This window comes from Papaver somniferum, chromosome 11 (genome assembly GCF_003573695.1).
Source record: "Papaver somniferum cultivar HN1 chromosome 11, ASM357369v1, whole genome shotgun sequence".
Lineage (NCBI taxonomy): Eukaryota > Viridiplantae > Streptophyta > Magnoliopsida > Ranunculales > Papaveraceae > Papaver > Papaver somniferum.
In genome coordinates, this window is record NC_039368.1 from 89,134,540 (window position 1) to 89,206,628 (window position 72,089).

At 37.2% G+C, this 72,089-nt stretch overlaps 1 protein-coding gene across 1 annotated transcript; it reads right to left on the minus strand.

The window, feature by feature from the left end:
• Nucleotides 1–22,746: 22,746 nt before the first annotated feature.
• Nucleotides 22,747–34,507, minus strand: LOC113322804 (U-box domain-containing protein 33-like). The gene is made up of 7 exons (XM_026570957.1): nt 34,013–34,507; nt 26,119–26,237; nt 25,853–25,962; nt 24,963–25,434; nt 24,278–24,826; nt 23,438–24,160; nt 22,747–23,319 (listed from the first exon to the last, which is right to left on the minus strand). The coding sequence occupies exons 1-7, from the start codon at nt 34,332–34,334 to the stop codon at nt 23,137–23,139; spliced, it is 2,478 nt and encodes an 825-aa protein (XP_026426742.1). The 5' UTR covers nt 34,335–34,507; the 3' UTR covers nt 22,747–23,136.
• Between the last annotated feature and the right edge of the window lie 37,582 nt (nt 34,508–72,089).

Here is a 72,089-nt window from a genome sequence, read left to right on the forward strand (position 1 = left end):
AACTAAAATAATAAACAATAATCCTAAGATATTTTTTGAAATTGACCTGCACTTCATGATAAATTTTTTTATGGACTTTCCAAATTTTATTTGGAATAAGTGGACCTTTGCAAAAATAGAAAAGACCCTCGTTTCATAGGCGAATGCTCGTTTGGGCAAAATAAGTTTTTTTTTAACTCACGTAAAAAATTTATTAACTCACGTAAAAAAATATTAAAAAAACATATGTGAGTTTTTTGAACAATTTTGATAAAAAATCAAATAATTTTTCTTTGTAGTAATTATTAGAGATAAGCAATCGTATTTTATGATTTTATAATGTGTATTTGTGGCATAAAATCATGGAACGTTCACATGAAGAGTTTATGTGAATTGTTCATAGTTTCATGAAAAGTCAGTGTCGAATCTTGAATAATAGATTTTGCTCGTCTTCGCAGGTTTGAAGGAGTGACCAAGTTTTTCGAAAGTTTTACGTTATTATCATTTAGTTCGTGACATCCTAAATAGGTAAGAGTTAAGGATTACCATTTTTGCAAACGCTGATGTGAGCATCATAATTATTCTATTGCTTTTAATTCCATTGTTGATAAGATTCATGTATGGATGTCATAACAACATTCACAAAGATGATTGATTCCTGTGGTACCGCTTCTGAAGATGATGTTTCCAGAGAGGATGTTTCTACAGACGCGTCTCTAGAGATGATGATTCTTCCAGAAATGATGGTTCTGGGACTTCTAAGGAGAAAGAGGAATCTTCTAAAACCAAGAACATCCCCAATGTTGATGACGAATTCTTCGTGTTTCTATATAGACCCGAAAAGCGTCCCTCAGGTTCCTCATTTTGGTTGCTCATAAATCCCAGGAGTATTGTTCAGAACAAATTAGTATCTCCTCAAGCGATAATTAGGTTCTGTTTGAGTGGGAAACACTATTTGGGTTCACACGTGGAACTTAAGCTTTCTCGAAAGCCCCTGGCACATTTCTCTGGATGGGCAAGGCATATGTTGGGTCATAATCATGTAAGGATCATGTTGGATCGTGCACAGGTGACACGGGCTATTCAGGCTGCTGGGGATTTGATTATTCATCACGACATACCAGGTATGGTGGCTTTGCTTGCTCGTTGGTGCTTTCCTACTCATACTTTCATATGCATATGGGGAAAATTCACCATCACTTTAGAAGACGTAGTCGCTTTGTTGCATCTCCCAATTACTGGAAATTTCCTAAAGAGCTCTCAGCAGAGGAGAATGTGATATCTGACGTGTTGGAAACTAATATGCGTGAATTCAACAAGTCACCCCAAAACTTGTTATGCTCAATGGTTGAAGCACTGGTGGCCGAGGCATTAGGTTCCTGAAGAACCCGTCGATAGTCCCCTGACCATAGCTGCTTTCTTGTGCTTGTGGCCCTCCAGAGATGTTCTTGAGGATATCGGACATTTTTTGAAGCTATTTGTGATTCCTTTCGCCATAAAGATGGACAAAGGTGAAAAACTTCCTATTGGCAGTCTGTTTTTGGGTTCACTGTTTTCCAATTTAGACTCCTTAGTCATAGACTCCAGTATCTCCAACGGTTTCATGAAAATTGAAACATATGATAATACTATGTTCCTCCAAGCTTTGATGTGGGAGCACTTTGAGAAGTTTGCACCGATTCCTCATAGCATCTTGCAAGGGCCAAATGTCGACACTCGCAATGCTTTCCTTGAGAAAAATAATGCCAGGATCATGCGTTGGTCTACAAAGCAACCACAACCGAAGATACATCTCACCAATTTTTCGGACATCGAGTCTGAGTTTGATTTTCGCCCTTGGGTGTTGGTTCCTCCGCTCTTCTCACAATTGATTACTTTCAATACTGCTGAAGAAAATACCATATTGAAAACTGGCACCGGTTTGAGTGATGGAGAGAAGTCTTTTATATTGAGTTGGACTCCTGGTTACTTAGTGTCAGTAATGCATGGAGAATTTCAAGTGGAAGAATATAACATTGATAGAGCAGCTCGACAAATGGGTCTTGATCAGTGCACTCCAGGTTATCGAATGAATAAGCCATCAATTGAGCATTTGAAGGCTCGCCTGGATTGCACACACGTGGGAGGAAATGATTATTTTTTTCCTTGTTCTGACCGGGCTAATTATGCGACTCCGGGTTATGTAGACTCCTGGCATCAGCAACTTGAGAGCTTGCACAAGTTTTCAATGGATGTTAAGTCTCTGGTACGAGAGGCTCCTCCTGCTGATGTGATTTCTGATCGACGAAGGTTGAAGCATCTCTCCAGTGGCAATAAAAGAAAAACGCCTCCAGAATGTTCTCAGGTTAGTTTTCTCCTTATGATTTTTGCGAATGCATGATAAATACACCTTAATTACTTTATTGTCTTTGCAGTATGATGGCCGTATTGTGAGGTCTCGAACTCATGTAGACTTTTCAAATTTCAAGAAAGTCCCCAGGATGGAGAAAGCAGGAGCAAAACATTTTATAGGATGATACCGAATAATGTGAAGTCTCCAGCCATTTCTTTGTCACTTCCCTTATTATCGCGACTTTCCTTTGTCCGTGTAATTAGGATCCCAAAAGAATATTGTTAATTTGTTTCAGAATTTTGCTCCATCGGTCATTGACGGTCTTCATCTTACCTCTATACGAAGAATCCAGGAATCAAGCATTGATGAAGAGGTTGATGTAAGTATCTCCTTTTGTGCAAGCGATTATGGTATTTCCTTGAAAGAAGTAATGACAATTGTTGTTAACGCATCCAGGAGGAGATATTTGTGGAAAGCCAACACGGTCAGGCCGTTCGTTCATCTTCAAATAGTGGTGAGAAAGAGAACCTTCAAGAATTGGGACTGAATGGAGGTAATGGTACTCCCATTGATGCCGACCATATTAATCATTCGAATGACTTGGAAACCCCTCAAGTAAGTACCCATATCATATTATCTTCATAAAAGTATAATATTTCTGATTTGTGAATGAATGAGAATCCGCATGAATGAATGAAGAAATTTTTAATGAATACGCCACCAGAAAATTCAAAACTCAGCCTTTTAGCAAAAACACCATAAAATCTTCATCCGATGTCGGATTTTCGCGATCTACACATGTATCCTTATGCCCAGGAAATTTCCAAGATTTTTGAAAGAAACTTTTCAAGTTTGGAGAACGTTTAGGGTTCGAATCCAGCGAAACAGTAAACTTCTCGAAGACCTTCAGAAAGTTTTCAGCTGGCATGTAGTCCAATGTTTTGGCCACAACTCTACACTTGTTTATCCAATTGCTGTGAAATTTTAATATGTTGTAGAACACATCCATACAAAAAGAATAGTATATGACTCAACCTTAGATTCCTTACCAATTTATCCCAGTTCGGGGCAGTATAAAATCTCTTCAGACGAGCTTGTTAAAAAAAATGTGTTCTATGACTTCCACACTATTTGCTCATGCATTGGATGTATAATAAAAAACTTAGATGGTGTTAGTTCACTTACATGCTGGATTTTATGATTTCCTTTGGTTTCCATGCTGGAATTTCTCTAATCTCATGTAATCTTCGTATTAGGTACCAAATACCGAAGTTGAGAATAATGGAGCAAATGATGATTCGAACCGTATGGTGAATCAAGTTGATGATGTTACGATTTCTGCACCTGAACTCCATGAGAATATTACCGTTGAAGTCATCGAGGAGAAATAAATTCAAACTACCATCACTACAGAGATAGAAGAAACCGGACCCAGGATGGAAGAAACTGCCCAAGAAACTGCTCCCACAATTGCTGAAGCCGCTCCAATAATTGAGAACCGCATAATAGTGATGAATACCCTACCGCAGGAATCATTTGTGATCCTCCATTTGGTGGTTCGCTCCCATATCACACATCAGTTGGCGGGTTTAGCTTTCCCATAGGGTATGCTGACATGTATGAGAAATTGTGGAAAATGTTTGGTCACATCGTTGTCACCAAGGATCCAAAACGCAGTTACTTCTTGGTAATGCAACTAGGAACTATCTTGCATGTCATAGATGATATAAGGACCAGGGAAAAAAGCAATGTTACTCCAGATGTACTCTTTGATTGGGAGTACAATTTGAGGAAATCTGAAGAGCTTGGATTTAACTTGAAGTGGCTTCGTCAGAGGATCAACTTCATCAGGGATGCAGTAGAAAACAATATACCCTTCACCAGTGACGCTCTGCTGGAGAAAAGGGATAATATTGCTGAATTAACTGAAAAGCTGGAGTTGGAGAAAACGGCTTTGCAAGTCTTGGAGGATGCAGAGAAGCAGAAATCTTACTTTGCCGGCTTCCTTTAGTTTTCTTTCCATAATCTCTTGAACCTTGAACTTTTGAGAGATGTGAGGTTTTATTTTGGTTTTGAATTTTTTTGATTGGTTTTGAATTGGTGAGTAATGAGGATTTTCTTTTTGGAATTGATAAAGATTTTTCTTAAAATAAAGAACTTTGATAAATTGCTGAATTCAAATACTGAATGCAAGAATTGCAAACTCCTGGAGAAATTGAAAATACATGTGAAAGAAAATCCTAAAATGAAAACATTAGGTGTTTTGAGAATTCATTCCTTGAACACAAAACGTCTTGGAATGCTGAATGTTTCATGCGTCAAAAGCCTTTAGCCAATTTTCATGAATTACTGGCACACTTGTCTTGCCCTTCATATCAGCCAATTTGTAATATCCTCCAATTACTGACTTGGAAATCATAAAAGGTCCTTCCCAGTTGGAACTTCTTGTGGAATGGAGATTATGCTTAGTTTCCTTGAGAACTAAATCCCCTTCATGAAATTTGTTAGGTTTGGTTGCTCGTGCCCTGAATATCTTATGTTGATTCGGAATTCCTCGTACAGTGGGATTCCATGTTGATGGAGCTTTCCAATCCTGCGACCCATGTGGACACTCACGCAAGGGAGAGTACCTAGGATATTGATTATCATACTCAGTCATTATTCTAGCAATGACCGTGTTAGTAAGACGCTGAATTTGGAGAGGCTCTGCGTCCAACCACTTGGTGAAATATTGCTGAGGAGAGACTAACCACTCATAACGTTTAGTGATAGCTTGGTTATGAGTAAAATTGAGAATCCGGACAAAGGTAGCATATTTGAAAGTTGATAATATGGACGCGTGAGGGGGAATAAGACTGTCCTGAGTGCAGAATCTTCTGATGAATTCATGTGCGCTCTCTATAGGTTTTTGCATAAGTCCTATCAAGGCTTTGACTTTCTTTAGATGCTTGAGTGGTGAAGCGTCCTCTATTTTTTCTGAGTCAGAGCTTTCCTCTAAGTCGGAGTTTTTTTCAACGGAGAAATGTGCAATTGAAGATGTTGGAGTTACCTTTTCAGCATGAATCCATGTCCGTCCGAGGATCATGTCATATCCTGGATCTTCTTTGATTATGTGAAACTTGGTTTCTGACCATGTTGAATCGGTTTTCATCTTGAGAATGATGTAACCATATGCGTCTCTAGGGATTCCTTCATGATCTATGACTGAGACAGGAGCATGAGTGGCTTCTTGCCGGATAATCCCCGCGGCTCTGAGAGTCTTCAAAGGAATAATATTAACAGTAGTGCCAACATCGACCAACGCCCGCTTGAATTCATTTCCCTTGAGATGGAATGTGGTGAGAAGTCCCCAGTCGTACATCTCTTTGTCTGTTGCTGGAGGTTCGGGGAGTACCTCTTGAATTGCTAATCATTTCCCTGACACGATGTGATTCGAAGCAACAAACATATCATTTTTTTGAGCCTTCGACAAGTATAACAACTCACAGACATTCTCAATTAAGGATTGAACTGCTTCTTGACTAGATGCTCAGAGAGTGTAAATGTTCTGATTGGGAGAGGATTTTTGTGCACTCCTTCAGTCCTCAGTTCTCCTGAATCAGCCTTTTCTTTGAATATGCACTTCAAAATTATGCAATCACTTGTTGGATGGCTGACATATCTATGGAAATGGTAGTAGCGTGGATTTTCCATTTGTTCCTCAGTTGGTTCCATTTTGACAGGAGGTAGTTTGATCGCACCATCTTGAATACAGACTTCCAATAACTCAATCACTGCGTCCATGAGAAAAGGGAAGTTAGGATCTTCCTGATCATTCTGTTGCTGCTGAATCGGTGGTTGTGCATTTCTAGCCTGATTGTCCTTCCTTAGCGCTTTTGGAGGATGAGACGTTGGAGGAGCATTTTTATGTTGATGTGCTTCAGCTTTTCTCTTGCTCCCTTCAGCAACATTCATGGAAGCCTAGACATTGTACGGATTGTTGATTAAACGTCTGGTGTTGTTGTTTCTTGGCTCCTCGACTTTGACGGTTTTCGTTCTTTCTAGCAAAGCCGGAGCAGTAGTTGCTGATCGCTTGGATGCTTCATGAAGCTCTGAGAAAGTCTGAAACCAGAGATTTTCCAGCAAGGCTTTGTAGACTGGGATCATCCCATTGATGCACAAGTCCACCAGTTGTTGTTCAGTAACATTAGGATCATGACAATCCAAAGCTTGAATTCTGAACCTCTTCGGGTAGTCGTTCAGATTTTCAGTATTCTTCTGAGCCATCCTTCCTAAGTCGGAAAGAATAATCTGCTCAGAAACAAAGAAGTATTTCCTGTAAAAAGCATTAATCATATCTCTCCAATTAGCTATGCTTCCTGGTGCAATGTTTTTGTACCAAGTATATGCTCGACCTGTCGAAGATTTCGAGAACTCCTTCAAACGGACAACATGGTTGTGTTAATGCTCTCCTAATGCTTCCAAGAATCGAGAAACGTGTTCTCGGGCATTCCCCGTTCCAATGTAGAGTGTGAATGTTGGAGAAGTATAGCCTTTTGGGAAATGGATTCTTTGCATAGCAGCAGGGTATGGAGGTTGATGACGGTGCACGGATGATGCAATGCCCTTCCCTCGATTCTCCGTAAAACGTTCCAGGTCTTCACGAGTAATTAAACCAGCAGGTTCTGCAGTTTTGCGGACTTCATCATCGTCGTGGACTGGAATAACTTCAGGATCAGTGGTTAGAGATGTTTCCTTGTCTTTTCCCTTATCTTGAGTTTTCTCCATTTTGTCAGTAAGGGTTTTGAGGTAATTGCATAATTCCTTCTGAGTAGCATCCATAGCAGTTTGATTTTTGGCGAGAAATTCCTGGAATTTCATGAGATCAGCTATGGTGGGCATATTTTCTCTAACTTTCTCAGGATGCCGTCCGAAGAGAGAATTATTTTCAACATTGGTTTGAGGAGGAGTAATATTACCACCATTGTTGGAAGCAGGAATGGTTTCTGGAATACCATCATTGTTATTGTTGCTAGTGCTAGATTTGTTTGCATTTGTAACTAACCCAGACATAAGACCAGCCATTTTGTGAAGTGTGAGTTTGCAACCGAGAGATTAATCTCCCACTGTGGTCTCCAATCTGTAGATGGGGAAAAACGATTTGCTGCTTTTTAGGGAAGTGAAGAGTCGAGCGTGCGGACTAGACTCCTCAACCGAGCAAACTGCTGAACCTCACATAGATGCACTGCAAAGGGAGTGCTTAGATTCGAGAAATCAATCTGTAAGACTCTGGCCTAAACCAAGTCAATGGTCGTTCCAGAGTCAATTCAGTCACAAAGAGGGAGATGGGTTGATCTGTAGGAGGGAAGCTGAGAATGGGTCAATGATGATCAAAGATTGTGGATGTGTTGAAGGTTTCTGCAAAATTGATGAACTGTTGAATGTTGAGTATGAATGTTGATGTCTTTTGTCCTCAATCTTTGACTTATTTATATTTCCAGAATGATAAACACACTGATCCCTGTAAGGGTGATGGTTTCTTGAGTGAAAGAGTGGGAAAGTGGAAGATCGTGGTGAAACCAGTTCCAGGTCATGCGGAGACTTGGTTAACCGTCCACCCACTACTTTGATAACTCCTTCAATCGATTGCACGACTTACTCACATTTCTCATCGTGGATGAATCCACGTGTCGTAGGCCGCCAGACCAAAACCCTAATTGATATCCCCCCATATGACGTGATTGATGTCTCGTGAATCGTGGAGTCTGCATGACAAACGTGTATTTTATTAGTCAGCTGTTGACTGATTAGACAATGAGTCTAAGTTTTGTTGAGTTGAGCATGATTGATGAATGCTCAGTGATTCATGGATCGAACATGTCTTTCGAGACGTATAGTTCTTTGAATGATGTTGACATTGCGCGTATTAGCAAAGATTGTAAATTCGACGACTGAGCATCGATTCGATGAATTACTGAACATTGATAGTTGGATCAATACTCAAGCAACTGAGCAAGTATTGCTCAATTCGACAAATCACTGAATATTGATAGTTGGACCAATATTCGAGCAACTGAGCAAGTATTGCTCAATTCGGAGAATTACTGATAAATTACTGAATATTGATAATTGGATCAATATTCGGGCAACTGACCAAGTATGGCTCAATTCGACGAATTATTTATTGGTGACGTGACCCAAAAATATTAATTAAAATATTGGTAGACTACCATATATTATATAATTAATTCAGATACTGATTGCTGGATCAACATAAATTTATTAGTGTTTGAACTTGCTCAGAATGATGATTTGTGGAGCGTTTGTTCAAAACCCTAATTTTTGGTCAATTGTTCATCAATTGATGAATTGCTGAAAATAGGTCATGAGTGAGGGAGGGACCGACCATATGGGATAATGGACGACCATGTGATGCCCAATTGCTAGAGTGAGCGTGCACTAGGGTTCTGAGTTGACCAGTTGGTGAAAGAATGATGATTAAATGCCGGTTTCATCATTTTTTAGAAATAGTGCTCGATTGAGCATTAGGTGATAAAACCTAATTATGGAAAACCGAGGGACCGACCAAGAGGGCATGTTAGAGCATTGCTCGGTTGAACTCGCATGCGTTGCTATCTCAAGCATGTTTGTCAATATTAGTGATCAAAACTATATGTCTTGATTTCTAGTTTACTTATGACTAAGTCTCGGTCTAGGATAGTCAAGTGTAGTTGAAGCTCCAGACTCCATGGAGATCATCTTACAAAGACGAAGCTCGAGGAACCGGTGGAACTTTATCCGACTAAAGGTATGTGGAAACTTGAACTTATCTATCACTTAAAAGTATATTCTATCTTCTACTCTTGAGACAAAGTCGTATAAGTATGATAGTTTTCATACATACAAATTTGCTATTTCGAGCAGAGTTACTCGCCTATCTCTTTCTCGAAATATGTGTTGGTAAGCTTTCGCTTTAACCATTTTCATCTTTACCCGTGACGAAAGTCATGATGACGTTTCAATCTTGAAAATATCTTTGATGACGATAGTAGTGAATAACGATTGTTATAACATTATATAAGAATGTTTCAATGATTGAAATGTAGAGTTGAGATTACCATCTATCGATATAAGCATATATAGTGTGTTCGCTCATTAGTGTATAAATCCATGTGCCGGAAGCAAAGTGCGTGCATATGTGTGCATGCGGTATTGGTGAAGGAGACGGTTGAGTACGCATACCCACGGAAGTTTTCATACGGAAAATTTCTGCTGGAGTTTGTAAGTTTGCAAACTAGTAAACCAGTCACCTTAGGTACGCGTACTCACGGAAGTTTTCGAATCGAATTTTTTTGCTGAGTTTGTAAACTCAAATCTGGTAGCTAAGGTACGCATACCCATACGGGTACTCAAGATGGTGATAACTCAAATCGGTAGTTCATGAACTTAAAACAATAAATTATAAGGAATGCAATCTTTGCAAACCGTGGATATATTGTTCATAAATTGATTCAAGTGGATCAAACTGATTTTGTTTCAATTGTGACTATGAATAAAGACCTAAGCAATTGAACAACTCTTCAACTAGTTCTTATGATTCATTTGAACTAGTTATGAGAAAGATGAATACGGTTAATATGAAAGTGCTCAACTAAGTGTACACGTTTAGGTACGGTTACTCAAACCTAAATGAATACATTTCATTTATGTGTGTGACAAGCTAAGTTTCGATCTAACGGTTCAAATATATTAGCTTGGTTAAATCAGGTTTTTCATCTAACGGTGAATATTGAATGCTTTGTTACCAAGGTAACTTAGATTGCAAACCTTGATTTGAAAACTATATAAAGGAGACATCTAGCATCTAGAAAAACTAATCCCCACACCTCCTGTGTGATACTAGTTGGTTTGCTAGAGTCGATTCTCCTTTAACCGTAGGTTTCTTCTCGAGACCCTGTCGTTTAACGGCTGAAAGACTTCATTGGGATTGTGAAGCCAGACGAAAATACTTTTCTTGTAGTTGAGCGATCTGATCTTGCCATTTTCTATCGTATGAGTTAAATTGAATAATTGGATTGAGATTCTCCGATAGGGCAAGATAAAAAGAAATCACAAACATCTTCGTCTCATCGTTTGTGATTCCACAATATCTAGTTTCGCTACCATACGATTTAGATTATTGTGAGGTGATTGATAATACTAGGTTGTTCTTCGGGAATATAAGTCCGGTTTATCAATTAGTTCCTGTTCACCTTGATTTATCAAAAGGCGGAACAAAAACTCTTGGGTTTTTCTGTGGGAGACAGATTTATTCAATTCTATAGACTTTTCTGTCTGAGACAGATTTGTTTATCAAGTCTTCGAATTTTGGTCGTAGCAACTCTTAGTTGTGGATGAGATCATCTAAGGGAATTAAGTGCGTAGTATCCTGCTGGGATCAGAGACGTAAGGAGCGCAACTGTACCTTGAATCAGTGTGAGATTGATTAGGGTTCAACTACAGTCCAGACCGAAGTTAGTTTGTAGTAGGCTAGTGTCTGTAGCGGTTTAATACATTATGGTGTTCAATTTGGACTAGGTCCCGGGGTTTTTCTGCATTTGCGGTTTCCTCGTTAACAAAACTTCTGGTGTCTGTGTTATTTATATTCCGCATTATATTTTGTTACATAATTGAAATATCACAGGTTGTGCGTTGTATCGACCAATTTTGAAATCCAACCTTTGGTTGTTGATTGGAAATTGATTGATCTTTGGATATCGGTCTTTGGTACCATCCAAGTTTTTATCCTTGTATTTGATAAAGACTCGCAGATTTCTATTTGCTTGAGTAAAGATCAAATCAAGAGATTGAGATATTAACTCCTCGATATACTTTTTTCTAGATTGAGTCTGACTGTCTTGTTGATTCTCTAGAAAGTATATTGGAGTTAGTCCATACAGATTGCTAATCGAAATATTGGGTGAGGTTGTTGTACCCCCGCATTTTCAATTGGTGTCATATCAGGCAAACACGTTCAAGACCTCAAAATTATGTGTTTGTAGTGATCTGACTCTATGGACAGAGGTTTTATCTCTATTAACGTACCACCAGTCTTCGATGGCTCTAATTAGTTATGGTGGAAAATCGCTATGCGAGCTTTTCTTCAAGCGCGTGATTTTCAATCATGGGTATATGTTGTTAATGGCTATGATGCTCCCGTTGTCGTAGTAGTTAACGTTAATGTTCCAAGAAATATTGGAGAATACGATGCTGCTGAGATACTTGCTGCAAAGAAAAACTCCGAAGATTTGAATGCCATCATACATGCCATTATCCCAAATCTTCAGCACCATGTGTCAAACTGCACTAGGTCTAAAGATGCGTGGGATATCTTAGAAACCGTATTCGAAGGTAATACCAGTGAAAAGGAAGCTAGGCTTCAAAACCTTAATTCCGATTGGGAAAACCTTTGTATGGCAGATGAAGATTCATTTGATGAGTTTAATCACAAAGTGTCTGAAATTGTATGCATCTTTTGCATTTGGTAAGACTATTCCTGAAAAGGACATTGTGATGAAAATTCTCAGATCGCTGCCATCTAGATACGACTCTAAGAAGCATGCCATCGTTGAGGGAAATAACCTGTATAATCTCTCCAGAAATACGTTGGCTGGGAAGCTTAAGATCTTTGATCACGAACATTCATCCAAATCTAAGGATGTTGCGTCCAAAGCACTAAAAGACACAAAATTACTTGATAAAAGTAAAAATGTGTATATCTCTGGAGAAGATCATTCCGAGACAGATTCATCACATGAAGATCTTGACAAATCGGTCTCGATGATCACAAGACAGTTTAGGGATCTTCTGTTGAAGAGAAGTAAACGGTTCTCCAGAGATAAGGCAAAATCATCAGTCAAACCTCATAATCGTATTCCTCCTAAAAACAGGGACACAGATGAAACTGATGACGAGGATATGCCTCAGTGCTTTAAGTGTAAAGGTTTTGGTCATTTTGCTAACGAGTGCCCAAACCGTAGAAAATACACTGGGAACAAAGGTCTTGCTTCGACACTTGATGAGATGTCTAAAAATTATGATTATGATGAAGACAAAAAATCAAGTGTTGCTCTTCTATGTAAAAATAATGATTTTGATAACTGTAGCAATACATACATCAATCTTGATAATCTTTTAGAAGAGAACCCAAACAAGATGGAAGAATCAATTGACTCTTCGTTTGGAAACTCTATGATTAATGCTTCAGGATCTACTTTGTGCCTAGCATCTTGCACTTCACAAGCGCCTGAATCATCTTATGCGTTGACATCCTCCTATTGTTCTCTTAAGGGTCATGAATTTTCAAAGTGTTTCAAGTATAAACACAAGATGAGATATGTCAACAAGATTCAACGAAGAGCAGATCGTCTTTCCACCAAGCTTAAACTCGCAGAGAAAACAGCTGAGGCATGTAAGATCTTATCTTCATCGAAGAAATTAGTTTCCAAGAACAAAACAAGACCATTAGAGAAGAAAGTATGGTCAAATCGTTTTTATAGACAGAGGTCTGTGGATTCTTCCCTCGAGGAACATGGTGGATAAATTGTTGTTCACGCAACACGACTTGATTGTGTTGATTTGTAAATGTTGTCTCATGTGCCTGATCAAAAGAGACAAGATTTTGTACCTCTCAGGATTTAGGAATTTTATCTTTTTTCTTTTCTTAGTTTTTAGGAATTCCCTGTCTGTCATTAAAAGAGGGTTATTGTCGACAATTCTACTCTTTATAGGGTTGTGAGTTGGACGTATACGAACCTGTTTAAAGGTTTCAAAACCCTACATTCATTTTTCCTTCTCTGATATTCTTTATATCTTAAGACTGCTTGTTGAGGTTTGATTGTGAAATCCTCTCACAAAAACGTGCTTTCATGGATACTCCAAGCACCTTGTCTTCTGATGGGAAAGATATCAATATGATTGTTAAGCCATCAATCATTAAGGAAAAAGAGAAGTCTCTATTGTCTCCAACTTTAAAAAGAAAAAGAAGGAATGTGAGGAGGCCAAGAGTTGTTCCTTCAAACTCTCAGAAGTTTTCTGATGTTCTTGAAGTGTTGAAGCTGGCAAGAAAAGATATTCAGGAAATAAAGGCTTGTGTTTTAAGATCATTGGAAATTCTGAAGGCCCTGGTTCGACATCATCATCCAAGAAGGTTAATTGATATTAAATCCTATCTTCATGAACCATATGTACCAATGGTTGTTGACGACAAGGAGTTCGGGGACGATAAAGAATTCTTCAAAGGTATTAATATCTAGTAAATCTTCTTATGAGAATTTTATTCTTGTTTTGTTTAGAAGAATAACTAGAGTTTGGAATAGCCATTATTTTGAGTACACATAGTTATGTCCAACGATTTCATCTTCATGTTTTTAGGTTTATTTGTTTAACTTCTAAAAAATTGTTTTGGAAGATGATGATTGCAGTATTAATCTTTATGGTTTTATATATTGCAATATGCTATGGGATATTTGTGTGTTGCATCCGTGAACTATTATTGTCCCATACGATGTCAAAAGTTATCTCGTTTATATGTCGATATGCATGTCTTGATACAAGAATGAATGAACTTTTGACAAACAAAAGTTAAGCCTATTATGTCAGTTCTTTGATGGAAGATAGGTTAAAATCTTTTGTTTACAAGGATTATGTCTATTATATGTCGTCATGCAAATAGTGATGGGAAATAGAATGAATCCTTGTATATTCCGCAGTATTGATCTTCCCTGATCCATATTTTATGTATATACTGTGTGTATCCATAAGTATTCTTGTGTGAGCATTTCCAACTAAACTAATCATAGATCCGTTTGTGATTATTTTGGTTGTGTATTACGATTAGATTAATCATGGGTTCTCTTGTGGTTAATTTGATTAAGAATTTTTGGATAACAAAATCGTTTTTTGGTTGTTGGTGTTCAAAGAAATCCTTCTTTTCTTGAAAAAGTAAGGTGGCTCTTGTTATTCTTTCGGGAATGACATCAAATGAGGGAGAGTTCTTTTGAACTTGCGCTTAATTTCCATATCTTTGTGGGGAGTGCAGCTGTGGAATATTTGAGGAGTTATCTTATATCTTTATAAACTCCGTGATGAATGCATTTAGCTTCGGCTTTATGATTGCATCAAAACAAAGTTGATATGTACTTTTCTTTGGTCTTGAAGTGTCTCCATGAGAATTTCATTAGGATCCCGTTTTCGTACCTTTGCCAATTTTATTGACAAAAAGGGGGAGAATTAATATGTGGTTCACACTACAAATACATATGGTTTTCGGATCATTATGTAAGGAGGAGTGCTTTTAGTGTTAAGACGAAGTATTGACTAAGGGGGAGCTATACATATCACCATAGTATTGTTGTCGAAGTTGTGATATGAGAACTTTGATGTTGTATAATAATACTATGACACTGTATAACAATGATCGAGAGCTTTTGTTTTCTCATTGTTATGGCTACGGAACTTCAACAACGATGATGATAAACATACAACCTTTGGAATCATTGGAGTACTTGGAAGTGACGAAGATTTCGAGTAATTATGAAGCACCAAGGAAATCAAGCATGTGGACGAGAAGCTACAAAGTTTTATCTTTTTTGTAATCCATATGTATTGATAGTTTTTCCACTAAAATTGACAAAGGGGGAGATTGTTAGAGCATTGCTCGGTCGAACTCGCATGCGTTGCTATCTCAAGCATGTTTTTCAATATTAGTGATCAAAACTATATGTCTTGATTTCTAGTTTACTTATGACTAAGTCTCGGTCTAGGATAGTCAAGTGTAGTTAAAGCTCCAGACTCCGTGGCGATCATCTTACGAAGACGAAGAACTACTCGAGGAACCAGTGGAACTTCATCCGACTAAAAGGTATGTGGAGACTTGAACTTATCTATCATTCAAAAGTCTATTTTATCTTCTACTCTTGAGACAAAGTCGTATAAGTATGATAGTTTTCATACATACACATTTGCTATTTCGAGCCGAGTTAACTCGCCTATCTTTTTCTCGACTTATGTGTTGGTAAGCTTTCGCTTTAACCATTTTCATCTTTACCAGTGACGAAAGTCATGATGACGTTTCAATCTTGAAAATAGCTTTGATGACGATAGTCGTGAATAACGATTTTTATAACATTATAGAAGAATGTTTCAATGAATGAAATGTAGAGTTGAGATCACCATCTATGGATATAAGCATATACAGTGTGTTCCCACAATAGTGTATAAATCCATGTGACGGAATCCAAGTGCATGCATATGTGTACATGCGGTATTGGTGAAGGAGACAGGTTGAGTACGCGTACCCACGGAAGTTTCCATACCGAAAATTTCTGCTGGAGTTTGTAAGTTTGCAAACTAGTAAACCAGTCACCTTAGGTACGCGTACTTGTATACGTACTCACGGAATTTTTCGAAACGAAAATTTCTGCTGAGTTTGTAAACTCAAATCCGATAGCTAAGGTACGCATACCCGTACGTGTACTCAAGCTGGTTATATCTCAAATCAGTAGTTCATGAACTTAAAACAATAAACTATAAGGAATGCAATCTTTGCAAACCATGGCTATATTGTTCATGAATTGATTCAAGTGGATCAAACCGATTTTGTTTCAGTTTTGTCTATGAATAAAGACCTAAGCAATTGAAAAACTCTTCAACTAGTTCTTATGAGTCATTTGAAGTAGTTATGAGAAAGATGAATACGGTTAATATGAAAGTGCTCATATGGATAACCATTGATTAACTATTTGTGAACCAACTAAGTGTACACGTTTAAGTACGGTTATTGAAACCTAAATGAATACATTTCATTTGTGTGTGTGACAAGCTAAGTTTCAATCTAACGGTTGAAAGATATTAGCTTGGTTGAATCAAGTTTTTCATCTAACGGTGAATATTGAATGCTTTATTACCAAGGTAACTTAGATTGCAAACCCTGATTTGAAAATTATATAACGGAGACATCTAGCATCTAGAAAAACTAATCCCTACACCTCCTGTATGATACTAGTTGGTTTGCTAGAGTCGATTCTCCTTTAACCGTAGGTTTCTTCTCGAGACCCTGTCAGTTAACGACTGAAAGACTTCATTGGGATTGTGAAGCCAGACAAAACTACTTTTCTTGTAGTTGAGCGATCTGATCTTTCCATTTTCTATCGTACGAGTTCAATTGAATAATTGGCTTGAGAATATATCTCCGATAGGGCAAGATAAAAAGAAATCACAAACATCTTCGTCTCATCGTTTGTGATTCCACAATATCTAGTTTCGCTACCATACGATTTAGATTATTGTGAGGTGATTGATAATACTAGGTTGTTCTTCGGTAATATAAGTCCGGTTTATCAATTAGTTCATGTTCACCTTGATTTATCAAAAGACGGAACAAAAACTCTTGGGTATGTCTGTGGGAGACAGATTTATTCAATTTTATAGACTTTTCTGTGTGAGACAGTTTTGTTTATCAAGTCTTCGACTTTGGGTCGTAGCAACTCTTAGTTGTGGGTGAGATCAGCTAAGGAAATCAAGTGCGTAGTATCCTGCTGGAATCAGAGATGTAAGGAGCGCAACTGTACCTTGAATCAGTGTGAGATTGATTAGGGTTCAACTACAGTCCATACCGAAGTTAGTTTGTAGTAGGCTAGTGTCTGTAGCGGTTTAATACAGTGTGGTGTTCAATCTGGACTAGGTCCCGGGGTTTTTCTGTATTCGTGGTGTCCTCGTTAACAAAACTTCTGGTGTCTGTGTTATTTCTATTCCGCATTATATTTTGTTATATAATTGAAATATCACAGGTTGTGCGTTGTATCGACCAATTGTGAAATCCAACCTTTGGTTGTTGATTGGAAATTGATTGATCTTTGGATATTGGTCTTTAGTACCATCCAAGTTTTTATCCTTGTATTTGATAAAGACTCGCAGATTTCCATTTGCTTGAGTAAAGATCAAATCAAGAGATTGAGATATTAACTCCTTAGTATACTTTTTTTTAGATTGAGTCTAACTGTCTAGTTGATTCTCTAGAAAGTATATTGGAGTTAGTCCATACAAATTGCTAATCGAAATATTGGGTGAGGTTGTTGTACCCCCGTATTTTCAGAGCATGAAACCGGCCCTTGGTGATCGTGGGACCAGCGGATGGTCGTTTTAGAAAATTCCAAGTTGGTTGGAAAGAGTTTGGACCCAATATGAGCAATTGAGCAAATTATGTCAAAATTATAAGAATGTGTGGGACCGGCTCCTTGCAAGCCTTGGGGCCGGACTTGGTCGGTCAAGGAAGCATGCCCGTGTCACCATTATGTATGCGTCTCAATCCTGAGAGTTTCAGTATTTTCTGATGCGCGCTTGAGCAATATTTCGGATTTTCAGAAGAGTTCGATCTTTGACTGAAATTCTTGATTTCTCTCGGATGAGCATGTAGGACTTTGCTCGTTTGATCAAAACTTGGAAAATATTAAAATAATAATATTTTAATATTTGGCATGAGTAGCCTAGTCGGTCATGTGACCATTTGACTTTTTGGCTTTTTCATGGTTTAAGCAATATTTGAGAAAATATGAGGAAACCATGATTTTTTTCTCAAACTGGGGAGTTTCATGGGATGGGAGAAATAATAATTATGAAAGATTAGGGATTGTAAGGTGTGGAACCGGCCACGGCTAGGGCATGGCCGGCCTGCTAGGTTGCCTGGTCCCGCAACACCTTTCCCTATTTTTATTATTTTCATGAACCCAGGAAAATATGGAGAAACTATGAGTTTTGCTCAAACAAGGAAAATTGCTAGAATGAAGGAGTTTTCATGAGTTCATGAAAATAATAAAATAATTTAAATAAAGAAAAAAGGCATGGGGACCGGCCGGTCGGTGGGCCCGGTCTCCTATGCGCCACTTTTATTATTTTAATATTTTTTTATCTCTCCTATTTTGTGTAGGATTCCTCGTTTGTCCATATTTTCGAATGCTCGTTCGTGCATCATTGTGGAATACAGTTGCATCATTTTATGGGGCTTACTCAGTGATAGTCCAGATGCCCGATTGTTGAGTATTTATTACTAATTCATGAAATTTAGTAGAGAATGATTCGTGAAACTGAGTAATAAAGGTGAGTTATTTATTATCAATCCATAAGATCAGCCGTGGATTCGATTATGGATTCGGAATAATAAAATGACCATTACCATCCCATAGGATCGTGGATTCGACTACAGAATCGAAGTAATAAAATCGTTTATTACCATTCCATGAGATCAGCCGTGGATTCGACCATGAAATCAGAGTAATGAGATTATCTATTACCATTCCATGGATTATCTATAGATTATCTTCTAGGAATTCAGTGGATTCGATCATGAAATTGGAGTAATGAGATAAAATAGATTATCTTCTAGGAATTCAGTGGATTATCTATTACCATTCCGTGGATTCTATCATGAAATTGGAGTAATGAGATAAAATAGATTATCTTCTAGGAATTCAGTGGTGAATGTCACGGTAGAATTAATCTATTGCAGAAGGAATATTAGCCAGTTAAAGCGTCATACCCGTTCCGAAAGGTGCATAGTCAGGAAACAGCGAGTGTTGCCGATGTCCTGAAGGTGTTTTGCCCTCTCAACAATCATGTATGGAGAACCGCCTGAATCTATACACGGTCTCTCTACATAGTCAGGGAACAATGAGTGTCACTGACATCCTGAAGGCGTTAATGCTCTCAATCTTACGGAGAACCGCCCAATCGTTCTTCTATGCAGAGGGGGGTCTCTCTATGTAGTCAGGGAACAGTGAGTATCACCGACGTCCTGAAGGGGTTAAATTCTCAACCATAAGGAGAACCTCCCAATTATGTTATTCTACATAGAGGGCATGATGAAATGCGAGGCATCGAACGCTCAGCTAGTGGAGGCCTTTCGAGAAACATATTCATCATGGCTCGTAAAATATGAATTGTCACATGCCTGAAGTCGTGTCAGAAACATGCAGTATCATGCTTTTACAATTTTGACCTTTGTTGAAAATCCACCATCTACAACCTTGATAGGAAAACCCAAAGGGAAAAACCTAGGAGAAGGAAAAAGAGTACACAACAATGATGTCTCGTTAAAACCTTGACAAGGAAAACCCGGTGGGACAAAACCTTGACGTAGAAAAACGATCACAACACGATAGTCCAATAAAATAGTTCTTACTATGATCTTCCCCCTGATAAGTACTTCGGTTAATTCTTGGCTTGCAAATATTTGAGACGAAACATCCCAATTTCGATGAACAAATTTCTTGAGTGCAAAAGATTGTTTGTTCTTCCGTGAAGAAATTGCTAGTTGATGAAGTTTTCTTTTGTGCTAGTCTTCTAATAGTAGTGCTCTCGAGTTTTGATGCTTCTTTAAATGCATTGAGGACTCGTGTTTTGGATTGCTAGCTTCTTAGAGATGATTTGTAGAAGTAGTTGATGCAGTTTCCTCAACAAAGTGCAAAGATATGAATACATTTCAATACGTGAACAAAAAAGTATTTGTGACTAAATCTTATGTGATTCAGAAGGACATCCAAGTGTCTAGGAGATGTATGCAGATTTGGTCTAACATATTGATCTCGTTAAGGGTGGGAATCCAACAAATAACCAAAAGTGATACAACTCCCCCTTGGATGACCACCATGTTGAAATAAATTTCTTCACTAAAACCTTGTCATTAAAATACCAACGGGAAAAAAAAATATATAGACGAAGGAAAAAGAGTACAATATCAAAATTTTACATAAAAAATTTAACATCACAAAAATGTCGTCTCGTTAAAACCTTGTTAGGAAAAACCACATAAGATAATTAGGAAAAACACGTAAGATAAGACTTGAGACGAAGGAAAAAAAGTACGTCTTTTGACGATTTATGGATGCGAACTCAACTATACGAGTGTTATAGAAAACAAGCATCAAAATCATAACTTTAATCTATATCACAGAAAAGTTTTATGCAACCATAATATTAAACTGCATATTTAAGAAGAATAAAATATTTATGGTCCTCTGGATCTTATTCACTCAGATGTGTGGTGCTCACCAGTACTGTCTGTTATTGGGTTCAAATACTATATAAATATATAAGAATTTATTCTTATTTCGGTTAAAAATTCGAGAAAAAAAAAAGAAAAAAAATAGTAGTTGGTTATGGTATTTTCATATCCCCATAATTTCATAGAAGATCTAAGAACATTAGCATTAATCAGCCATCATAGATTATAAATTAGAAATTATCCTCTCATGGTCGAAGGAAAAAAAAAACGAACAAAAAGATTTTTAAGGTAAGAAAGCTGGTTTTATCGTGGGAAAGCGAAAAGTTTTTTCTTCCCCCTAAATTCAACTTAATTAAAGTTAAACATTAGCCGGATACCATCTCAAAAGGGCATGAAAAATTCAAGTGGCTATTAATCAAAGTGAAATTTTAGATTTTTCCTGCAACCTCGTAGAGCTTTAAGTTATGTTGCTCACCTTTTTCCTAGTAGCTTCAAGAACCCTTAACTTAATTCCAACTTTTGAAAACTGTATATCCAAAAGTTTGGCGGCAATAAGCCTCATGGAGCGTTTGACAAACACATGGTTCGGTAATTCTTTTTTTTTTGTTACTTGAATTACGAAATCGATACCTAACTTATGTAACCTTCGGGTTTCCAAGCTTTCTTATTAAATAAAAAAAAAAACAGGTCAGTCGCATACTATCTCAAATTCCAGTTGTTATTGAAACTACTGTTTAGGAGACATCAATATGAGGCAGCGAACCACATGTTATTCCACTACCCAATAACGCTACCACATCGTATCCATCTAACCAACACAGACATTTGCCCAAAATGAAACTCTAATCAAGAATCAGTGAACCACATGCTACTCCACTGCCCCATAATGACTGCAGCCTGGAACTCCTTACACACTCAGCATTCCAACACACCTAACTCTAACCGTAATCCCACAATCGCCATAACTCCTCAAACAACCATTCACCAACTCCTACAACAATTTGCTTCAAAACCTTGCATATCCTCACTCTTTTTTCTATTATGGACCTTATGGCTAGCAAGGAATGAGCTGGTATACCGGCAAAAATAAACAACAACAGATGAAATTATATCTTGGGTCATAAAACAACAACATGAATACTGCGAGGCTTTAAAATTATTGCCTCCTGTACTACCTGGTGATTCTCCGGTACCTAATCATTCTGGAAACACCAAATGGATATCAACTATCTCCGTAGGATGGTTCAACCCGGACCTGAACTGGATAAAGATCAACACGGATGGGGCGGCCAGGGGCCATCCAGGTTTTGCAGGTGCATGCTTCATCTGCAGAGACTCGGAAGCACAAACTGTAATATCGCTGGCTCAACCGCTAGGAATTACGATTGCCTTAATAGCGGAAACTTGGGCTTTGCTCCTAGCAACCAAAATGGCGACAAAAAGGAAATGGCAAAAGGTTTTATTTGAGACGGATTCGGAAAACCTTCTCCAATTCATCACATCCCCTACTGCTCCACCGATGAAATAAAAAATAGGATGCAACAAATTTCGCAATCAGCTATCCGGCACAACTATCGAGAAGAAAACCAGGAAACAGATGGCACGACCAATCATGCGGCAGATGGAAGTCAAATGAGAGATCTCTCAACTAAAATTTGGAACTAGGCAATCCCAATTTTTATTAGTCAAATTATATTCAATGACTCAGTGGACACCAGATACCGGCGCCAAATTGTAACCTAATCCTTCTTATATATAATTGCATGCTTAAAAAAAAAATATGAGGCTGCGCCGCAGCAGGCAAAGATTATTTGACGGATATGAAACTCGTCTAAGGTTAATGACTTGGAAATTTACGTGAAACTCGCCTCGCCCGTCGACTTTAAATTTACCTGATCAATGATTCAGGTGTACTGTAGTTCAGGGAAAGGTCGATATCTTTAAAGAATACATTCCTCCAGCTAGATTACATAGAGTTGAAAAGAAAACCTTTTGATCATCATGATGGTTAAAAAAACAAAAACAATTGCAGACTCGATGGTCACAAGCAAACCAAGAAAGACCCACAATAGATAGATAATCAACAGCAGCAGATAATCAACAGCAGCAGCTCCTGGGCGAATCTTTACTAAATTTAAGTTGTCAGAGTAACCAAAACAGCTACAACGATTTCGTCTCTGGTTCAGGCAGAAGTATTTACTAGTCGTGCGAGTTTACACTCTAATGAGAAACAACTTTATGCTCTAACTGCAAGTACAAAAGAAAATTGACCGCCGGTCCAATTGAGCAAAAATAGATATTTCCCGGCTCCACAATGATTACGCCGTTCGTTCAATTAGATTTCGCAGGGAACATGAATCAACGCAGTTCTTAATCAAAAACTTGATCCAAAATTGCAACTGAAAATAGGCAATGTTGATGTTTTTGTACGTAGTGCTCCTACATTAGTAAGGATTTTATACCAAGACCTCCATGACTACAATCCAGTTTCTTACATATTGATCACTAAAATTGCTTTTCTATACATCCAAAAAAAAAAACATGTGGGGGACTTGGAATCGAAATTTTCAGGTAGACAAACTCTGCCCGGAGAATCTTAATTTTTGAATGGGCAAATTAAGTCCTGAAAACCTCGATTTACAAAAGAATCTGAATCCTATATGGTTTGCATTATCGAGTAAGTGGCTTCTCACTATACACATGCTTGCTTAGCATGCATTCATTCATTCAGATATACAATAGATACCAAGATCAGATAAACGCCAACTTTCAGACCACAGTTCATGCATACGTGAATGCATTTCTACCTTCAAGATTGGCACAGCCAATCCCTGATAGCAAGTTGAAGTGCATGATTAGGAGTGAGATGCAAGTGACTTAGTTTCAGATTGGTCATAGGAGAAGTATCACGTCCGTTCTTCAACCATCCACGCATGGCCTCACCTTCATATGTGAACCCATCTGCAGCCACATGAGGATCGTGCATAATCTCCTGTAGCCATCCCATTTATATGTAAGTAACTAAGACAAGGTATCTTTAATTTTGTTGTTCAGTAAAATAGAAAAATTATAATCTAACCCCAAGTGGTTAGAACTAAGTCGAGGCTCACCTGGCGGATAGGACACACAAAAAAAGAGGGAATCGGCCGATCTTCCGCAAGGGGTAAACGCTCTAGCTCCTTGATCAAAGTTGGCGTCAGCTCTGGCCTATCTCGGCTGTTCATCTCACAGCAATGTAAACCTAGTTCCACTAACCTCCTGGCAATATATGTAGGCCACTCTCCAGCCGATTGGTCCAATATGGACACCATTCTACCACATAACACGGCTCTACGAACTTCACTTACTAAACCTACTGGAGGCTTCCCTGTTACTAGCTGTAAAATTATCACCCCGAATGAGTAGATGTCTGATTTGGTTGTTACATGTCCACTTGTCTGCATCTCTGGATCTCTGTATGGTAAGGCAGACTTTGGCTCCGCACTTCTGCCAAAACTCGGACAACGAGCAGTATCCTCTGGGACAAGCCACCATATCCCATAATCCCCTACCTTACAGTGGAACTCAGAATCCAACATGATATTTTCGGGTTTAAGGTTACAGTGAACAATCTTTTCAGGTTTGGAAGAATGCAAGTAGAAGAGCGAGCTTGCAATCTCCGCTGCAATACGTGTTCGAGTTTTCCAAGGAAGAAGGTGTTTGCTGTTTTTGCTAAAGAGGTGGTCCTGGATGCTCCCATTGGGTATGTACTCGTAGACTAGTGACAAAGCTTCAGGACATGCTCCAATCAGAGTTACTAGATGAGGATGTTCTAATTTGCTCAGAACGTGTACCTGCATACATGATACCAAATGTTAGTTGATAATATTAAGTAACTTTTCTTGAAGGTCCCATCTTACAACATACTTTTTTCCTTCTTCTAGTAAAATACGAGAAAAATAGAACTTTACCTCTTGTTGAAACTCCAATCTTCCACGAATCTTAAATGGATACAGCTTCTTTATAGCAACACTTCTGTCCAACAACTCTCCCTTGTAAACACAACCATACTGTCCCTGTCCAATCTTGAAGCTTTCCGAAAAGTTGCACGTTGCAGTCTCCAAATCAGACAAAGAAAGCTCTGTTAACTCTTCTGAGTCGGTTAAAAGGAAAAACTCATCATAGTTTGAAGGTCCCACTAGCCCACGACTTTTCCACTGATCCACTCTTCGCACGGCGCCATCTCTCTGCCGTTGAACTTTCTTCTTTTCAACTCGGAGAGTTGCAAGGGACGCTTGGATAAGCCTTAGTTCTCTAGTAGCTTCTACTTGGCGAGTATTTGCCTCCTGAACACGATTACTAAGGACAGCAACATTTTTCATTGTTCTTTGTAGCTCCTCGGAGACTTCTTCCTTCTGCACTAAGAGCTTTTCTTTCTCTTCTCTTATACTGCTTATTTCATCCTCGATTTGGTTTCTCAATTGAACTTCATCTGTACAAGCAGCTTCAAAACGTTTAACCTGCAAAGAGAAGACATAATATAACATTGTTGAGAATGCTTTCAAGACTTTTGCAACACTGTAAAGATTAGAAGATAATCTCAAAAGTATGAAAAATAATAGAAAAGAACAGAGTTAAATTAAATGTCAGGACTACCTTATTCATGGTTTCCGCAGATTCCGATTCCAATCTTCTGCGCTCCAGTAACTCTGCAAATGCTTCATCCTTAGCTTTTTCAGCTTCCGTCGTGGCTTCAATAAGTTTCTTACATAACATTTCTTCTTCGGCATCAGAATCAACTCCTGATAACCCTCTAATTTCAATAGGTGTGTACCCAGATGTAGCAGTGACATTGTTAAAATTTAATGTATTTCGTGCAACTGATCCAGAAGCGGATAGAGGTTCTATCTCATCTTGTCTGATAATCCCATCACGGCATCTCCCAGTAGCGAATGAACTTGTGGCGTCTGTAAGCGATGCTTTGGGTGATCTAATCATTGTTGGCATAAAATTTACAGCATTTTCAGTAGCCTCCCTTGTCCAGAGAAGTTTGCCTTGGCTCACAAACCAAATGTCACAGAATGGAGGTGCCTTTTTGGCAGCATGGCTCTTCTTCACCTTCGCGCAACTGTAATATACCCATGTAAGAACTTTTTTATTAGGGGAAAGAATGTCAAACCAAAATTTATATTTCCTTAACAATGAAACCTTATTTCCTTAACAATGAAACGTTAACAAATACTTTATAAAGAACATGTCACTGACAGGAACACTGTGGGATATGAAGTGTCGCAAACAGACCAAATTTCAGCATAAAAGAACTAATCAAAAGCACACACTGAAACTCAGCTCAGTGAGGTCACAATGGTCACAATTATTACCCCTGTCGGAACCTTATCCATTTAGAGGTCACATAAGTTGCTAGATATGGTAATCTCAAGTGCCAATACCAGGTACAAATCCTTTACTTAATATTAGATATATTTCGAGAAATTTGTTTAAGTAAGTTGCAGTTAGGTTCCAATTGTAATGCCAAAAGAACTTACTTGTCTCGCATCGTCTCCATAACCAATGTTTTGATGCCATGTCTCGTAATTAGCTCCACAATGCCCTTGTGTAAATTTGTAGCTTCAATTGTAATGGTGCTTGCTTTGACCTGCAAAATTTTATCCCTTTCCATTAAATTCCTAAATAAAAATCACAGCAACAACTTAGAAAGAAATATTAGATACGCATTTCGACTATGAATCAAAATATTTTCAAACAATCCAATCCTAGAAATTTCTTAATGGAGAAAAAAGAGGGATGATACCTTTGATCTGTTGCAAATGCCCAGGTAATTAGAGATAAGTTTGCTATTCCTTTGTCGTTCTTCTTCTCTATAGACAGCAAGCGATTCTTGATTGGCTTGATTTGCAGGAAGTTTTCCCACTACAATAAAAAGTATATAAAATGAAAAACTGAGGATATTCCCACAAAAACTTCATACAGAAATGAAATGGTGTTGAAGAACAGTTCTACAACGCACCAAAATTAGATCATTCTTTTCTAGAGATCATCTTTTCTTTCATGTATACCTGATTAATTTTGTTTTTGTTAAACAGGATATTCCAGTATTGTTCTTTTTGAATGGAAATTATAATACTATAAAGCCTCGTTATAATAATACTTAAGATTAGTTTAACAATAATAACTTTTGTTTTTTAATTTCAAAGAGGAAGCAAAAATGGAAATAATTAGGGTTTTCCACATAGTTTAGAAGGTTAATAGGGTAATTTGATCGGTTGTATGACGTTTGCGATTTTGATCATCTTGTCAACAGCTTATGGAGATTGGTCTGCTGCCATTAAACAAATTGAGATGAAGAAGACATGTTCTGGTCTAGGAAGCGTGTATCCACATTACCAATCGTACGGTCAAAGGACGTTTAAGTAATTGTGTTGACTTAAATTAATAACACCATTAATCCAATCTCATTTAAGGCAGGAGAAAATGCTTTCTTAGGGTGGGTAAATAGGTAATTAATTATAGGGTGCGCTCTTTGTTTCCCAAATCAATTCAAACACTTAACTGTATCAAAGCATTCAGATGTTTTGAATGAGTAAATTTGCTCGTGGATATCATCAGCATTCTGATTAAGCTGTGCGTTCAAAACTAACCCAACAACTAAGTGACCTGTGAAATCCTATATATCTCCTCCTTGTAGCGGATATTGCGTGCATATATATATATGAGAAAACTCAAATGCATATTCACTTAGGCGTGTTAGGTGCGACAGGCAGAACATCCCAGTAATTCAAATAATGTTAAAAGCATCATACAAAAAGCGAATCCTAGTGTAGATACAAATATGGTAGCTTATGTTGAGTTTGCATCACATGCAGCATACTTAAAGACTTACTAGGAGTAGGTTACTACAAATGTGCTCTCCAGGATATAGAAAGGAAAAAAGAAATGATGCTACGACTTCCAATCATGTTCTCCCTGAGTTTTTCTCTTAGCATGCCTATGTCGCAGCTAGTATAACTTAATTTTATGAATGTAATTTTAGTGATAAGCTAGTAAAGACAAGAGAATGAATATCCATTATCTGATATGGAAACTCCACACCATCTAAAGCTTCTACAAATCGACAAAACTAAAACACCATCACAGTTTACTAATGTTGTTTAGCTGGAAGAATGAAACACTAAAAACAAAATTATTCTTCTGACTTCAAGGCTCGATCAAAAATTCCTTCAGTCGTCCATCAAAAAAATTTCTTTAGACAATAGTTCTTCTCAATATAATCCATAAGCACGGTGAGTAAGTGAATTGATATCTTCAGGATGTGATGAATTCTTATGACAACGTCATTAAATTTAAAGTTATACTTCTTTAACAAGATCATGAATACACTGATATTTTTTTGCTTTAGTTAATAGGGTTGTTGGTTAAACTTCAACATAGAAGTCACTAACAAGCTGGTTAGGACAAGATTAGGAAATTGATGTAATCCTAAGGAAATTAGAAGTCATCTAGTTCTAAAAAAAGGAAAGACGTGTAATAAGGTAATAGGACTAGGAAAAGGAATTCATAGTTCTATATATATATGATCACCAAAGTTGTGGTTGATCATATGAGCAAGATTAGAGCTTGTGTTTAGTTTTGAGAGATTTTCTAAACATTAATAAAGAGAGTTGTCTTTATATAAGCTAAGTTTCGTCTTGCAGTTGCCATTAATTGGTATCAGAGCTTGTTTCTGAGCCATGGAAAACGAAACCACCATTGTAGGTGCAAAACAGTTCACGCCACCATCAATACAAGTTCCAATCCTAAACGCTACAAACTACACAGTATGGGCCATGAGAATGAAGGTACTGATGAAAATCTACAAAGTTTGGGAAACAATTGATCCTGGTACATTGGACCCAGACAAAAACAATGTTGCCATTGGATTACTCTTTCAAGCAATACCAGAATGTCTTGTTCTACAAGTTGGTGAACAGGAAACTTCAAAGAAAATTTGGGATGCAATAAAGGCACGTAATCTCGGAGCTGATCGAGTTAAAGAAGCCCGTCTGCAAACCTTAATGTCTGAATTTGAAAGAGTGAAGATGAAAGACACTGATACTATTGATAGCTTTGCAGGAAAGCTATCAGAGATAGCCTCAAAAGCTGCGTCACTTGGACAATCCATTGATGAAGATAAACTGGTAAAGAAGTTTCTCAATAGTTTACCAAGATCCAAGTATATTCATATCATAGCTTCTCTCGAACAAGTCTTAGATTTAAAGAAGACTAGCTATGAAGATATAATTGGAAGATTGAAAGCATATGAAGAAGAATCCTTGATGAAGAAAACAATGGAGAAACTCAAGGAAAACTCTTGTACACAAACTCTTACCAACAAAACTCTGCGACAAGAGGAAGAGGTCGTGGAAGAGGTGGTAGAGGAAACAGAGGCCGAGGAAGGGGAGGAAGGTTTAACTCACAAGATAGAACAACAAGTCAGAATGATCAAAACCAAGGGAAAGAAAAGAAGGATAGATCAAACATTATTTGTTACAGATGTGATAAACCAGGACACTTCTCCTCTGTATGCCCTGAAAGAATACAGAGGAAGAAGAAACAAACAAGAATGAAACAAGGGAAGCAGATACAGCTCTTTTCATGCACGAAGTTGTATTCTTAAACGAAGGGAAACTAATACCAAAGAACTACGAATCAAAGGATGGAGAAGAAGGAATCTGGTATTTAGATAATGGAGCCAGCAATCACATGACTGGTAAGAGACACTACTTTTCTGAACTCAATGAAAATCAAAGGACAAGTGAAGTTTGGGGATGGATCTTCTGTAGAAATTGAAGGGAAAGGATCAATTCTATTTCAGAGCAAGACCGGAGAACAGAAGCTTGTCACAAACATCTACTTCATCCCAAACTTACAAAGCAACATTCTAAGTTTAGGACAAGCTACACAGAAGTTGGATGTGATGTTAGAATGCGACAAGATTATCTAACAGTTCATGACCCAAGTGGAAGACTTTTAGTTAGAGTCTCACGCTCACAGAATAGACTCTACAAGATAAGTCTCATGATTGGAAGGCCATTGTGTCTGAATATGAGACTGGAAGATCAGACATGGAAGTGGCACGCAAGGTTAGGACACATAAGTTTAGAACTTAAACAATGTCTCAGAACAAGATGGTTCGAGGGCTACCACAGATAAACGATGAATCAAGGATCTGTGAATCATGTTTAGTTGGGAAACAAACGCGTCAAGGTTTCCAAAAGCAACAACATTCAGAGCCTCAAAGCCATTAGAGCTTCTTCATGCTGATTTATGTGGTCCTATTACACCACAAACCCTTGCAAATAACAAATACATTTTGTTATTATAGATGACTTCTCAAGATATATGTGGTCTATTCTTATGAAAGAAAAGAGTGAAGCATTTGACAGATTCAAAGCTTTCAGAAATCTGATAGAAAAAGAGTTAAAAGAGGAGGTCAAAATGCTTAGAACTGATAGAGGAGGAGAGTTCACTTCCTTAGAGTTCAACAAGTTCTGTGAGTCAAATGGAATCAAAAGGCAACTCACAGCACCATATACACCACAACAAAACGGAGTGGTGGAGAGGAGAAACAGGACTCTAATGGAGATGACAAGAAGTTCTTTAAAGGCTATGCAGGTACCTAATTATCTATGGGGAGAAGCTGTACGACACTCCACATACCTAATAAACAGGATACCTACGAAAGCTCTGAAAGACATGACTCCATATGAAAGTTTGCGAAAGAGAAAACCAAACATAGATCATTTAAGAGTGTTTGGTTGCAAAGCATACGCAAAAGTTGATTCTGCAACTCTTAAGAAACTGGATGATCGATCTCAGACTCTTGTGAATCTAGGAATTGAGCCTGGATCCAAAGCTTACAGATTATTCAATCCAACAACGAAAAGAGTGATAGTGAGTCGAGATGTGGTATTCGATGAAAAAGCAAACTGGAACTGGAAAGAAACTAATGATGGACCAAGTAGGGATCCAGGAATGTTTCACATGAGATGGGGTCAAGTAATTGATGAAGGCGAAGGACCCATAATCATCAATACCAATGGAAACAATGATGTTAATCAAGAAGAAGAAGAGAATAATGAAAACACTGAGAATAACGAAGAAGTAGAAGAAGAAGAAGAAGAGAGAGATCGATGAAATAACTCAACCCATTCCACTGCGAAAATCAACAAGACAGATACAAAAGCCACAGTATCTGGAGGATTATGTTCTTCAAGCTGCAGAAGAATGTGAGATTATGCTACTTTCTGTTAATGATGAACCAAGGAATTTTCAGGAAGCAAAGGTCTCGACTAAATGGACACAAGCATGTAGAGAAGAAATTATTTCAATCAACAGAAACAAGACTTGGTTTCTAGTTGATAAGCCAGGTGGGGTAAAAGTGATTGGTCTTAAGTGGATCTTCAAAATAAAACGGAATGCTGATGGTACTGTCAACAAATATAAGGCAAGACTTGTAGCTAAGGGATACGTTCAAGAATCAGGCATAGACTTTGATGAAGTTTTCGCACCAGTTGCTAGACTAGAACAATTCGTCTCTTAATAGCAGAAGCACATCAAACTCATGGGAAATTCACCACTTAGACGTTAAGACACATTCTTACATGGTGAATTGCGAGAAGATGTGTATGTTGAACAACCAGAAGGTTTTGAAGTAAAAGGACAAGAGCATAAGGTTTATAAGTTATCAAAAGCTCTATATGGTCTAAGACAAGCTCCTCGAGCCTGGAATACAAAGTTAGATCAAATCTTAAGAGAAATCAGATTTGTTAAGTGCTCTAAAGAAACATCAGTATACAGAAGAGAAGAAAAGGGAACGCTTCTTGTGATTGCAGTCTATGTAGATGATCTATTTTTGACTGGCAACTCCCTTAAGGTGATCAATGAGTTCAAGAGAGAAATGTCATCAAAGTTTGAGATGTCAGACCTCGGAAAACTCACTTATTACCTTGGCATAGAAGTCCATCAAGGAGTAGATGGGATTCAGATTAAACAAGAAGCTTATGCAAGGAGAATTCTGAAAGAAGCAGGACTTGAAACTTGTAATCCAACTAAGATACCAATGGAGTTTGGACTTAAAGTTTCAAAGGCACAAGAAGAAAGCTGAGATTGATCCAACGAGTTATAGAAGAAATGTTGGATGCCTTAGATACTTGTTACACACAAGACCAGACTTGGCTTTCTCTGTGGGAGTAGCAAGCCGTTATATGCAGAGTCCACGCAAGTCTCATGGTGATGTAATAAAGCAGATATTGAGATATCTAAGAGGAACAATCAGTGGATTGAAGTATGGTCGAGGAGGATCAAAAGGAATTGTTGGGTATAGTGACAGCAGTCATAATATTGACCAAGATGATGGAAAAAGTACAACTGGTCATATATTTTATCTAGGAGAAGCACCTATTACATGGTGTTCACAGAAGCAAGACACTGTAGCCCTCTCATCCTGTGAAGCTGAGTTAATGGCTGCAACAGAAGCATCTAAACAATCAATATGGCTTCAAGAACTGTTGGGTGAAATCAAAGGAAGAGAACCTGAAAAAGTTCTCGTCAAGATTGATAATAAGTCTGCAATTGCACTCACTAAAAATCCAGTGTTTCATGGGAAGACGAAACACATTCACAAAAGGTATCATTTCATACGAGAATGTATCGAGAAGGAGATCATCAACGTTGAACACATACCAGGAACTGAGCAGAAAGCAGCTATATTGACAAAGGCATTAGATATGTTGGTTGGAGTACAAGATATGTCACGGTAAGGTTGAAGCTTAACGGGGAGAATGTTGGTTAAACTTCAACATAGATTTCACTAACAAGCTGGTTAGGACAAGATTAGAAAATTGATGTAATCCTAAGGGAATTAGAAGTCATCTAGTTCTAAGAAAAGGAAAGACATGTAATAAGGTTATAAGACTAGGAAAAGGAATTCATAGTTCTATATATATATGATCACCAAAGTTGTGGTTGATCATATGAGCAAGATTAGAGCTTGTGTTCAGTTTTGAGAGATTTTCTAAACATTAATAAAGAGAGTTTTCTTTATATAAGCTAAGTTTCATCTTGCAGTTGCCATTAAGGGTAACGTAGGAAGAGCGTGTATACATTGGTTTGCCCGGGAAACTTATATTTATCACCTAAGAGCAAGTCTTATGGTGGAAGAGTTCCATCTTCCATCTTCCACGTCACCTCAACATTTGGAATTATGGATGGAAGCGCAAGTGTAATGGTGGAACAACAAAAACGCTAATCTTAATAGCGTGTAGAGCTAATCAGAATATCGCTAAAAAAACGCTATTAAGATCAGCGCTTTTTTCTCAGCCATTAGATTTTCAATAGCTCGTTTTAAATTTACGAGTAAAAAAAAACGTTATTTTGAATAACGTTTTACGCTAATCTGATTAGCGCTACCATGGATTCCACAGACCATCCCACGAAATCATGGAATACTGTTTGGATTTTCTGTGGAAGGCCCCAATTTGGAAGTCATTAGACTTGACATTCCACGGTTTTTCCATACTTGAAATGGCTCGGATTCCACCATAAGACTTGCTCTAAGTATAAATATCTAAATTGGCAAGTGCCAAATGGATTTCTAAATTGGTGCCCGCATCGAATCCACTAACTATTAGACTTTTAAAATTGCACCAGTGTCCAATCCGCTTGTTCACCGATTGGATGTCCACCTACAAAATAATTAATAGGTCCGAAATCCGATCGGGTTGGCAGAATGAACTCCAAATGCTCAGCCCTAATTTGGCGGCACAAAAGGGATCTTAGGGGTCAACCTCCTAAATGGGATGCTGGTGCAATGCCTCTGCATATTATAGTGTTTGTCCTAATTCAAGGCTAGCTTACAGAGGATGCTATTGGGACGAACAGACACTTAGCGCGTTTTGAACGTCCATCCAAACACCCTGTTACCCTTCCTATAAATGCTATTGTTGAGACTTGAGAGGGATAATGTAATTTGTGTTTCTCAAAACTAAAATCAAGATGCTGTATTAATTGACCCTAACTTGTGAAAGGAGAACCCCTCGACTTCTTGGTGTGATGGTTGGTTGACATCTATTAGGAGAATAGTTTAAGGGACATCTAGCATTTTCGGTGTGATACCGTCTGTAACTAGAATTGTGGTTAGTTCAGATACCATTTACTCTTTTCTCAGAAAGATATGGCTCATGGGTTAAGTCTTCAAATGAGACGACTCAAGGAAGACTTGTTGAGTAAACTGTGTGACAGACTTTTTGCATCTTCACAGTATATATATCATTAAAAGTACGTAATATAGGTGGCCCGTAATAACGACCCAAAGAAACCTCCACAAGGAAAGAAGGACTCAGACCCACTTCTTCAAAATTTCACGCATAACTCCGTAAAAACAAAATGTAACCAAATGAAGAGAAAAAGATCCAACAGAACTAAACACTAGTACTAACATTAATCAAGATCGTCTATAATATTCTTATGTTAAACACACCAACTAATTGAAATCAAGCTGAAGATTGAGGGCTCATGCATAATTATGACCGTAAGCGAAAACCCATAAACTAAAGATCTTAACACGAAAAACACTACAAGTAATCTTAATCAAAAAGTAATATGTGGAAGAAAAAATATATATTAGAGAGAAGAATGAAAGGACTTACAGAGAGTTGGTATTGTAGCAGAAGGTTGATAAACATGAACGAGACAAATTTCTCGGTTTCTAAATTGCCGAAAAGTCCAATGAAGTAAAGCCACAGTCATATCAATCGAATTCACCACAACTACATAAACTTTATCATCGTCACCATAACTACTAGCGCCACTTACTTGTACAATATCTCGTCGTCGGGGTGGAGGTGTAATCGCCATGAAAGCTCTTTGATCGAAGTTGTTAAGACTAAAATACGAAGATACCGGAGCTATCAAACCGGCAAAATGACCACCGATCTGTTGGGGAGGCGGAGATGGATTAAGAAGTTCCATTTCGTACCGGAAATCCGACGCTAAGCAAAAATTTATTAACCAAATTTAAAAAGCTGGAATTTGAGCTAGATTTCATTATTTAAGTTGTTAATGTACAATTGATTGAATAAAAAATAGTTGGAGAGGAAAGATGATAATAGGAATTTTGGGATCTTAGAGAATGATCCCATTTTAAGCTCGAACGGAATTCATGTGACCCTACTGGACTAGGTAGGGCAATATATATAATCAATTAAATTACTGCAGGTTGGAGACTATTATCACGAGTACGATTCTGACACGTGGAATGGATATCCCCGGATCTCTACAGTTACCTGATTGGCTATTTCATCTTGATTTTGATGCTCTTTGTCTATCTTCAAAGGTTGGATGGGTTTTGGGTTTGGGGAACAGTTAATTAGATTGGGTTTAGGGTTCTTAATCGTTTTTGGTTTTTATTTGATATAAGTATCAACATCATCCAGTAGATATTGTATCCGCGATATCATTCAATGTTTGTGCTTCTTAACATTGGATTACCACTTCATTTAATCAAAGGAGCTCATTTTGTCCTTTTTAATCGGAATAGTTTTTAAAAACATTCCACAATTTCCCTAAAGAGAATCAAAGATTATTCTTCTTCCGAATATTATTTCCTTTATACGTAAATCTAATTCAAATGCTGAACTGTATTCTGATATATTCCATTTTTGTTTTACATAGGAATATCGGAGTTGTGGTCCAATCGTTTGCATGGATAAAAGAGGGCCCAATCTTCTTCTTTCTTGTAGGAAATTTTGGGAGCAATTATCCTGATTGTATATGGTTTAAGGGTTTCGGATCTTGTGTTATGCAAGCCTGTATACAATTTATTTGTTTATTGTTATCCTTATACATCTTGGTTTATTGATCTATTTTTTTATTCACTCTGCAACTTGTCTGGTTGTTATTTGCTTTAAAATCGTGTTAGAAATGTTTTGTTGATCCATTCTGATTAAGATGATGACTAGATCAGAAGTCTTTCAGTGCATGGTTCACCGTATTGGGCCTATGTATCACAATGCAAGGTAAAATTTTGAACGATTTTTTGGGCACTAGGACTATCCATCATTTTTTTTTGTGGATATTTGAAATAATTTTGAGTCACCCCTATCTAATTTTCTTTTAATACTAAATTTGTCCTTGATAATAAAATTAGTTAGTGTATTGATTAGTGAGTTAATTAATGGTTAGTGAGATTAAATTAATAATTTGATTTTTTTCAAAAGAAGAATTATTGAGAGGGAGAAGAAGAAGATGAAGATGATAATGAAGACGAGGGTTTTGGAAGAAAAAAAGTTATATCTTCTTCTTTAAGAGCCACAACAAGAATATGATTTTTTGGGTACTCACGGATACTTCAAATTTAGTTAATGGTGCTTGAATTGGCCAAAACATTCCTAAAAAGGAACAATTTACAAATTGATTTCGATTTGGTTAACAAAGTTCGGCTACGACATTTGAAGAACATGTAGCCGAACTCATCTGCAAGTGTAGTTCGGCTAATATTTCTAAAAACAAAGGTAGCCGAACTCAACTTTAATGGAGTTTTTTCTTTCAGAGAAAAGTTCGCTTAGGAGAAAAAATTGTGACATAACCGAACTAAAAGTTCGTCTGGGAAAATAAAATGAAATTTTCTTTGCAACATAACCGAACTCAATATACAGGTTTTCAGAGAAAAATTCGGTTAGGAGAAAAAAAATTGCGACGTAACCGAACTAAAAGTTCGACTAGGAAAAATAAATTGCGACGTAACCGAACTTTTCTCTGAAAGAAAAACCTCCATTAAAGATGAGTTCGGCTAGTTCGACAAAGTTTTTCAGATAATTCCTAGCCGAACTTCTCTCTGCAACTTCCATTTTCAACTCATTTTGATGATTACTTCTCATTTTTTCAACCAAAAACGGATGGCAATTAATGGGTTTGTTATAATTTTGATTTTGATTTTGTTTTGTTAATGATTAAAGTTAAGTTATATCTAGAGGTGGTTGTGGTGGTGGTTCGAGGTGGTCGGTGGTGGTAGTATGTGGTGAGCGGCGGTGGTGATGGGAGGAGGTGGCTATATATATAGATGGTGGTGATGGGAGGAGGTGGTTAAATATATATTACATAGGTTAAGGGTAGGTTAGTCATTTCCACACTTTAGGACACCCCTTACAACTATAGGGTAGATATTTTGTCACTTAGTAGTCCCCACCGTTTTTGAGCAGTGCACAAAAAAATCATTCAAAATTTTCTTGTGAGGCAAATCTCGGATGGCGGTGCCTATTTTGGGTTGATAATGTAGGTTTTGGGTCATTGTAATATTATTTGATACAGTAAAACGTTTCCAGAAAAATACTCCTTATACATATGAGAATATAAATTTTTGGTCTTGTCTTGGACCAGCTTTGTAAATTTCTGGTCCCGTCTTGAGCCAACTATATTTAATAATAAACTCCATATTAAAATAAGTCATAAGTTTTTTTAATTCCTTCTTAAAAAACTGATAAGTGCATAATTCATATGATTTTAGTGTTCATTCCATAATTGTTTTAGCTATTATTCTTGCATATTTTCGTATTGTTACTCTTGTTTTCTTCTACGTGTCTCTATTAGGTGAATCATCCAAAAAGGAGATACAAAGTGCTAAAAAAATCTAAGAAGATAAGTATTCCAAGTATCCAAGTGCCCAAGTCCAAGAGAAGTGGAAGAAGTGCGACGAAAAAGAAGCAAAACACTCAAAATCAAGAGACGGACAAGGACAAAGCTTAACTCATTCAAATTCAGGATTTCTCATCACCATCTTGAAGAAAATTCAATTAAAAAAAGAATGCAAAAAGAACGAGGTTATTCCGAGTTCGTATGAAGAAGTTGTAGGCAAACAAGCTTTTTATCGAATACCGAAGATAGGAAAGTTTGCATACCGGTTTGCAAACTATGATTTCGTGGATTAACGAGTTTGCATACTGGTTTTCAAACTAAATTCCCTGGATTTTACTCTAAAATTATTTGCATACTAGTTTGCAAACCATGAAGTCTGAAATTCACGTTAGGGTCTTTCTTTACATTTTTTTAGGTCGTTTTCGGAACCGACTAGGATACTTGAAGGCCAAGAAATGTAAACCTATATAAATAGGTATTAGTCCTTCCAATGAATATCATATCATCTCATTTCATAATCTAGGGCTTGTGCTACATCAAAAACCAAGGATTTACCCCTTTAGGGGTAAACCACCATTCTTCATCTTGTTTGTAATATGAGTAGCTAAATCCTTTGTTGATTAAGGATGACTTCAATGTCCTAAGCGTGAAGCTTTATTATTAATACAAATCTTTTGAGAGTTTATCATCATCATTTTTTTTTTGCCATATCTAGAGTTTATGAGTAATTCTTAGATTGATTTGAGGTGCACGCTAGTTTGATTTATTGATCGTTATATTGCTAGTAGAAGTTAGGAGATAAGTAATCGTCGAATAACTATATACACAAGTAGAAATCGCGAGACCTTACAGAGGGATTCTGTGGAGGAATCATGTGTAAAAGCAACACCAGCAAATAAACCTTGAGCTAAGAGTTTAACTACTGGGATTAACCTAATTCACAAAGCCTAAAGCGTTTGCTTGGATTACACCTTGAGTGAGCTACTACTTGGTGGTTCGGTTGAATAGAATATGATATTGGAGAGCTTCTGTATCCGTGGTAAAAGGAGTTTCGAGGATAGCACTGAGCTAGATGTTATTCTACGGTTGGTGATGAATGGTTCTTATGAACGATAGATAAGCATATTAACCCAGTTATCGCTTGGTAATGACGAAGGATTCCTTTATCATTCCTTTCTTCTTATTGTCTTTTTATTTATCTTAAAACCAATCCTTCGTTTGTTATTTACTTTATTTTGCTGATCGAATAACCTATCAATTACACAACTCTCTGTGGGAACGATCCTTACTACCGCTATATTACTAGTTAATTAGTGGAAAATATATTGATTAATTTGTTGAGCCTACGACATCTCATACAAATTTTGGCGCCGCTTCCGGGAGCAGTTGCTAATTGATTTATTATTTTATTAGCTTGTTTTCTATTTTTTAGAATTTTTTTTTATTTTCCTTTTCTTGTGAGTCGTCATGTTTCCTTACGGAAATAACATGTACGGAGCCCAAGATCAATCATATAATAGTTGTAATCAATATGGTTTTCAATCCCAATCATATGAAAACTCCCAACCATCCTATGGGTATAATCAAAACCAATATTTTGGCTATGATCAATATCCCATGTAACCTTACGGATATTCTCATACATGTTAACAACCTTATGACATGCATTAAGTGAATAATCATGAGGATGGAAGGATGGTTATGCTTTTAATCATGATTCTTCTAGTCTGGAAGATATGATGCAATATTATATAGATAAAATGGACCATCACATTCAAAGGATGGATGAGCGTAACCAGACTATGGATAGTTATGCTTGTAGTCATATTTTCCCAACTGTTGAACAACGGATGTGTATCATGATGGACGAGCATAACAAAAAGACTGAAGATACATTCCAAAAACTTCAAAGGACTATAGATAACCTGAGGAATCACATTGCTCGACTCGGTGAAAATAGGGATGAGGAAGAAGTATGGCCTCAAAAACAAAACAATTCTGAAATTCCTATGGATGACGAAGGTTCGGATGAACATGAGCAATCTTTTAAAAGTCGTTGTAACAATGATACAATTATTCCAACTCCGGATCTTTACAATGATCATTCGCCTATTCAAAAGGAAGAGATTGGGTATGACATATCTATTGTTATAAATTGTGTAACGTACTCAAACGAAGAAATTAGGATGTGCACTGATGAACTAGACTTTTTTGGGGAGGATTCCGATTCCGATGACGAGATTGTTGAAGAGATTAAGATTAAGAGTGAAACCAAACTGATTAAAGTCGTGGAAGACCCAATTGAGCTAGATAATCATAGTTCGATAGAGGACCACGATATACTTGAGGTAAAAAATTCACTGTTAATTAAGAAAGATGAGGATCTGATACAAGGTTTGTCTAATACTTTGCATAATTTTATATCTATTGATACTTTCCATCTAATTGAAGTAGCTTCTCAGAGAGTTGTTAACACAATTTTTAAAATATCTCACTTAGGATTGGAGTTGTGTGCTTCCAAAGTTTTAACGGATTATTTTGTTTCTAAGTACCCACCACTCAATGTGTTTGATTCGAGTATTGTGCAGGTTCACCGTACTGAGGAACCTTTTGAAGTTCCCGAATTTTATGTTCTTTATCCACTTCCGAGTGTAGAAAGTACTAAGTGTGGGGGGAAACTTCAATAAAATGATAGCTTCTATATTATATCTTGTGCTAATGGTTTTATGAAGTTGTTATTGGAATTTCCTATTGTTATTTGGAAGGATTATCAAATTTTCAGATTGTTGGTGTACGGACGATAACAATAACGTCGGGATGGCGACGTTAAACCAAGCTCTACATGGGAGACAACTCATCGGTTTTGTATCTATATCCCTTTTATTTTTTTAGTTTTATTAGTTTTGCATATCATATCTTGCATTCCCATCTTAGATTTTACAAAGTCTTATATCTATAATAAAAGTTTCGACGAACAATATTCTCGTAAGAAAATTTCTGACTGCATGCTTGTCACCAAAATAGCTCTCGAGACTTCATACGGAGTCTGATTTGAGTGGTTGACCCCAACTTTTAAAGAGGAAAGACTCACATTTTTTTTCCAAAAAGAAAATTTGAATTCGGATCGGTCTATTAAGTTGGAGCGATAGGCTAGGACATTTGAGTTTTGGTATTTTTCCAGAACTTTTTAGGATCGCATGTCTGTCAGTCTGGAGGCCATAACTTTCAGACCATTTATCGAAACAATGTGCCCTTTTGATATCCCATATAAAATAAGTATGCGAACAACTTTCGTTTATGATGTCTTTCCTAGTTCCCCACCCATGTGTATATTTTTGAGTTTTTTCCAGGCTGTGTTGCGTTAGAAATCGGAATTTTCGATTTTGAACATTGAGGACAATGTTGAGTTTAAGTGTGGGGGAGTAGTTAAGCATGTTTGGCTAGTATATTATATCAGTATTCACTTTATTAGGACACTTTTAGTTTGCATAAAAAAAAATACTCTTTGATTTCTTGCATACTTGAGACTTTATTTTTTGAGTTAATTATGAGTTATTTAGGATGACACTAAACCTTTTTAGATCCGTAAAGTTCTTACGGATATAGCTTAATTCCCGCTTTGTCATTCTACAATCCTTAATTATATACGATCGTAATTGAATGTGAAACTCATATGCTAGCAATAACATGTTAGTCGTTTGAAAATTAGTCCTTGCAATTTATTATTACTGAATCACTTTATTTTTATTTTTGCAATTATATGTTTCTCTAAGTGATTTGGTGGGATCCTAGTACTACCATAGATGTTGTAGCAAGGTAATCATTGGTTGTGTTTATAAAATCCACATAGGAAATTGTCTTATACTCATAAAGATTGATCCAAAAATCAAAAATCAAAAAATATATGTAAGGCTCCTCTTCATATACCGACGTTATTAATAATACAAAGAGAAGGTTCTCCCTGTCTCCGTCGCCTAAACAAGCGTGGAATGTATGATCAATGGGAATTAATTATGTAGTCGATGAAATGAGTGAAACCTATCATCATTATTTAGAAAGTCAAAAAGACTATTTATGAGGTTCTCGACACTTGGATAGCAGTATGTGTGAAACTTTTTCCCTGTCTCTGTCGCCTAAACAAGCGTGGAATGCAAGATCTATGGGAACTATCACATATTTGTTGAAAATAAACATGCGCCTAGTGTATCTAACCATGTTTTCGAGTAAATGAGTGTTTATCTTAACTATTGCGCTATATATATAAAAATCCTTTGACGACATTCATACAAGTATTATGGGTAACATCTTTCACTTTAGTCAACATTTGCACACTTCATTATTTTATTTCCATTCTCTTATCTATCCATGTGTTGATGGTGGATTTTAGACAAAGGTCAAAATCTTAAAATCATGATACTGCATGTTTCTGACCCGGCTTCAGGAGCGCATGTGACGATTCATGATTTACGATCCGTGAACAGTTTCACGATCTTTGACTGAGTGAGCCTTCCTCTCAGAGCCATGATGAATATGTTTCTCGAAAGGCCTCCCACTAGCTGAGCGATCGATGTTACGCATTTCATCGTGATCTCTATGTAGAATAACATGATTGGGCGGTCCTCTGAACATAATTATTTGTCGGAGGACTTAACGCCTTCAGGAAATCCGCGATACTCGTTGTTCCCTGACTACATAGAGAGACCCACCTCTACATAGAAGAATGATTGGGCGGTCCTCTGGACATAATTGTTTGTCGGAGGGCTTAACGCCTTCAGGACGTCGACAATACTCGTTGTTCCCTGACTATATAGAGAGACAGTGTATAGATTCAGGCGGCTCTCTGGACATAATTGTTTGCTGAAGGGTTAAACGCCTTCAGGACACCAACGCTGCACGTTGTTCCCTGACTATACACTTTTCAGAACGAGTATGATGCTTCAACTATCTCATATCTCGATTCTACAATAGATTAATTCTACCGTGACATTCACCACTAAATTCCTAGAAAATAATCTATTATATCTCATTACTCCGTCCCATGAATCCCCGGATGACTCCATGGATTAGTAATAGATAACCAATTTAACTCATTACTCAGTTCCCTGAATTCCCCGGCTGGATTCATGGATTAGTAATAGATGCACAATTCATGATTATTACTCTGTTTCATGAATAATTCTCCGCTGAATTTCATGAATTAGTAATAATTACTCAACAATCGGGCGCATCGAGACTATCACCGAGTAAGCCCCAATAAAATGGTGCAAGTATACTCAACAATGATGCACGAACAAGCACCCAAATGCGCAAACGAGCATTCAGAAATATTGAAGAACGAGGAATCCTACACAAAATAGGAGAGAGAAAACAATATTAAAAAATAATAAAGGATACGCCTAGGGGACCGAGTCCACCGTTCGGCCGGTCATGCCACGCCTCTTCCCTTTATTTTTCTTATTTTCTTATTTTCATGGACTCATGAAAACTCCTTCATTCGAGCAACTTTCCTTGTTTGAGCAAAACTCACGGTTTCTCCATACTTTCACGGTTTCATGAAATATAATAAAATAGGGAAGGGTGTCGCGGGATCGGGTTACTAGCCGTCCAGCCATGCCCTAGCCGTGGCTGGTCCCACACCTTGCAATCCCTTGTTATCATAATTATTATTTCCCTCATCTCATGAAACTCCCCCGTTTGAGCAAAAATCATGACTTCTTTATATTTTCTCAAATATTGCTCAAACCATGAAAAAGCCAAAGAGTCAAATGGTCACATGACCGACTAGGATATTCAAGAAAAATATTTAAAATATTATTATTTTAATATTCTCAAAATTTTGATCAAACGAGAAAAGTTCTACTTGCTCATTCGAGCAAAATCAAGGATTTCAGTCAAAGATCAAACTCTTCTGAAAATCCAAAATATTGCTCAAACGCACATAAGAAAATATCAAAACTCTCACAATATTTAGTAATTTATCGAATTGAGCAATTGATGGGATTTCAAGTTGTTGTAGTAGTAATAGGTTCGTTGAGACTTGTGAAAGCAAAAGATTTTAGATTTAATGAAATTTAAGAACAAACAAAACTTAATTCAAGATTATTAGGAATAACCAAGACACTGATTCCACTATCACACATGAATAAATTATGGAAAATAATCCAAAACTCTAATTATCTTTTAAGTCCCTTATTTCTTAATTCACAATTAATCAAACATATTCTCAAATATTAGTTGTATTCCCCAAGCATAGACTATCAATTGATTAAACAAAGTATAATCTATCAAATTGAATCACAAGTAATTAAGAAAATTATGTAAACATTTAAAAACTCTGCAAGAGCAGTGATTGAGTAAATTATAGTTAAAAATTAGAGAGAATGAAATAGTTACCATTATTCATGCGTGAATAGCTTCCTCATTGCCTTGGTTGTGGGCGAATTAGCTCATCATCATGTTGGAAACACACTCAAAATTCATTTTTATTGCTCAAAGGGTGTTTACAAAGATGAAATGGAGAAAAACTATTAAAAACCGGGTTTGCAACAGTTATAAGTGTTACAAACTAAAAAGAACGATAGAAAAATGCTATCGCTGATTCTCGACCCTCACATGTGTATCGTTTCCACTGTTGAAAAACGACTGTCTTCGATGGTCTGTTCTTCGCGTTCTTCAAATGAGCAGCAGCAGAAAAATATTTATGGAACTTGATTTTCTCGACTCTGTGATGCTCTATAATCTCCCCAAACTCTCCGTAAACCTTCTATGATATCACATCACCTATTTATAACCCAGCAACAGCAAAATCTCACGTAATAACTTCATATAATTCTCCATTATTCTTCATGGCCAGTTTAGGAAATAATTCAGATTTTTTATCTCTACACGCGTTCTGAAGCTTCCAAATTGCCATATTTAACTCCTTCACACTCCAAATAGTTGTTAGGGTCTTCCAAACACGTGCAAATTCCTCTGCTGCTCGCGCAAATCCCGTGATAACCTCTTCCGAGAATAAACTCCCTTGTTTTCTTCTCGCGAGTTATCCAGCCAAATTTAGTCGATCAAATCACTCATGATATTTTTGTTGGGACATATCACAACTACCCAACAAATTTCAGCCCTTTAATCTACCCAGAATTCCTTCAAACTTTGATCCAAAAATTACACAGTTATGTTCTTCATTTTCCCGCCAAAATGAAATTCAAAAGAAGAAGATGGGTGCTAAGGATGAATTTGGGTGCTGAGGATGAATTTGGGCTACGCATAACCTTGGGTGCCCCTTAGCCAAATCTGGGGTTCGTATAGAAAATGTCCTCCGGGGGTCCAAATAGCACTTTTCGAGCAACTTTTTCCACACAAGTGTATTTCTCCAAAAATACCTAAACAAATATAAAAACACCATAATAAGTACAAAATCAAGCACTAGTAATAGAGACACTGAGGACAATTCAGACACAAAAATGTGTCTATCAAATACCCCCAAACTTATTATTTGCTAGTCCTCGAGCAAATCTAATATAAAATGACTACACTTAGCACTGCATCAAGCCGTTAAACTGCTAGGTGGACCTAGCGGCGGAGTGTTGTCTCCGGAGGGTTTACCAGAGGTGTACCCAGAAAACCTTTACTCCAAACCCTAGATATCTACGCAGAACCTTGGAAGGCCACTAAAGAATCTCCTTGGTTGGCATACAATCATTAACTATAGGAGGAAGTCCCCTGATGCGAAATTCCAATTGTTGTACACGAGTTTGCACTCAACATACTAAAATTCATATATAAATGACAGAGCTCTACTCAGATAGTTTCTAGACATCATAACCGGAGTCAACCAATCATATGGAAAGATTAAGAAGATGGATAAAGAGAAAAATAGATGGTTTAAAGTGAACGGTGTTTCCCATATCTGTCTGAAGGCCTCTACCAAGATGAACCTATCCTAATGGGCTGATATACCGGTCTGACTAATATCAACACAACTGGCAAATACAATGGAACCAGTGGTCGATAAACCTAACTCTAGGTCAACACAACTGGCATATACAAGGGTACTAGTGGTCGACTTTATTGAATTTATCCCGGTTGGTCTGATGGTCATCACCTTATTTCACCCTAGCAATGGTAACAACTTGAGTCGTGTGCTCCACCAAATCACTTAAGAAATAAAAACAGAAGGGATTAGGATTCAACGAGTTATGGCGAAACTACCATGTTTTTTTTTAATTCTAACACCTGAGCTCTGTGCTTTTATGAATAGACTCTTTAGATGTTTCCATCTAATCAGATTGGTTCCTCAACTCCTACAACCAAGATGTTCCCATCCACTTAGATTGGTTAGTGCCAACCTTAATAAGCATAAATTTCTAGGCTCTGGAGTTTATTTATTGCAACTAAAAGCTAACAAAAAAGTTTATTCCCCACCCCCAAACTTAAATCTAAAATTGCCCTCAATGTTTCTAATGAAATAACAATACCAAAAAGCAAAGTAACATGAGGAATCGGTAAAGAGAGAAGTCGGAAAGATAGTACCTGGTTGAAGAGAGAGATCAAAAACTAATATACAACATACAATCGCCTCGATGGTCAATCAAGGGTAAACAAGGTCCTCCAGAGGGACCTCCTCAATATCACCTTTAGGAAAGGTCTCTAAAAAGGGTATCAATCTCTTACCGTTAACCTTCGAAGAACTACTACCATCTGGTGTCTCGATCTCAACAACTCCATGAGGAAAGACAGTGCGAACAATAAAAAGGACCCGTCCATCGAGAACGTAACTTCCCAGGGAAAAGATGCAAGCGGGTATCATACAGAAGAACTTTTTGACCTGGAGAAAATGACTTCCTTAATATTTTTATCATGCACAAGTTTCATTTTGTTCTTATAATCCTTCGCACTATCGTAAGCATCTATACGAATCTCTTCCAACTCATTGAGCTGGAGTTTCCTATGGGCTCCTGCCTTGTCAAGTGAAAAATTTAGCTGCTTAACAGCCCAATAAGATTTATGTTCTAACTCAACAGGTAAATGACATGCCTTTCCATACACAAGCCGATAAGGCGACATTCCAATGGGAGTCTTAAACGCAGTACGGTAAGCCCATAAGCCATCAGTAAGCCTAGACGACCATTCTTTCCGATTAGGATTAACTGTTTTCTATAATATACGTTTTATCTCCCTATTAGAAACCTCTACTTGACCACTAGTCTGTGGATGATACGGGGTAGCTACCTTATGTGTAATACCATATTTCTTCATCAAAATACTAAAAGGACCGTTACAAAAGTGCGACCCTCCATCACTAATTATAGCTCACGGTGTACCAAAACGTGTAAGTATATTATTTTTCAAGAACTCAATCACAACCCTATGGTCATTGGTTTTACACGTAACCGCCTCAATCCATTTAGATACATAGTCTACAGCGACAAAGATGTAAAGGTTACCAAAAGAATTAAGAAACGGACCCATAAAGTCAATACCCCACACATCAAAGACCTCAACAACTAAAATAGGGTTCAAGGGCATCATGTTCCTACGGGAAATGGTTCCTACCTTCTGGCAGCGCTCAAAAGTAACACAGTGACTATGAGAGTCTTTAAACAACGAAGGCCAATAGAATCCACACTGCAATATCTTAGCAGCAGTCTTCTTAGCACTAAAGTGACCCCCACAAGCATGATCATGACAAAAGGAAATAATACTGGACTGGCCACTCTCAGGTATACATCTCCTAATAATCTGGTCTGGACAATACTTAAACAAATAAGGATCATCCCAGAAGAAATGCTTCACCTCGGCTAAAAACCTAGAACGATCTTGTTTACCCCAATGTTGGGGCATTCGACCAGTAACAAGATAATTCACTATATTCGCATACCAAGGCGCTTGGGTAACAAAGAACAGTTGTTCATCATGAAAAATATCCCTAACAGGAGGAGAATCATTAAGGGTATCCACAACAAGCCTAGACAAGTGGCCTGCTACTACATTTTCTGCACCTTTTTTATCTCTAATGTCTAAGGAAAATTCTTGTAACAATAGGATCCATCTAATTAATCTAGGTTTAGTATCCTTCTTGGAAAGAAGATACTTCAAAGAAACATGATCAGTAAAGATTATGACCTTAGAACCTAAGAGGTAGGATCTAAACTTGTCTAAGGCAAACACAATAGCTAATAGTTCTTTCTCCGTAGTGGTATAGTTCAACTGGGCATCATTCAGAGTTTTTCTAGCATAGTAAATCACATGAAGTAACTTATTTTCTCGCTGACCTAGCACAACACCAATAGCATAATATGAAGCATCACACATGATCTCAAAGGGTAGGTTCCAGTTGGGTGCCTGGACTATGGGGGCGGTAGTGAGTAAATTCTTAATATTCTAAAAAGCCTCTAAACAAGCATCATAAAAGACAAACTTAACGTATTTTGCAAGGAAATTGCAAAGAGGTCTAGAAATCAAGCTAAAATCCTTAATGAATCGACGATATAAACCTGCATGCCCTAAGAATGACCTAATATCTCTTACGGTTTTTGGGACTTGTAAAGTTTTAATAAGGTCAACTTTGGCTCTATCTACCTCTATACCCTTCGAAGATACGATATGCCCTAGAACAATTCCTGAACGAACCATGAAGTGACATTTCTCCCAATTAAGCACTAAATTATTTTCCTTACACCTAGTCAAAACTAATGACAAATGATGCAAGCACTCATCGAAAGACGAACCAAACACTGAAAAATCATCCATAAAGACCTCTAAGAACCGTTCTACCATGTCAGAAAATATGCTCAGCATACAACGCTGAAAGGTCGCAGGGGCATTACATAGCCCGAAAGGCATGCGTCTATACGCAAAGGTACCAAAGGGACAGGTAAAAGTGGTTTTCTCTTGGTCTTCTGGAGCTATGACAATCTGATTATAAGCGCAGTATCCATCTAAAAAGAAATAATGGCTACGTCCAGCTAATCTCTCTAGCATTTGGTTGATGAAGGGAAGGGGAAAGTGGTCCTTCCTAGTGACCTTGTTCAATTTCCTATAGTCAATACAGACACGCCAACCCATGGTCACCGGGGTTGGGATTAACTTATTGTTATCATTCTGGACTACAGTAATACCGGATTTCTTGGGAACAACCTAAACGGGCCTGACCCACTTATTGTCTGAAATGGGGTAGATAATGCCTGCATCTAACAGCTTAAGAACCTCGGTTCGAACTACTTCTTTCATATTAGGGTTCAGTCGACGTTGCATCTCCCTAGAAGGTTTGGTATCACTCTCTAAATAGATATGATGCATACAATCAGTAGGACTTATACCCTTAATGTCTGCTATGGTCCACCCTAAAGCTTCCTTGTTATTCTGAAGGACGGTCACTAGCCTACTTTCCTGATCACTATGCAAGTTGGATGCTATAATCACATGTAAAGTTTTAGATGTGCCTAAAAACATATACTTCAGGGAATCTGGTAATGGTTTAAGGTGCAACTTAGGAGGCTTTTCTAACGAAGGAACTAGGGTAGACTTAGAAGCGGGTAGAGGTTCGAACTTAGGTTTCCAGCCATTACTAGCGTCTATCAAAGGGGTTGAATCTAACAAAGCATTCACCTCATTAATCACATCATCATCATCAAAATCAATCCCAAAGTGAGCTAGGCATTTCTCTAATGGATTTTCTAACAAAGTGTTTGGTAATGACTCCTCGACTAATGTTCCTATCATGTTCACCTCTTCTATGTTCGAGTCATCTAGTTCAGAGGGTAGCTTACTAATATTAAAAATTTTCATCTCAATATTAAAAAATTTCATATTACCAAAAGACAAATTCATAATACCATTTCGACAGTTAATGATCGCCTTGGATGTAGCTAAAAACGGGCGACCTAAAATCACTGGTATTTGGTTCTCTGGGTCAGGGACAGGTTGGGCATCTAGGATAACAAAATCCACTGGATAAATAAACTTGTCGACCTCAATAATAACATCCTTGATCACACCACGAGGAATTTTAACGGACCTATCAACTAACTGAAGTGTCATCTGGGTAGGTTTCATCTCACCAAATCCTAGCTTAAGGTACACATGGTATGGCAGTAAGTTCACACTGGCTCCTAAGTCAAGCAAAGCTTTCTCGACACGGTGTTTACCTATTGTGCAAGAAATAATAGGGGACCCTGGGTCTTTATACTTAGGAGTAGTGGTATTCTGAATAATAGAACTCACATGACTAGCTTGGAAGGCTTTCTTCTGGACACTAAGTTTTTCGCTTTCGCGTACACATATCCTTAAGAAACTTGGCATAAGCGCGAATCTGCTTAATTGTATCTAACAATGGGAGGTTGATAGTAACCTGCTTAAAAACCTCCAATATATCATTAAAGTTGGACTCCTTCTTAGTTGGAACTAGCAGCTGGGGGAACGGGGCTCTGGGAACAAAGTCGGGCTCCGCATGACCCTCATTGGTCTCTGTGGAGACTCTATCAGTCTCCTCATTTTCTGGCTCAAAAGGGTGAACTACAACATGTTCACTATCAGGCATGGCAACCTTATTGTCAACTTTCTTTCCACTGCTAAGGGTTGTTATAGAATTCACATGATTATACGATTTCTCTCCTTTAAGGTTAGGATCAGTTTGACTAGGTAATCTTCCATCTTCTCTTTCACTAAGAAACTTAGCTATTTGGACGACTTGAAGTTCTGAGTTAGCAATAGACTAGATTATTCTTAAAATTCTACATGGTTTCTTCTTGAAAACCATAGAGGTTCTTTGATAACATCTCATGGTTCTTTGCTAACATAGTAGGGGTTTCTTCTAAGGTGGAGATATTTTTCTCATTCTGAAACTGGGGTTGACCTGAAGAGTTCCTAGCATAACCAAAACCCGGGGGAGGCTGAGAATTACTAGACTGTTCTTGATTCTGACCCTTAGACCAAGAAAAATTAGGATGGTTTCTCCAACCAGGGTTGTAAGTCTCTGAGTATGGTTCAAACTTTTATCGGTTCTCAAACCTAGCATTGTTATAGACAGCATGGGCTTTCTCCTTACTAACCTGACCTTCCCAAAACGTGTTATTTGGTTCTACTCCACAACTAGACACTTGAGAGGCTCTAAACCTATCATCAGGTTCAACAAGAGACTTATGTTTAGGATGATTCAATTCCAAAGCTTCTAACCTTCTAGACAAAGCAACAAACTTAGCATCAGACCCGAAGCTTGTATCTAACACATTGGTGCTACTTCTATTGACCAACAGTCTTTTAGGGGGTTCAACACAAGACTCCCACTGTTGGGATTTTTCAGCGACAGCTCCTAAGAAAGTAAAAGCATCATCAGCACTTTTACTAGTGAATTTACCAGCGCACATAGACTCAACCATGGATTTGGTTGAATAGTCTAAACCATCATAAATAATCTCTATTAGTTTTATCTTATCAAATCCATGGTGAGGACACTGGGATAGGATATCATTGAATCTCTCTAAAAACCTATAAAGAGACTCTCCCTCTTGTTGCACACTAGCGCTAATTTGTATGCCTAACAGACGCAATTTTATGCTTAGGGTAGAATTTCATACAGAAAGCAGCAATAAGTTCCTGCCATGTTTCAATGGATTCATATGGTAGGTTGTTCAGCCAGGTCTTGGCTTCATCTCTCAAGGAAAAGGGAAACATCTTAAGTTTCAAGACTTCATCAGTAAGGTCTTTTATTCTAATTGTCCCACAAATTTCCTCAAAGTCCCTAATATGAAAATAAGGGTTCTCATCATCTTTCCCCAAGAATATAGGGATCATCTGAAGAATACTAGGTTTTATCTCGAAATTAGCCGTAGTGGCTGGCAATTTAATGCACGAAGGGTGGACCTAGTTGGGAACATGTAATTTTTCAAAGTTTCCATTACTGGCACAACTGAAGTACTAGGGGTATTTTCCTCACGAAGAGACATATTCTCAAAACTGAAGTTCCCAAAAACAGGGCTCTCAAAAGAAGAGTCTTCGAGCTCCCCGCCTTCACAAGAAGAACTACTAGGTTTATCACTAATCAAACGACCTAGAGTGTTTCTTTTCCAAGCCCACTCTTTAATAACCTTGGGCATACACTATAAAAACAAAAGAAAAAGAAAGAAATCCTAAAAGGAAGGGAAGTTCTATGCAAACACAAACAACGCTGACTCCACCACAACAAACCTACTGATTTCTAGCAAACAAAAATCATGATGGCTCCACTTAGATTTTTTCTAGACCAGCTTCTAATCCTTCGAAAGGGAACTCTTTACAATTTAAGCAAACCCCTCTGGAATCAATCCGATTTTAAGTAAGTTGAATCGAGACGAGGGAAGCTCAATGGAGTTTTGATACCCAAGGCCTCACCGGCGTTACAAGGCGGCGTATTCAACTCACAGAAACCATCATGAACTTTGAAGCATGCTTAAAAGAGTAACCAATGTTTTTCGAATGACTTTCCTATTAAGCTCGTTACCCTATAGGTCTCATTCGAGTCAAATTTTAGGCTTAGGTTCGTGTTTGGTTTCGTTTTCCTAAGGCGAGCAAGAAGGGAACGGTGATGAAATCCGAACCCTTATCTTGTATGGCCAGTCCTTGCCCTTTACTAGGAAATTAAAGCAGCCGTTTTCAAATCCTCAGCATATATGCAAACGAAGGAATACAGTAACTCGCTGACATAGGATTCGCGAGTGTTTCGAAAAACTTACCTCCCGTACCAGACGGGGGATGAACCGCTGAAGTCGACTCGGGCCACGACTCCTATGTCATGTACGAACCCGAGGGGCCGAGGCGATATCGTAATCGTCGTCCTTCTCTGCAAACAATTGATATTTAAACTACCCTTCCGTAGGGTTTAAAAAAATAAAATAATAAAGTCCCAAAGTCCACAGTCCAAAGTCCAAAAATAAAGTGCAAAAGGAAAAGATAATCTAAAAAAAAATTCTAAAAAACAATTTGTCTCTCTCTCTCTCTCTCTTTTTAATTAATTTTTATTCTCCTTTACTTTCGCTCCTTTCGCTTTGCTTTTACTCCAAATATTTAAGTATTCACCAAAAGCTTTGGCAAATTTTTCTTTCGCTCCAAACTCCAAACTCTGTAAGGAAAAGACACAAACCCAAAAACGTAGAGAAGAAAAAATAAAATAAAAATGAAAAACAAATAAAAACCTAAAAAAAAAAAAATCTAAAAACTCTAGCCTAAAGATAAGTCCGCATCGGCGGCGCCAAAAATTGATGGGATTTCAAGTTGTTGTAGTAGTAATAGGTTCGTTGAGACTTGTGAAAGCAAAAGATTTTAGATTTAATGAAATTTAAGAACAAACAAAACTTAATTCAAGATTATTAGGAATAACCAAGACACTGATTCCACTATCACACATGAATAAATTATGGAAAATAATCCAAAACTCTAATTATCTTTTAAGTCCCTTATTTCTTAATTCACAATTAATCAAACATATTCTCAAATATTAGTTGTATTCCCCAAGCATAGACTATCAATTGATTAAACAAAGTATAATCTATCAAATTGAATCACAAGTAATTAAGAAAATTATGTAAACATTTAAAAACTCTGCAAGAGCAGTGATTGAGTAAATTATAATTAAAAATTAGAGAGAATGAAATAGTTACCCATTATTCATGCGTGAATAGCTTCCTCATTGCCTTGGTTGTGGAAGAATTAGCTCATCATCATGTTGGAAACACACTCAAAATTCATTTTTATTGCTCAAAGGGTGTTTACAAAGATGAAATGGAGAAAAACTATTAAAACCGGGTTTGCAACAGTTATAAGTGTTACAAACTGAAAAGAATGATAGAACAGTACTGTCGCTGATTCTCGACCCTCGCCTGTGTGTCGTTTCCACTGTTGAAAAACGACAGTCTTGGATGGTCTGTTCTTCGCGTTCTTCATATGAGCCGCAGCAGAAAAATATTTCTGGAACTTGATTTTCTCGACTCTGTGATGCTCTATAATCTCACCAAACTCTCCGTATACCTTCTATGATATCCCAGCACCTATTTATAACCCAGCAACAACAAAATCTCACGTAATAACTTCATATAATTCTCCATTATTCTTCACGTCCAGTTTAGGAAATAATTCAGATTTTTGATCTCTACACGCGTTCTGAAGCTTCCAAATTTCCATATTTAACTCCTTCACACTCCAAATAGTTGTTAGGGTCTTCCAAACACGTGCAAATTCCTTTACTGCTCGCGCAAATCCCATAATAACCTCATCCAAGAATAAACTCCCCTGTTTTCTTCTCGCGAGTTATCTAACCAAATTTAGTCGATCAAATCACTCATGATAGTTTTGTTGGGACATATCACAACTAGCCAACCAATTTCAGCCCTTCAATTACACAGAACTCCTTCAAACTTTGATCGAAAAATTACACAGTTCTCTTCTTCATTTTCCCGCCAAAATGAAATTCAAAAGAAGAAGATGGGTGATAAGGATGAATTTGGGTGCTGAGGATGAATTTGGGGTACGCATAACCTTGGGTGCCCCTTAGTCAAATCTGGGATCCATATAGCAAATGTCCTCCGGGGGTCCAAATAGCACTTTTTGAGCAACTTTTTCCACACAAGTGTATTTCTCCAAAAACACTTAAACAAACATAAAAACACCATAATAAGTACAAAATCAAGCATTAGCAATAGAGACACTGAGGACAATTCAGACACAAAAATGTGTCTATCATCAATAATTGCTCAGTTGCTCGAATGTTGATCCAACTATCAATATTTAGTAATTCATCGAATTGAGCAATACTTGCTCAGTTGCTCGAATATTAATCCAACTATCAATATTCAATAATTCATCGAATGAGCAATACTTGCTCAGTTGCTCGAATATTGATCCAACTATCAATATTCAGTAATTTATCGGATCGAGCAATACTTGCTCAGTTGCTCGAACATTGATCCAACTATCAATATTCATTAACTTGTTTTCGAATATGATTCAACTCAATATTCAACAATTTATTGAATTTACAATATTTGCTAAGATGAGCAATATCAACATCATTCATTCAAGAACTATACGTCTGACATGTTCAATCCATGAGTCACTGAGTATTCGTCAATCATACTCAATTCAAAAAAACTTAGACTCATTGTCTAATCAAGTTAACGACTGACTAATCAAATGCACGTTTTCTTTGCAGACTCCACGTTCGTAAGACATCAATCACGTCACATGGGGGATATCAATTAGGGTTTTGGTCTGGCGACCTACATCACGTGTGTTCATCCACGATGAGAAATGTGAGTAATTCTTGCAAGCGGTTGAGGGAGTTAGCAAAGTAGTGGGTGGAAGATCAACCAAGTATCCACACGACATGGAACTGATTTACCACGATCTCCCACTTCCCACTCTTTCACTCAAGAAACCGTCACACTTACTGGGATCAATGTGTTCACTATTCTGACAATATAAATAAGTCAAAAATCGATGACTGAGAACAACATTCGTCTACACAGAATTCTCTCGATCGAAACTTATTCACAGAACTCAGCACTCAGCAGTTCATCAATTTGCAGAAACCCACAACACATCCATAATCCTTGATCCTCATTGATCCCACATAATTCTCAGCTTACCTTCTACAGATCAAACCATCTCCCTCTTTCTGACCGAATTGACTCTGGAATGGCAATTGACTTGGTTTAGGCCGGAGTCCTACATATTGATCTCTCGAACTCAAAGCACTCCCGTGCAGTGCATCTGTGTGAGGTTAAGCAGTTTGCTCGATTGAGGAGTCTCGCCCGAACCGCCGTCTCTTCACTTTCCCTAAAAACTAGAAAATCGTTTTCCCCATCTATACCATGTGATTTCAGTATGCGATTGTTGCGGAAAAAATATTTAGAAACATTGCAACAAGTACAATAACTATCTTAGTAGAGTTATGCAATCAGGTTGAATGTCACATGTAAGTAATTTCTTGTGTGTGATAATTGGAATATATGTGAGATGTTTGCAGCTAAAGAACTTATGCAGGCTAATTATTTGGCTTTCTACTTTGTGTTTTACCTTAGTGGTTCTTTCAAGGCAAGAAATTGGAGTAGGTTTTGTGGGTATACCTCTTGTAAACCCTCACGAGAGTATAACTCGTCCACTAGGGAGACCAAGGGGTTTAAAGGCATGTTGCATTAGCTAAGTGCAACCGTATTCTCAATGAAAGGAAGTTGCTGTATAGTTTAGTTTAGTTTTCTCTAGGACTATCAAAAGCTAAGTGTGGGGGAATTTGATAAGTGCATAATTCATATGATTTTAGTGCCCATTCTATACTTGTTTTAGCTATTATTCTTGCATATTTTCGTATTATCACTCTTGTTTTCTTTTACGTGTCTCTATTAGGCGAATCATCCAAAAAGGAGCTACAAATTTCTAAAACGATCTAAGAAGAGAAGTATTCCAAGTATCCAAGTTCCCAAGTCCAAGAGAAGTGGAATAAGTGCGACGAAAAAGGCGTAAAACACTCAAAATCAAGAGACGGGACAAGGACCAAGATTAACTCATTCAAATTCAGGATTTCTCATCACCATCTTAAAGAGAATTCAATTACAAAAAGAATGAGGTTATTCCGAGTTCGTACGAAGAATTTGTGAGCAAAAAATGCTTTTTATCGAATACCGAAGACAGGAAGCTAAAGTCCCTGGATTTCGGAACCGACTATGATTTCGTGGATTAAAGAGTTTTCATACTGGTTTGCAAACTAAAGTCCCTAGATTTTACTCTAAAATTCGTTTTCATACTGGTTTGCAAACCATGAAGTCCAAAATTCATGTTAGGGTCTTTCTTTAGACTTTTTAGGTCGGTTTTCGGAACCGACTAGGATACTTGAAGGCCAAGAAATGTAAACCTATATAAATAGGTATTAGGCCTTCCAATGAATATCATATCATGTCATTTCATAAGCTAGGGCTTTTTCCACGTAAAAAACCAAGGGTTTACCCCTTTAGGAGGAAATCACCATTCTTCATCTTCTTTGTAATATGAATAGCTAAATCCTTTGTTGATTAAGGATGACTTCAATGTCCTAATCGTCAATTTTTATTATTAATACAAATCTATTGAGAGTTTATCATCATTTTTTTTTTTACCATATCTAGGGTTTATGAGTGATTCTTAGATTGATTTGGAGTGCACCCTAGATTGATCTATTGATAGTTCTATCGCCAGTAGAAGTTAGGAGATAAGTAATCGTCGAATAACTCTCTATACAAGTAGAAATCATGAGACCTTACAGAGGGATTTTGTGGAAGAATCTTGTGTAAAAACAACACCAACAAGTAAACCTTGAGCTAAGAGATCAACTACTGGGATTAACCTAATTCACAAAGCCTAAAGCGTTCTATTGGATTACACCTTGAGTGAGTTACTAATTGGAGGTTCGGTTGAATAGAATCTGATATTGGAGAGCTTCTGTATCCGTGGTAAAAGGTGTTTTAGGGATAGCACTGAGCTAGCTGCTATTCTACGATTGGTGATCAATGGTTCTTACGAACGATAAATAAGTATATTAATCCAGTTATCGCTTGGTAATGGCGAAGGATTCCTATACCATCGCTTTATTCTAATTGTATTTTTATTTATCTTAAAACCAATCCCACCTTTGTTATTTACTTTATTTTGCTGATCGAATAACCTATCAATTACACAACTCTCTATGGGAACGATCCTTACTACCGCTATATTAGTAGTTAATTAGTGGAAAATATATTGATTAATTTGTTGAGCCTACGACCCATATAAAAACCTACCTCCATATAAGAATAATCGGGAATATAATAAAGGTTTTGTGATACATCAAATTTTAAGATGAGGAGATTCTTGTAACTATTTACAAGATCATTTTGCTTCAAAGTGAATTCTTTACTTATTTGTGCACAACTTAATACAAATATTTTTCAATCATATTATTTTTTTTATCAATTTTCGGTGTCAAAGTTGAGTTTATATTTACCTAGAATTTGTGCACAACTGAGAAAAAAATTCAAGTACGAGATAAATTTGATCTGTGTGAGCATTTTGTCCCACTAATCGAACGTACAGTTACATATCTAATTTTAGTTTGCACACCAATTTCTAGGTTTGTACCGGTCACATGGTAATTTTGGGACACGAGACATATTTTGGTTCATTCCTAATATTTCAAGGTGTCAAGAAATACGACTTATTTTTAATGAACCGCGAGATGACCTCGGGAATGCATTTTAACCTGGTGAAGCTTTTTCTTTATTCTAACTATTTTGCATATTGACCTTCTTCGAAGCCTTATTCGGAGACTTTGGAGAATATGGTCTTTTACTACCAGCTGATGGACCTGATGAGTAGACTTTGTATGTTCCGAGATCGTAGCCGTAGGTGTCATCAGGTTATCATGTTCTCTGCTGACCTATTTTTCAGCTTTATTATAAACTTCTTCAAAAGAATACATGGTTGATTCAGTAAAATAATCTTTGATCTTCTCTTGAATGAGAGCATTTTTTAAAACGACACAGGAATTTCTCTTATGTCTTCTCAACAGGTGTTGCAGCAGCGTTAAACCTTCTCTGGAAGGCTATGAAACTCTCATCTTCTTGTTAAGTAACTCCTTTGAGTACATAGGCTTGTCTGATATTGCGAGTAGTTCTGTATGAATAATTTTTTGATGTTCTGAAATGTCGAACTGAGTTGGATGGTAAACATTGAAACCAAGTTAGTGCATCATCTTCCCAACTACATGCCAAAATCAAGGTGTTCTCAAGATGCTGAACCATTTATTGCTCATAGTGAAACATGTGCTCATTAGGATACCTATCTACTCCTAAAGTCGAGTCTCTCACTTGTTTTGAAAATGGGTCATATATAAAAGTATGTCAGGGATCAGCCTTTGGATTATTGATCAACATATTAAACATGTCTTCTTGCTCTCTAAACATCCTCTTCAGTTTATAATTAATTGACTCGTGGAATGTGTTTATAGTTATTGTTAGAGCATTGTTTGGTCGAACTCACAAGTGTTGCTTTTCAAGCTTGTTGTAAAATTTAGTTGTCAAAATTATATCTTGATTTCTAGTCTATAATTAGTTAAGTCTCGGACTAGGATAGAAGTGTAGTTGAGAAACGGACATCACGACAGTTATCATTGCGTTCTACCGTTTGAAAGCGAAGATCAACCGAAGCTTTTGAAGAACTTCTTCAATAAAAGATAAGTGAAGACTTAACCACCTATTTCTCAAGTTATATTCATCTTTATATCTACGATACGATGACGAATAACTAATTATACTATCATAAGCATATCGAGAATTTCGAGTCAATATTATCTTGTAATTAGTCCTCGAAATATGACTAAGCTTAATGAACATTTGTTCATACTTGATAAATTTCGGTTAAGTACAATTTATTGTTCGCAATCAAAATCATGATTCAAGAATTGTCATTTGAAAATAGCCTGGAACAGTGATATGTGTCATTGATGTTATTTGGGAATGTTTAGAATCGATTTAGAGAGAAATATAGAACTACTATGAATTTGGATACAAGACAGCGTACATACCAGTCTTACAAACTGGGAAAACTGTTATAAGTCTGAAGTCGTAATACATATACTCAGTACATGTAATGGAGTAGCTATATGTCGAAAAATAGACTTTTTCTACGCATATTAGTATGCACACCTTTAAATGTATGTGAACGCGTGAATCCAGATCGGTACGCAAATCAGTTAGCATACTAGAAAAGAACTGTTGGTTGCGGAACCGATTTGGTATCTGTACCGGTACACATACCACAAAATTTTTATGGACTCGGGAACTCGGTTATGTTTAAATGGTATCCATACCAATACGCATACCGAAAAAGTTCTATGAACTCCGGAACTCGGTTATGTCTTAAGGTTTACATACCGGTACACGTACCATGACATAACTGTCCACGAAGAGGTTAAGTATTTGTACCTTGTACGCCTATTTACCATGTCGATTAAATTTATATGCGCATAAAATTATTTCTTCGAGATAATTAGAATTTGAATAGTCTCTAAAAATACCATATACATATTTGATCACATGATTGTGTTTCGAGTTAAGCCTTAAGTGTTTATGAAAATGCTCAAGCTTATAGTTCAGTTGGCTGGTTTCAACTAACCTTTCATGAGCGTGGTCCTTATACACGGTTCGGTTATGTTTCATCCTAACCAGAGTGCATAACTTGATTATGTTAATCAGATTCGTGAAGCCGGGTCCAGCTATTGTTTATCCTATAGCTCGAGTATCCTGATCTTGTTCGATTGTTGAGCTGCTCACTTGAACAAGATAGATATAAATCATCAAAGTTCTCTTCGTCTCAGACTTTTTTGATTCCACAAGTTTAATACTTGTGAGGTGAATAATAATCTAGGATGCACTTCGGGTTGCATAAGTCCGGATTTTGAGGTTAGCTAGACTCTGTCTATTGCTACCGATTTCCAATCACCTTGATCTACGATCGAAAAGGAAATTACACATATAGGCTTATTTGTGGGTGGCTGATTGGTTTAAACTCTTCAATTGAGTTGAAGCAACTCTTAGGATGTAAAGGACGTCAGTAAAGGGTGTGGTTAATACAAAAGTCTTCATATGGCTAACTTCGGTTAACTATTGTTGAGCCAACTCAATATACATGTTTAGGTACAGTTACCCATATCTAAATGAAGGTATATTTCATTTGTGTATAACAAGCTAAGACCATCTAACAGTGGAGAGATATTGCTTTGGTTTTAAGCAAACTTAGCTTGAATCTTAAATCAGGATTTCATCTTACGGTGAATATTGATTGCTTTTCAGCTTTGCCTAATTGGCCTTTGTATCAATTTCTGTTTCGATCATAGTTAATAAAATCACAATTTTGATTGAGCAAAAAAAAATAAAAAAATTGATTTCTTTGTTTCAAAGCTATCAAACCCTGATTTGAAGACAATATAAGGGAGAACTCTAGCAACTGGAAAACCTAATTGTGATACTAGTTGCGTACTAGAGTCGATTATCCTTTAACCTAGGTTTTTCCTAAAACAATTATAGGTTAACGACTTGAAGACTTCATTAAGATTCTGAAGCCAGACCCAACTATTATCTCTATAGTTGCGTGTTCTGATCTTACTTGTTCTATCGTATTGAGTACTATCTTCTCTAAGATTGGCTCGAGATTTATCTCTGATAGGTAAGATATAAAAAGTAATCACAAAGATCTTCGTCTTATTCTTTGTGATTCCAAAATAACTTGTTCTACTACCATATAGTTAAGTTATTGTGAGGTGATTGATATTTCTAGGCTTTTTATTGGGAATATAATACCGGGTTATCAATTGGTTCCTGTTCACCTTGATTTATCAAAAGACAGATCAAAAACTTCATAGGTATTTCTGTGGGAGACATATTTATCTATCAGAATAGACTTTTATGTGGGAGACAGATTTGTTTATAAAGTCTTCGAATTTGGGTGGTAACAACTCTTAGTTTTGGGTGAGATCAACTAAGGGAATCAAGTGCATAGAGTCCTGTTGGGATTCAGAGGCATAAGGAACGCGACTGTACCATAATCGGTGTGAGACTTGGTTAGGTATGAGCCTGGCGAGATTCTCGCTGCAAAGAAACACTTTGACACTGTAAATGCTATCATACATGTCATTACCCAGATCTTCAGCACCATGTGACTACGTGCACTTGGTCTAAAGATGCTTGGGATATCTTAGAAACCGTATTTGAAGGGAATACCTCTGAAAAGGAAGTTAGGCTTCAAAACCTAAATTCTGATTTGGAAAACCTTGGTATGCCTGATGAAGATTCATTTGATGAGTTTAATCACAAAGATCGTGAAATTGTTAATGCATTCTTTGCATTGGGTAAGACTATTCCTGAAAAGGACATTGTGATGAGAATTCTCATATCGTCGCCAGCTAAATATGACTCTAAGAAACATGTCATCGTTGAAGAAAATAACCTTGAAACACTTTCCAGAGACTCACTCACTGGAAAGTTAAGAGTTCTTGATCATCATTAGAACACAGTCAGAACATCCGCGTCCAATGTTGTGACCAACACGGGTAATTCTCCTAACTTGTCTTGGGCTAATAAATGTTGGACAAATCATATTGATCCTGACAGGTCATTGACTTTACAAAAGATCAAGGATATTTTGAGAATAAGAAAAAGATCTGAGGAATCTCACTCTCTCTTTGACGCTTCAGATGATTCAATACAAGAAAAATCATATCAGTTGTTCAATTCGCATACTTCCGAAGTTTGCACATAAATTTCGGCTCTCATAGCAGAAACTTCTACTAACTCAAATTCTGATTCAAAGTGCGAGTCTGACACTGAGATTTTTGAATTCTTGGATAAGAATGAAGAAATTCACCAAGAAAATCTTCAACTAAAAATGATGTTGGAGAAACTTGAATCATCACTTCAGGTAAAAAATCTTCAGATTGACTGTTTTAATGATGAATCCACCAGAACCCTGTCTCTAAAAGAAAAAGAGATAATACTCTTAAGTGTGACCTGCAAAGGTTGTTTGGAAGCTCTGACAAGATTTCAACAATGTTACTTGGTCAGAAATCTTTTGGAAACACAAATGGTTTAGGGTTCAAAAGCAAGAATGTGAGCACAAACAACTCTTTTGATCCGGCCGGTTCTGGAATAATTGATGTTAAAAGTTGTGACAAATATGAGTCAAATCATCAAAACAAAACTCATCGTTGAATTGTTTATTTTGTGGAAATGCAAATTATGTTCAAAGTAAGTGTTGGAAATTCAAGAATAAAAACAACATGCAAAGGATGAATCTGGATTTGGGTAACCAACAAGGAACTCCTAAAGACAAGAAGAAGTCTAAGAGAATCAGAGTCAGACGAGGTAAGAAGTTTGTTTATACAACAAACCCTTATAAGTCACCACGTGACACATGATGTTAGCATTCTTCTCACTCCATCACTATCTATTTATAGTGATGTATGCATCCTCATTATTAACTTGAGAATATGAGGATTGCATCAAGGTTTCTCAAGTCTTGTATAGTTGTTAATTACTTATCCTCGATTGTTTAAGTTTATATAAGTTAAGATTTGCAATTGAATATTTTCTTATCAAAAATAGATAATGGATCGTGAACCGTGAACCATGAAGACTTTTTCAAAGTTTTATTTAGGGTTTACTTATCAGATGCTCTATTTACATTCATTTGTGATCAAAATGCCCTTCACTCTTTTTTCTCTTTGAAAGATACAATATCATGGCTCCTGTAACTAGAGGTACTACAAAAAGGGATGCAGTAGAAGCAGCTAATGTCTATCTGTGTGAAGGAATCCAATCCTTAAGGAATAAAAAGATAAGTGTACAAATGATGAAAAAGGTTCCTCCTCTAACTGTTTTTTTATCTATTTGTCAAAATGATAATAACTTTAGGGCTATGGTGAAGGATTTCATCAGCAAAACAAATGATCTAAAATCTCAAATCATGTTGTCTTTAGAAAAGATAGCTCACTATGAACAAATATTATCTCCGGCAAAGAACACCCTATGTGAACTTAAAATAGAACTTAGTGAGTTAACTGATATTTCTGAAGATCAGGAGGAGTTAAATGATCACATAATCAATGGTTTTTTCAATAATGAGAAGGAATTCTCAGTAGATCTCTGATAAAGCTCGACAATGTCTATGAAACTTCTGATGAGAATTTATTCTTGTGTTTTAAGAAGGATAACCAGGGTTTGGAATAGCAAATATTGTGATTACATATAGCTATTGTCAACAATTTTCATCTTGCAATGTTTTAGATTTATTTATTTAAATTCTAAGTTATTTGGAAGATGCATTATTAATCTTTATGGTTTTATATATTGCAAAAAATTTATGGGATATGTGTGTTTACGTCCGTGAACTATGATTATCTCATATATGTCAAAAGTTAAGTCTATTATGTCTTTATGCAAATATTGATAAGCGGTATTGATCTTTCCCTGATCCACTTCTATGTGAAAGTACTATATGGCTTTGTAATTTTCTTACGTTGAGCATACTTGATTACATTAATCATTAATGTTCTCTTGTGGTTAATTTATTCGTGTTTTCTGGATACTGAAAATGCGGGGGTACAACAACCACACCCAATATTTCGATTAGCAATCTGTATGGACTAACTCTAATATACTTTCAAGAGAATCAACTAGACTCAATATTAATATAGTATATCAAAGAGTTATATATCTCTTTCTCGATTCAATACTTACTCAAGCAAATAGAAATCTGCGAGTTTAATTGATTACAAGATAAATCACTTGAATAGTACCAAAGACCAATGTTCAAGTATCAGTCAATTTCAATCAATAACCAAAGGTTGGATTTCCCAATTGATTGATTCAAACGCACAACCTGTGATATTTCAATTATAAAGATAAAAAATATAATTTGGAAAAGAAATAACACAGACACCAGAAGTTTTGTTAACGAGGAAACCGCAAATGCAGAAAAACCCCAGGACCTACTCCAGATTGAACACACACTGTATTAAGCCGCTACAGACACTAGCCTACTACAAACTAACTTCGGTCTGGACTATAGTTGAACCCCAATAAATCTCACACTGATCCAAGGTACAGTTATGCTCCTACATCTCTGATCCCAGCAGCATACTACGTACTTGATTCCCTAAGTTGAACTCACCCACAACTAAGAGTTGCTAAGTCGAAGACTTTAATAAACAAATCTGTATCACACAGAAAAGTCTACGGTAATAGATAAATCTGTCTCCCACAGAAATACCTACGAGTTTTGTTCCGTCTTTTGATAAATCAAGGTGAACATGAACCAATTGATAACCCGGACTTATATTCCCGAAGAACAGCCTAGTATTATCAATCACCTCACAATAATCTTAATCGACGCGAAGAAAAAAGATATTGTGGAATCACAAACGATGATACAAAGATGTTTGTGATTACTTCTATATGTTCCCTATCGGAGATATCAATCTCAAGCCAATCATTACGATTGTACTCAATTCGATAGAAACAGCAAGATCAGATCACATAACTATAAGAAAGTAGTATCGGTCTGGCTTCACAATCCCAATGAAGTCTTCAAGTCGTTAACCTACAGGGTCTCGGTGAAAACCTAAGGTTAAAGGAGAATCGACTCTAGTTTATACAACTAGTATCACACCGGAGGTGTGGGGATTAGGTTTCCCAGTTGCTAGAGTTCTTCGTTATATAGTGTTTCAAATCAGGGATTGCAATCAATGTTAGCTTAGTAACAAAGCATTCAATCACTATACCAAATTCCCGGATTAGTAACAGCAATTCGTAAAGGCTTATGAGCCGTTACCAATTTCCCGTTACAAATGGTTGTTACAAAAAATTCGTAACAGGCGCAAGCCGTTACTAATTTAAAAAAAATTTGTAATAGCGCTAAGCCTTTACGAAATTTTTTATACGCGTGCCAGTCACACGCTTGGTCACACTTGGGTGGTAACACCTTCAGAATGTGCGTGTGCTATTCACATGTGTGGTATTATGTTTCCACCCACGATGAGTTATACCAGAGGATATTTCCTCCCATGCGTGTGCGATTTACATGCGTTCCTTTGAGGATATCTCAGCACTTGGCCGAATCGAGATTTCATTTTCAGTTTTTTCTTTTATCTTTTCTGCTCATGTTCTTTCTTCTGCTCTCCTCTCGTCTCATCTCCACACTCGTTAATCTTCTGATCTTTGAAGAACTGTGTAAGATTAACGAGTTTAGGTTTCGATTTTAGTCTCGATCTGCATAAGTCATCATCAATTTTTCGATTTTAGGATTTTATCATCTGTTAAATCAGATTTTAGGGTTTCATCTTATACCAATTTTTTTTTTCCATTTCATTTTAGGGTCCGTCTGGTTGGAGCTTTGAAGAACTGATCTTGAATCTCAGCTTTAGGTATATATTTCTTCTTTTTGTCTGTTAGATTTTCTCTTCTTTCTTTTTTTTTTCTTTCCTGTAGAATCACATATGTTAATCAAGTTCAGAATTTCAATTTCATCATCTATTAATCGAGTTTAGGGTTTCGATTTCATCATCTGTATTTCATCTGTGTAAGTCTTTCGTCATATGTTTTAGGGTTTGGGTTATTTCGATTTTAGGGTTCCAGTTTGTTAATCAGATTTAAGGGTTTCAGTTTGTTAATCAGCTTTAAGGGTTTCAGTTTGTTAATCAGTTTGAGGGAGTTTCACTTGTAAATAAGGTTTGTTTACAGGTACCGATTGGTTTCGGTTTTGTTATACCAGGGTTGGAAATGATATTCCTAAAATTGAAGTGCGATCTGAGAAACTGTCAGTGGAAGGGGATGCGTTTGTTACAAATAGAGCACTTCCTACTTTGTTCAATGCTATGGAGGTAATTTTTACTTCAGTTTCTGCCCATTATCGATGCCTAATTGTTTCACTTCCACTTATTAATATTAGCCAAATATGAGCCTGCCTTCATTTATAGAAAAAGAAAATGAGTTTCTATTTGTATATTTGTATGCAACTCACTTAGGAAAGAACTCGACTTAATGTGGTAGGTCATTAAGGAGTGTGTGGAAGCAGAAGCATGGTTGAGAGAGAAGCAGCAGAAGGAAGACTCTCTGCCTAAATATGCTAACCCAGTGATGTTGTCTGCTGACGTTAATAGGAATGTAGAGGCCCTTAATAGGTATCAATTTACGCTTGCTCAAGAATTAAAGTTAGCATATGTTGTTGTATTAACTTAAGCATGTGATACACCAGCCACTCTTGATGGTTTAAGTATGTTTTGGTTACCAGAACTTCGTAAATTGGAGGTTTGTGTTTTTTTTTTCTATTATTTTGATTTCATTGTTCTGGAATTACTGTGTTGAGTTGGATTTCATTTCTAGAATCATGACGTACACTGTTCTTATAGCTAAATTTCTATGTTAATTGTGACAGGTCATTGATTACTGTACTCTTCCTCTAGAAAATCCAGTTGTTGAAGGACGGCTTGCCCTTATTCGTAATATGTGGACTGAACGTATACAAGGAACAAAGCAGAATGTAGAGGTGGATAAGCTTTTATTTTCCTTTCTGTTTTATGATTATCTTTTCTCCATTTCAAAAATTATTGTTCTGAAGATGTGAACTTGTTTGAAACTCTTGTAGTTTGGTAATCTGCGATTGGTACTGCACTTGACAAGTCTCGTGATTCGTTGAGGTCCGCCATTTTATTGGATGGTTCTTTGTTTGAAACTCTTGTAAGCAAGTTTGGCTTCGTGATTGATTGCCTCATCCACTTTCTCATGAGTGATGAATATATTTTGTTTGTTTCCTTGGAACAGGTTTTGCAGGCCAGTGATGACGAAACCCAAGCCAGCAGCGCCAAAGCCACCTACTCCAGCAGAATCACCATCACCTCCACCACAAAGCACAGTCGAACCCCAAACTGATGGTGTAACGTCGATGCAAGTGCAGGGGAGGGTGAATTCGTTGCAGACGAGCCGATGGACACATAGGGTTTTTACAAACTGGACAAGGTCTTGATTCAATCTCCACTATATTTGAAAAGGTTTGCAAACTCGTAATTATTTTAATTTTTGATGTGGGCAATCGTGAACTGATTTCAAAATCTTATAATGATTTTAATTTCTGTATTGCCATCCTGATGTGATTGTGAACTGTGCTGCGTTGTCTCTACCTCGTGTATGGGAAACAGATCCAACAGCAGCCATGGCTGTAAATGTACCATCTTCTGTGGTGAAATGGTTATCAAACTTTGGTCCTACACAAGGAGACCAAGTATGCACATCTAACAGCCTTGGTCCTTGTTTGATTAGTTTCAGGGGTTTTAGTCTTGAGTATAGTTATTGCAATAGTTGGACTTATTTGTTTTTTTAGTAGTCTGATTATTTTCTGTGTGTATGTTACCTTAGGAGGATGTTTCTCCATGTTATGCTGATGCTGGTCCGCACCAAAGGGCTCGGCTAGATTATGGGGAAGGTGGCAGTGCTTCTCATTACGGGGAAGCTTACAATGACAGGTTTGTGAGTTCCATCTTACTGCTAGTAGCTGTAGTTGGTTTCTTTTAAGCACCTATTTATAATACCCCACTATGGTTTAGGCTTGGGAGATCTCACATGGGGTATGGTGATAGCAGAAGAAGTTCTCTCTCTGCTCAGGACTCGCATGGGATTTATGGCAGTCGTCAGAGTATGGGTTATAGTGGAGGTAGGGAGTTTAATTATTATTTTTTTGTGTTGTTTCGAGTTCGAGTCTTTTCTGGGTGGTCTGAGTATTTACCAATTGTGTGTATGATTCCTATTTACATGAATGATATGGTGTCATGTTCTTATGGCAGCAATGATGTCGGTGGAATGTACACCAGCTACGCTGGTGATTATATCTCTCGTGGGCCTGATGTATGCATTAAACCTCTTACCAGTTCTGTAGTTTAAATCTTTTCTCTTGACAACTTATATTTACTTGTGTTTTGGTGGCAGGTTGGCAGTAGCTCTTACTCGTCATCACTATATTCCAGTCGCAGCTTGGGTGGTAGCAGTTACCTTGGAGGTGGTGGTAGTAGTAGTGGTTCTAGATCATATTATTAAGGTAAGTCAATCTACTCCGCATTATCAGTAGTTTGTTTTGTGGATTGGTACCTAAACCTTAGCCGATTTAGTAACATTGGAAAAGAAACCTAAGAGCTCAAGATTTTTCCTTGTCTTATATATTTCGTGATGATTATGTTTGGTGGTATAAGACGGTGCTCCTTTGTAGCAGTCCGACCGATCACGGCAGTATAGAAGAGCTATTTGGTCACGTGAATTTGTGTATGACAACATATTTTTACAAGAGGACGCTGTAGGGCGTAGGCTATTGAGTTATTTGAAGCTTGTGCTATGAGTAAGAACGCTCTGAATGATTGAATTTTACTCAATTGAGTGTGATTGCTCAGACTATAGTTCGTGTAGACGAAAGATTGTCTCTGTGAACCTGTCGAGAAATTCTTGTTTTATACGAATGTTTGAGTATTCGAATATTTTCCTTTCAATCAGGATTCAGAGATATCTTATAATGCCAGAGTTGAAAACAGCATGATACTATGAAGTGTGACAGTTGCTGGAATCAGAGAGTGGGGAAGTGGGAAATCATTTCAAAACCAGTTGCTCATCGTGCGGAGACTTGGTTAATTTTCCACCCACTACTTTGCTGAATCTTCCAACTGATTGCACGACTTTCTCACATTCTCATCGTGTGTATGAACACACGTGCCGTAGACCGCCAGACCAAAACCCTAGTTAATATCCCCCCATGTGACATGGTTGACGTCTCGTAATTGTGGAGTCAGTTGCTGACTTTATGGGACGATGAGTCCTTGTATTGCTGAGTTGAACATAATTTGCAAATGTTCTGAGACTCATGGATTGAACATGTCTGCTGAGACGAGGTATTATTATGTTGATAACCTAAGACGAGCCAACTGTGTTGCTGAATTGTTGAATATTGATATTTAAACCAATATTCTTTAATCCGAGCAAATATTGCTCGTTTGATGAATTGTTGATAACAGAACCAAATAAAATATTAATTTAAGATACTGACTGCTGGGTCAAGTTTAATGAATAAAATTGTTGATCATGGGATCAACATAAAATTATCAGTATTTGAATCTGCTCAGAATCACGTTTTTGCAGAGCTATGGATTCAAAACCCTAAAATTGATGATTTATTGAATACCAACCGCACAGAGCGAAGGGACCGTATACCTGGGATGATAAGTCCACCATGTAACGCCTAGATGCTCGAATGAGCAAAATACCAAAGTCTCTTGAAGACCAGTTGGTGAAAGAATGATTAAATGCTGGTTTAATCATTTTTTAAAATAATGCTCGTGTGAGCGTCAGATAATAAAACCTAGTTATGAAAAGATGAGGGTCCGGCCAAGAGGTCATGAGACCGGCTCTTGGTGGCCGCGGGACCAATTGATGGTCGTTTGAGCAAACCTTCCTTTGTTTGAAAAGAGTTTGAACCTAATATGAGCAATTGAGCAAATTAGGTTAAAATCATTAAAACGTGTGGGACCGGCTATTTGCAAGCCTTAGGGCCACCCTTGGTCGGTCAAGGGGATGTACCCGTGTCACCATAGTGTCCGTGTCTCAGTCCTAAGAGTTTCAATATTTTTCGATGCGCGTTTAAGCAACATCTTGAGAAAATATGATGAATCCAGGGTTTTGCTGAAACTAGGAAAAATACATGAGATGATGAAAAATAATAAATAAAACAGGGAATTGCAAGGTGTCGGACTGGCCACGGCTAGGGCATGGCCGGCCGGCCGACAAGCACGGTCCCACACACTTTTCCCAGTTTTATGTATTTTCTCTGAATTGAGGGAAATTCCATGAAACTGGAGATTTTTATGAAATTAGGGAACTTCCATGAGATGAGAGAAATAAAATAATAATAAAATAGGGAATGATGGAGTGTGGGACCGGTAATGGCCAAGGCATGGAATGAGGAAAACAAAACAAGTAATAATAATAAAATAAGGGGCATGTGGGACCGGCTAGGGCATGACCGGCCGGCTAGAGCCCTGTCCCACGGTTTCCCCAATTTTATAATAATTTTCATGGGTTTAGAAAAAAATTCATGAAATCAGGAAATTTTCATGGGATGAGGGAAATAATAAAATAATAAGGAACCGTGAGGTGTGGGACTGGCGTGCCCTGGCCGGCTAGTGGGCTTGGTCCCGCTATACCTTTCCAAATTTTATTATTTCTTTGACATAAGGAAATATCACGAGATTAGGGAATTTCCTTGAAACGAATGAGATTTGTTCAAATGAAAGGATTTTCATGAGATCAGAGAAAAATAATAAATTATGATAAAATATAAAATTGAGCGCCGGGACTGGTCATGGCATGACTGGCCGGCTGGTGAGCTCAGTCCCCTGGCCCCTTTGCAAATATTTTATTATTATTATTTTTCTTCCTATTTTGCATAGGTTCATCGTTCCTTCGTGTTCCTAAATGCTCGTTCGCGCATTCAGATGTTGGTCTGTGAATTATTGCTAAACACACTTGCACCATTTTAGTCAGGGTTTATTCGATGCTCAGATGCCTGTACGTTGAATATCTATTACTAACCCATGGAATTCTGCTGGGAAAACCATAAATTGAAGTAATGAAACATTCGAAGAATCGTAGAATATAGTTGAAAATTCAGCTACGATTAGAGATAATTAATTGAGGGCTTTATACTAGCAGTGCTTCCTATCTAGGAGCATTAATTATTGAAAGTTGAGCAATATGAACTTGATGGAGTGTCATATTTCTCCTGTATAGTCAGGGAAAACCTAGTTGCATTCTGAAGATGTTGTTGCTCTATACTAGCAGGCATGCTGTCTAGGAGCCATCCAATCTTTCGATTCTATACAGAAATAATTACTGAAATTGCTCAGTATTCATGAGATGTGCCATGGCCTCAGCTGGGAGACTACACATCTATATATACTCTATGAGACATCCTTCTCAGTCAGAGAGGTATTATGGCATGAACTTTCACGCTTTATTGAGAGACATGAGTCTCAATACTCATCTGATTTCCAGATCCGAAGTATGTATAATTATGGTTTTACGATTTTCCCCCTGTCGAAAATCTACCATCCACATTAAGTCCCCTGCTTAGTGAAGGAAAATCATGTTCCTCAGTCATCATTGAATGGTGATTTTTCAGGTACTGACAAAAATAAGTACTTGAACTTAAAAGATAAGATATTACCAAATTTCGACTAAATGAGCAAACCATGGTTTAAGCAAAACCCCAGTGGCATAATAGAGCGTCATCCAGAGAGCATAAATTGGTATAGAACCGCTGATTTGATGACGGGTCCTTGGTCGTTTAGGATTCACGGGTCGGGCCCGATAAGGGAATCCTTGTGAAATTAGGTTTTGGAAATAAAATTTGATATAAAAGGAAATTCATCCCCCTTTTTTTAATTTATTCCCACACGACCACCTCCTTCATCTCCTTCCTCCCTTCACGTCAGTAGCAGAAGAGAGCAGGGGAAAATCGCCGGAGCGCTGACCACCGTCCGATCGAAGCCACCACCGTCCGACCAACTTCCGGCCGGCGCCGACAGGTAAGTGATTTTTATTTTATTTTTTTCAAAGAAAACTTGTTGTTTGTTCATGAGTTGTTCATCATAAAAATATGTATATACATACTTTTGGATGTGAGTTTTATTAAAAACCCTTGTTTTAGGAACGTGCGTTCATTCGATCGTTAGTTTAAGAACTAGCAACAATCCCTAACTTGAGAGAGATTTTTCTTTTGAAATAGAGATGTGTCCAGTGATAAAATTTTGTTTATGAGCTTTCATGGAAACCAAAACTTTATCTTTAAAAGATGTGAGCTTTTTACAAAACCGAAAGAAACCTTCGTTCTAAGGAAAAACAATCGTACGAAGGAAAAGAGAGATTTTTTTTTAATATGTGAAACCGTGGAGATTCACAAGGACATTTTATTTTTGATGAACTCACGTGATCTTGAGTTCACGTCAATTTTTTTTTACGTGAGTTAATCACGGTTTTCCATTGTTTCGTAAAATCAAAACATGGGTTTTGAGTAACCCTCGAAATTTGACAATTTATTTATGATGAAATATTGTCTTGGTGTAAATTTCATTGCTCAGTTGTGGATGTTTATACTATGAAAATTGTGTCTATGATTTTATGAAAAATCAGTTTCAAAAATTAATAAAGCTTCGATCATTATTGCAGGTTTCAAAGAACGAACTAATTTTGGAGTGTTAACTCTTGCGGCACAATCACTATTGTTAGTAGAATTGTAAAGAGGTAAGAGTTAAGAATTACCATTTTTGTAGATGGATTTACTAGCATGTCGATAATTTTATGCTCCTGGGTCCAGAAAATGTCAACTTCTAGCAGCAACAACTATTCCTCCAGCTCTTCTGACGAGGATTCCATAGTTTCTGCCGCCAAATAGAAAGCTAAGAAAACTCATGACAAGGTTGCAAAGCCTAGCGTATCCCTTAATGATCGGAGGGTCACTTATGCTGAGCTTATGAAG

Bases quoted from the DNA above. Each gene is read 5' to 3' on its own strand.
- LOC113322804 (XM_026570957.1), bottom strand. From the start codon at position 34,334: ATGGAACTTCTTAATCCATCTCCGCCTCCCCAACAGATCGGTGGTCAT. The intron at 25,435-25,852 runs GTAAGTTCTTTT...GGTATATTACAG, and splicing joins ATGGAGACGATGCGAGACAA to TTGCGCGAAGGTGAAGAAGA. The intron at 24,161-24,277 runs GTAAAGTTCTAT...TCATGTATGCAG, and splicing joins GATTGGAGTTTCAACAAGAG to GTACACGTTCTGAGCAAATT.